The sequence below is a fragment of the Rattus norvegicus genome, chromosome 6 (genome assembly GCF_036323735.1).
Source record: "Rattus norvegicus strain BN/NHsdMcwi chromosome 6, GRCr8, whole genome shotgun sequence".
NCBI classification, from domain to species: Eukaryota; Metazoa; Chordata; class Mammalia; order Rodentia; family Muridae; genus Rattus; species Rattus norvegicus.
Window position 1 is genome coordinate 131,110,431 of NC_086024.1, and position 72,089 is coordinate 131,182,519.

General features: G+C 47.6%; 1 long non-coding RNA gene across 1 annotated transcript; it reads left to right on the top strand.

Moving 5' to 3' along the window:
* The first annotated feature begins 42,231 nt into the window (after positions 1–42,231).
* LOC102554026 (uncharacterized) lies at positions 42,232–48,061 on the top strand. Its single transcript, XR_355100.5, has 3 exons — positions 42,232–42,531; positions 43,434–43,686; positions 47,523–48,061. It is a non-coding gene; the product is annotated as an uncharacterized LOC102554026 (long non-coding RNA).
* Positions 48,062–72,089: the final 24,028 nt, after the last annotated feature.

Here is a 72,089-nt window from a genome sequence, read left to right on the forward strand (position 1 = left end):
ACCATCAGCCGAGCACAAAAAGCAATCGCTCGTAAGTCTAGTATGAAACCCAGTGAGTTTCTTTAGAGTTACAAACAGGAGCATGGGTGACTGGAAGATAACAGCCATCACCAAGAAGTCCATCCCAGCATGGGGGAAGGCTCAGGAAAGCTGCATCCCTGGAGCTCTGTGTATGATTCATTAACAGCTGGGCTGGGCAGGGAGTCTCTTGCAGCTAGGCAGGAGGGGGAGTATTTACTCCTGTTCACTGCTTCTGTAAGATTGAGAGGGGACTTGTACCCCCTTTAAGTTTGAACTTTGTGAGACTTGGGGTGTTTTGTTTAGGTCGTGAGACTTCTAAGCTTCAGTTATTTCCTGAGTCATAGGAAGCTCCCTTGAGGATGAGAGCATTTCCATTAAGAGAAAATAACTACACAACACCCAGCCTGAGCTAGTTCATGGAGGAATCATATGGAGAACAGCACTGTTCTGGGCATCTTGGACAGGGGTCATCTAGGGATACTCCCAAGTTCATGGGAGGGTGGATAAAGAATTGTGCGGGAGAGAAGACCACACCATGGAGGTAAAGGCATCAGGGAAGAGAAGGGACAATCAAAGAGAGGAGGGTGACTGACCGAGTGACAGCCGGAGATCCTGAGGCACCTACACGGAGAACAGGATAGGTTGTCTACCAGAGTATGAAGCAGAAGAGATCTGAGGCTGGGGATGAGAAAGCGGATTTGAAAGTACTGGCTGCCTGCCCAAGAATGAAAGTGACAGAGACTGTGAGGGACCCTGGAAGAGAGCAATGTCACGGACTCTGAGGACCATTGAAAAAAAGAGACGTTATTCATTCATTCATTCATTCATTCATCCATTCATTCATTCATTCATTCCAGATTGATTCAGAAACAGAAGGAGGAGGAGGAAGAGGAGGAAAAGAAGGAGGAGGAGGAGGAGGAGAGGAGGAAGAGGAGGAGGAGGAGGAGGAGGAGGAGGAGGAAAGAGAGAGAGAGAGCGCGCAGAGAACTTTGCTAGGACAGTTCCCATGAACTGGGAGAAGGAACCGCAGAAGTAAGAGTTTGTGTGTGTGTGTGTGTGTGTGTGTGTGTGTGTGTGTGTGTGTGTGTGTGTGTGTTGGGGATACTCTGGTCTGACTTTACAGGCTTCAGGGGGCCTTTCCCCTTCTGGACTCCTTGTCCTTGGTAAGTCTTGCCTGGGCCATCCACTCTTGGGTAGAATTTTCTCCTTTAGTCATCACCCTCAGGAGGAATAGTAGGGGGTAACAACCCTAGGAACAGGGGCCTCCCTTCTTGATTGGCCCAGTTTCTTGTGACCTGTCTTCAGTGTTGCCATGGAGGTCCCCACTGAGGGTCTGACGACCGGTGAGGTCCCTTTCTGGCATCCCATGATGCTTTCCCAACTCATCCATAGCCCCTGCACAAGGGCATTGGGAATTTCAGATCTCTTCTGAAGCTTGGCTGATTGGACCCTGCCAAGCAGCCTCCCTGTCTGCGTTTGTACATTCTTACTAAAGTCCTCACCTCCTCAATTTTGTGGCTATCTCAGTTCAAATTCCAAAAGGACAGGAGAACTCTGTGGATGAAGGCTAGAGCTGGGAAGATAGATGTGGCTCAGCAGCTCTGAACTCCATGTTTCTTGCTCAGGGCATCCAAGAATATCCACTGGGGTCATTGGTGGTTACCCCGAGAGGGGTTGACATCCTTTAGCTGCCAAGGAGCAGTTTTTATTACTGAACCTTAACCTACAACCGGTTTAGGCTAGTTCCCCAAATTCCACCTGGAGCTGAGACATCTGAACCATGGGAAGTCAAGAATCATTATCCCAAAGTGATCCAGACGGGGCGCTCCGCCTGTTCTACTGTGCTTTTTGCTGCCATCATAAAACACGGTGCCCTTGTGGAAGAAAGGGCTTATTTGGCTGACCAGAGTCTATCACTAAAGGAAGGGAGGGCAGGCACTCAAGGCAGAAGCTTGGGGGCAGGAACTGAAGCAGAGGCCAGGGAGGAACAGTGCTTACTGGCTTGTTGCCTAGGGTTTATTCAACCTGCTTTTTAATGCAATCCAGAACCACCTGCCCAGGGGTGGCACTGCCCACAGGGGGCTGGGGTTTTTTATCCACGGAAATCATTAATCAAGAAAATGTCCCATGGACTTGCCTCCAGGCCAACCTGGTGGCAATGCCCACCGTGGCGTAGTTCCCTCAGCCTACGCTCTGTCTTCCCAGGTAACTTTAGGTTTATGTCAGGTTAACAGAAACGTGTAGCTTGCCACCATCTTCCTGGCTTTTCCTACTCTTTCTCATCCCAGTGGTTATTTTCATTCTGTTCTGTGTTCACATGTCCTATGCTCGTAGCCACTTATTTTGGACAGAATGAGTGAAGTCGGAGAACAAAACGGGAACGGACCCTTTCTTTGCAGTCCTCTAGAATTAATGGGGATGGAAAAAAAAGAATGAAGGGCTGGATTTGATTCTAGATGGGAAATCGTTTTCATTGCCGTGCTTATTTTAGCAAAGCACTTGTCCCATCCCTATTTATACAACAGGATTTGGAACAAGCCCTTCCTGCTCGAGTCCTTCTGCCTGTCGGGGGGTGGGGGTTGGGCTGAAGAAAGCCACTGAGCTCTGTGGTCCTTCCCTGGAACACACAAAGATCCTGAGTGCTTCAGCCTCCGCCCTGGGTGAGGCTGCTGGATGGAGGTGGGGAGAATTCAACAGGGCACCATGGAGGGACAACGTCGCCTGGGGTGGGTCAAAAGCTGAGTCTCGGTCTGCCCAATGCAGTGAAGTTACTGATGCACACATTTTCTCCCACTCTGTGGTGTTCTGCAGGCACGGCAGGATTGTATCAGCACAGTGATGATAATAACAGGAATAATGTTGGTATCAGCGCCCTCCATGTTCCAGGGTGGGTGTTAAAGGGTCAGAAACTGTCTTAGTCAGGGTTTTTATTCCTGCACAAACATCGTGACCAAGAAGCAAGTTGGGGAGGAAAGGGTTTATTCAGCTTACACTTCCACATTGCTGTTCATCACCAAAGGAAGTCAGGACTGGAACTCAAGCAGGGCAGGAAGCAGGAGCTGATGCAGAGGCCATGGAGGAATGTTACTTACTGGCTTGCTTCCCCTGGCTTGCTCAGGTTGCTCTCTTATAGAACCCAGGACCACCAGCCCAGGGATGGCACCACCCACAAATGGGCTGGGTCCTCCCCGATTGATCACTAATTGAGAAAATGCCTTACAGCTGGTCCTCATGGAGGCATTTCCTCAACTGAGGCTCCTGTGATAACTTCAGCTTGTGTCAAGTTGACGAACAAAACCAGCCAGTTCAGAAACTCATTTAGCCCTCAGCCTGTGAGAAAGCACACTAGCATCCCAGCATATCGATAAAAGGTGCCCAACTTGGTTTTCTGCCAGGTCTCAGCAACATCGTGAAGGTCACAGGGTAAGGCTCAGAGATTTCAGTATCATCCACTGTTCTGTTGCCTCTCAGGTCCCTACGGTTGAATCAAGGGCTAAGGATGCCTCTCTCTCTCTCTCTCTCTCTCTCTCTCTCTCTCTCTCTCTCTCTCTCTCTCTCTCTCTTTCTGTGTGTGTGTGTGTGTGTGTGTGTGTATCTATCTGTATTTGTATGTATGTGTGTGCATGTGGGTATGGACATGTGCATGCACACGTGTGTTTGCATGCATGTGTATATGTTTATTCGTGTGTGTGTATGTGAGTATTCGTGTGCACATGTGAATGCACACACGTGAGTGCATATGCAAAGGTGGGTGAGAGGTGTGCCTTCTTTGATGGATCACCCTCTGTCTTCTTTTCTGAGCCAGTGTCTCTCACAGATCTTATTGCTAATTGACTCCACGAGGCTGGCTGGCCCATGAGCTCTAGAGATCCACTTTTCTCTGCTTCACCAGTGCTAAGATTACAGATGTGGACCTCCAAACCTTTTGAGAGCTGGGAATTCAACCCAGGCCCTTCTGCTTGTGTGGCAAGACCTTTGCTGACTAGACTGTCCCCTCAGCATTACTCTCTTGTGGTTTAGGAACAGGGTCTCATATGGTAACCCAGACTGACCAAGAATTTATAACTCCCAGCTTCTAGAATTCAGTTATTGCAAGCCTGTGCCATCGGCTTCAATAACAACCTTCACCAGCCCACACAGTGGGAGTTTATTTCCAGCTCACCTGTCAGACTGATTAAGTGTGATTGGCAGGTGGCCTCTCTGCTTGGTGAAGAGGGCTCCAGGATCCTCCCATCCGGTGCTTTGTTCTGTCACCCAGTGGGGTGGGGGAGAGGAAACGCTGAGGAAGACCCTGTCTAGGGAGCACCTCATCAGGTGCAAAGGAATCTGGGAAGTGCAATTCTGGGCCGGACAGCATCAGCTCAGTTCTCAGTTTAGGAGAAAAAGCATTCTTGTCCCAGTCGACATATCCCTCACTTCCCTTTTTATTACCCTCTGCCACAGATAACAGATGCATAAAACTTTGACCCAAGTTTCTGTCTTGACAAGAGTAAAAGTAGCTCACACTGTGAGTGGTTCTAAGCCTTGGAACCAGCTCACTTCCTTCAGGAACTCCAGAGCAACCCCCATCCATGCCAGCTGATGTCAGCCATCCACTGATCTGCAGCCTGTGTCCTGGAAACTCCACTGCATCACACATTTCATCTTGGGTTATGTAACCGTGTGTTCATTTTTTACAATCCGCACAAGGATAAAAATCTGCGCTGCCTCTGTACTTCTTAGAGTCCAAATATTTGAAGACAGGGATCAATACTTTGGTGGGATGGCTGTCATTTGAGACAAAGCACAAACTCATCTTATTTTTGCAGAGAGAGAGGGAAAGGCTAGGAGGGAAGCACCAATCTTTCAGAAGTGGACGCCCGAGTGTGTCTGCTTGAGGCAGGTGAGGGGAAAGAGTCACCCTGTTCAAAAGAGGACGCTCTCTTCTCTCTTAACCTCTGGGATCATAGCTGCTTTTAACACCTCAGAGGATAGAAGCAGAGTCTAGTTTAGAAAATTCCCAAATGTGTAAGTCCCAGAGAGAAGAAGGCAAGAACGTGTGTTGACGTTACTGTCTCTTAGCCTTGTCCAATCCTGGGGCTGGATGAAAATTCAGAGATCATCCTAACCGTGGTTCTTATGGGACAAGAGGGGCAGTGGAGCCAAGAGAGTCTCATCTCTCAGTCCTGCTATTTCCATGCCAGATGGGTTCTTCTAGAGCAAGTAGGGACTGTACAGCTCTTGCCTGAAACCTTCAGCTTGTCATTGCCTACCAGATGACAGGCAGTGTCACACCACCAGTGCCACCCGGTCCTGTCCTTCCTGGTGCTCTTCCTGACACTCTTACCTCCCAAGTGTCTTCTGTGTCCTTATCCAACCACCATGCTGGCAGCTCAGCCAGATGAGGAAAGCTCCTGAGTCTTGCTCTATTTACCTTCTACTCGTCATCTTGAGACAGGTCAGAGGTCAACTGGTGCAGATAGGTACTCTCTTTTCCACAGTCAGTCAAGGCTCCATGACTAACCAGCACCAGCCCTCACCTCATGGGTCCAGACGTGTCTGTGATGGTACCCACAACATCCTCCTCAGTCTCTGAGGCCGCCTTGTGTTGCTCAACTTTCACTCAACTGTAAGTACCAGGGAGGTATCGGAGGCAGCTTACCCATTTAACAACTGAGTGCCAATCTTGCTTGTAAAGCAATGGAATCTGCCCTACAGGATGCCTCTGTCCTGGTGGTGAGACAACTGAGAAGTAGGTAAGAACGATAAAAGGCTCCGTGGATGAAAGGACAGTCTGTGCTGTCAGGAAAATGGAGAGAGCGACAGGTGCTGTTTTTAGTCAGGTCAGCACAGGTCACCATGATAGGTGACATTCTCCACCCTGAGACAGAAATGGAGCAGCCATGTAGACACCTAAGCAAGGGGATCTTGAGAGGTTCTTAAAGTAACAAGTGTGCCCCAAACCCAGACACCCATCGTACAAGTAGCTTTAAATGTCTACTGATAGGGGCAGGGTTTTCTGTTTGCTACCTATTAAACTACCGTGCCCAAGATGACACCTGCTATATAATAGGTGCCAAGAGATATTTATGAAACCAATGAATGGCATTGAAGCAAGGGGACTTCTGACCCAGCACCCTCTCCCAGATCAGATCTCCTGGGATTTCAGCGGGGGGTGGGGGTGGGGGGACACAGAGAGGGAGAGAGGGAGAGGGAGAAGGAGAGGGAGGAGAGGGAGAAGGAGAGGGAGAAGGAGAGGGAGAAGGAGAGGGAGAGGGAGAGGGGTCAGAAAGGGTAAATACTATTCTTCTGTAACACAGGTAACAAACAGAATTAAACAATTGAACCAAAACCTTCAATGATTCCTCAAAGTCTAGTCAACGCTGGTCCTTTGGAATCTTGCTCCAGGGGATGGGTGCTGTGGAAAGAGAAAGAAATGGCTGATCTCTCTGTTTAGTGAGAGCAATCAAGGGAAGTTAGCAGAACGCTTTTACTTCAGAGGTGTAGGAAACAGAGGAATAAAGAATAATTGCATTTCAACCTTTTATCAGTCTGGGGAGCTCATTTAATATGCAGAGAAAATACATTAGAATAATTTGCATAACTATGTAGTCCGGACCTCTGTAAGTTTTCTAAAAATTAAACAGCTTTGAAAGAACCCAACCCTAAAGTGTGGTACGGATGCTGGCCGTAGTGAGGGACTGAGGGCAGCCCATTATAATCACACAGAGAAATGGATATTTATATTAAAGATATCACTGAGCTCTAAACTGGTACAAGATGCCCCCTCCGTGTGTGTGTGTGTGTGTGTGTGTGTGTGTGTGTGTGTGTGTGTGTGTGTGTTTAACCAGTCTTCCTTTAATGAAGTGAACTGATAATTCCCATTTGAATTCATTCTGGCTGTAGACAAATACACTAAAGCTTTAAGTATATAATTTTTAACCTCTTAGAAAGGTTGAATGATGTGTTATGAAACTATTACTGTGCATGGCTCAAATTCAATGCACCACGAAGGAGCTCCATTAATCCTAATTTAACATGCATCTGCTCACAATTTGGAAGAGGAAATTGGCTAAGAACTGAAGAAACGGTCTGTATTCATGCACACACACAAAAGGCTCCTGCCTCATACAAGAGGCCAGAGTGACTGCTGGGTTCACAGAGCTCTCCAAGCTCAAAGACCAGGGCAGGGACAACCTTTCCCCTCTTCCCCACTGACTTTCCTTGGCCAGTTCTCTACTGGACTGAGACAGTAACCATTCTAGTCTGCTAATCACGCCTGCTTAAAGCCACCAGGACTAAGATCAAGCAGGGTAAAATAGACAGCTGAGGTGAGGGAGCCACTTTCCCTGGGGGGAGAAAGGAAGAAAGAAAAAAAGAAAGAAAGAAAGAAAGAAAGAAAGAAAGAAAGAAAGAAAGAAAGAAAGAGAGGAAGAAAAGCAACTGGGAAAACTTATGACCATTTTACCCAATGCAAGAAAAAAAATTTTTTTGGACAAAATTTGTCTTCCTTTGAGATAAAAACTCTTAGCTAATGAGGTATGGAATAAGAGGTTTTGAAGATTGTTGCAGGATACAGTGCCTCCGGGCCTTCCTTTCTCCTGTTTCTCGGCACCACATCTAGTCTCTCCTTTCTGCTTTGCCTTCTCTTACCCTGTGCCAGCATTTGGATTACAAGCTTTCTGGATCTTTCTAAATGCTTGAAGCTCTGTCCCCACTGGCTCGGGTCTCTGTCCTGCCTCACTCCCACCCTTCCTAGTCTCTCCTGCTTGTGTTTGAGTGACAGGCTGAGAGCTGATGACAGGGAACTTAGGACAAATTCCTAGTTGACTGGGCACAAATAGTGCCCATCGGAGGCTTGCATCAAAAGTACGCCGAGAGCTGTTAGTGCAAGCTAAGTTAAAGAAAGCAACGGGCTGTAGTGCAGTGTTAGAAGCAAGGCTGTTTTCGGGCTGTACTCTGACGAGTGAGGGGGCGTGGCCAGTTAGAGTGCCACATGGGAAGACAGAAGCTACAGTCAGGAGTTTGGGCTCTTGTTATCTTCTTCTAGCTGGACCAGAGGCAAGAGGTCTAACTGCAGTAGATAATCTAAGCTGCCAACTTAACTATACTTAAAAGCACCTAGAAAACTGATGAAGTAGACCTTGGTGTGTCTCAGTGTGTTTTCAATGAGGAGGAACTGAGGAGGAACACCCCTCCCATCCCCCCCGCCCAGAACTTGGGTGTCACTATCATGTATGCTAGGGGTGTGGAAGGAATAATGGTGTGGGGGATGAAACACATTGGATTCTGACATTCCCTCTTCTTGGCTTCCTGAAGTCCTTGTCCACCACAGGCTGCCATCCCATGATGCTCTGCGTGCTTGCATCATAGCCGGCCCAGCAACGCAGAGTCAAGGGGCCCCTCTGAAACTGAGCTCAAATGGTCAATTTCTATGATAAGCTGCTTCTGCCATTTATGAGGTCACAGCATCAAGAAAACAAGAGGCAGGCTGCGGAGGTTAGACCATGCTGCTCAGAGGAAGAGAGCCCTCCTTCTTGCCGGATAGCGACCCAGCAGTGCCCTAATGAGGACGCCGCTTATAGCCACGACTTTCCAGGGTAAGGACCCGAAAATCACCCAACTTCCTACTGGGCTGGCTGCAATTTCCACACCATGGCAGGCATTGCATTGTTTATTTTTCCTGTTGTTGTGACCAGCTATCTGGCAAGAAGCAACAGAAGGGAGGAAGGGCTTGTTTTGGCTCCCAGTCTGAGGGGATACAGGGCAGAATGGAAAGGAGGTGGGGGAGATGGCCGAGGTAGCAGGAGAGAGAGACGGCTAGTCAAAGGGAGCCGATGCAGAGAGGAGACAGTTTTCTGGTCGAGGGATGCTTTATCCTGCCTCTGATTCTGCAGCCCCACCCCTCGGGTTGCACTTCCTGTAGCTAGGCCCCATATCACAAAGGTCCCACAACCTCTCAAGCCGGTACCACAGGCTGGGAACTAAGTATTCAACCACATTTGATGGTGGAGGACACTTATTTGATTCAGAGCAGCCATGTGGGTGCACGGAACCCCAGTGGGTGCACGGGTGGGTGTGTGGAGGGGGTGATGGTCTGGGGAAGGAGTCTCTGGTGTCCCGCTAGCTCTGTCCGTTCCCACAGCCTCCCCCCAGCTCTATGTTTTTCTTGAGAGGAAACCTGTGTTCCGAGGCAGCCTGCCCCCATACTCCCCATGGCCTTTGCCATTCTGATGATAATAGGTTTGTATCTGCAGCTGAATCAGCCTGTGCCTGTCCAGCCATCTTTAGTTCAAATTAATCACAGCTTTTTAGCTCAAAACAGTGCCACTATGATCCCAGCCAATTAAGTCTGCGCTGTTTAGACAAAGAGACTAATATAACTCTGAAAAGCCTAACCTTTGGCCGCAGGGATGTCTGGAGATAATGAGCTCCGTTTCAGTGGGCTGGCTTTGTGGAGAGGTATGTTGTGGAAGGAGACTTCTATTTGCAGATTCTGCATCTGCATCGGCAGGAGAAATAAACCAGGGCCCAGAGGCTCTGGTCCTGTACTCGCTAGTGCAAACGAAGGAGGGCGGGGGTCCTGGGAGCCTAACTCAGACCAGAGGGTTTGAAGATGCAGATCCTTTCCCCTCTTGGAAAATCCATCTGACTCCGATGAAAGAATAAAGGGAAAGTGGAAAGCACTGCTCCACCCAAGATCCTTTACATCGTGATGGGTGTTTGTATTGATTACTTTCTGTCGCTGTGGTAAAACACCCTGACTGAAGAGCAGCTTCTAGAAGGAAGAAGGGTTTATTTGGGCTTATGGTACCGGAGTGGGAAGAGTCCATTGTGATGGGGACAGAATGACAACAGGTGCCAGACACGGTGGCAGGCACGGTAGTGTAAGATTCAAACTTAATGAAGTCTTATGGAAAAACACCAGGTGTCTGGGACTTTCTTTTATCAGGACCAGGGAGTTTCTAAAGAATTTAGAGTAACACCCTGTTCCAGCTAACCAGCTAACCTCGAAGAAGGTAGGGCCCCTGTCAGTCCCCCATCCGAATGCCAAAGATACCTCTCCATTAAGGAATGTAAGGGTCAATGTGCGTCATCAAGGACCAACTCAAGCTGTTGCCAAAGGCTATCCTCCACAAGTGTATAAAAGGTGTGTGCTTTTGGTACTCAGGGCCACCTCTGTCCCTGTTACAGCGCCACCCCAGTGCGCTGGATCATTAAAGCTCTTGCTTGATTGCATCGCTCTCCGTCTCTGTGTTTTTGTGAGTGGGACCTCTCGGATATAGGGCTGATCGGGTCCTACAGTAGCAGGAGCAGGAAGCCGAGGGCTCACATCCTAGTCACGAGCACGAAGCAGAGAGCGTGGACTGGAGGTGTGTAAGGCTTTTGATCGCCAAGCCTACCCACTTGCTCCCTGTGATAGACCTCACAGCAAAGATGCATCTCCCAAACTCACTAAACCAGGCCACCAACTAGCAACCAAGTGTTTAGATGCCCAAGACTGTGGCTGGCAGACAAGTCTCACTCAAACCACCACAGAGCTCAAAGATGACTGCCCAGATTTTAAGATGAGCATCATTGGCAAAGTGGCCAGGACCGTGAAGCAGGAGTGTTCTGCAGTTTTGATTGAGTTTGAGTTTGACTGTGTCCCCCACTGTTTGGGGTTTCAGAAACCTGGTTCTCCATACAGGAGTAATCAGATCTTCACAGAAAGGGCTGGTGGTAAGCCCTCACTGGGACCCGGTTTTCTGTCTTGTTACTTGACTTCTCCCACGATGCCATTGGCCATGCTGTAATGTAGCGTAAGAGGGGCCTAGATGAGCTGGCACGGGTTGTTCATGGCTTTAGATTCTAAACCTTTAAGCAAGGTAATTCTCTTTCCAAATTACCTAACCTTGGGTGTTTGGCGATAGTAGCCGGAAACAAGTGCTGTGTTGTAGGCTGAGCTTTGGTTTGCTAACTTCGTTCTGTTGTGTGTTCTATCCTGTAATTACTGGATGTTGGGTGGGCAGAACTCAGTTCCGGCTACCAAGCAGCTCAGGCAGAGAATGGGGACACATAAGCAGAAATGGCTTTGCCATGGTGACGTGGTGGGAGGGGGAGTCACATGGGTACACCTGTTTCCAGTGATGTCTGAGAGCCCATGTCCAGGAAAACAGTCAACTGGGGCTTCAGCCAAAACTACTGAGGTCAGACAAGAAATCTGAGCTGATTCTCGAAAGGTGCAGGCATTTTTCTCCCGAAGAAAGATGTCAGGAAGGAATTCCAGGCAGGAAATAACTTTGCAGGCAAAGGTATGAGTCAGTTGGTCAGGCAGAAAATCACCAGGCTCGCCTCAGAGCTGGAACATAGAGTGTGAGCCCTTCTGTAGGCAGGGATGACCCATGCAGAGCCACGACATGGAGAGCTGTCCTCTCTAAAGTGTCTGGAGAGCAATTCCCAAACCGGTGGGGAAATGTTAAAGGTATGTGGGCGGAGCACCAGATCGGTCTTGCTTCTGGAACATCCTGCTGGTATCTCACAAGGCAGCTTATTTAAAGTATTTGTGTGACCTAAGATTTCTTACCTGTGGGATGGAATGCTTGATTACATGATCTCCTATTCTCTCACTGACCTGGACCGATGCCTGCCTTAGTCTCCTCTGCACTAGTCTTTTAAGTGCATGCCGACATGCCTGGCTTTTATTTTCTAATGCGGGCTCTTGAGATTGACTTAGAATCCATGTTTGCACAGTGAGCACGTTAGCAACTGTGCCGTCACCTTGCTTCCCAGCCCTGCCTTTTTATTTACCCATCTCTCTGAAGCTGCTACCTGAAGGTCTTGCTGAGCTTCAGAGGCTGCCCACTCAGAGCTGACTAATTCCTAGTGAAGGCACAGAGCTCCCCAGTTCCTATGAAACCCCACCCATCTAAGCCACTTCCTTGTGTGCATCTCTTGTACCCAAGACACTATGTTCTGCCCTAATCACAGGGCAGGTACTGGGTAACGTGAGTGCCCAGGTCTCCAGTTCACTTCAGACAAACCAGTCCTAAGCTTGCAGGTCCCATTTGTCTTGTAGAAAGCAGGATAAAGGGGCGTGTTTGGGTTGCTTCTCTCAGTGCCCCTCAGTGCCCTCCTGGGGTGGCCCCTGTGATGTCCATGACTCTCTTCTTGGAATCTCAGAACATTAAAACAGCCATTTGCATGGCCAGAGACATAGTCCCAGTGGTAGCATACTTGCTTACCATGCCTGGAGCCCACACAAACCTGGCATGGTTGTATACACACCTGCCATCCTAGCACTTGAGATCAGGAGTTCAAGGTCATCTTTGGTTACCTGGAAAACACGAGGCCAGCCTGGGCTACAGGAGACCATATCAAACAACAACAACCACTACTACCCCCTGGCGTGGATAGGTGTGTGTGTGTGGGGGGGTGGGAATGTCAACATCAATCCTTTCCTGATCAATTGCTCCCAAATATGGCTAAGATAAATATGGAAAGCCTATTTCTAAGGCACAGTAATATTCTGAATGGAACATACAAGCAGGCTCTCTGTCAGGCTAATGGGGCTAAAACCCAACTCTTCGTGAAAACCTTGGGCATATGGTAGGGAATATATTTTCTAGTTTGCACAGATACACCCTGCAGGCCAACAGAGCAGCTGGTCAGATCACCTTATCTCTTTGATATAAGACATCTTCTCTTAGAAAAAGTAGGCATTTGTCCTGACCTGAAATACTCCAGTCATCCTTAGTCTGGGTCTGTGCCCCCTCTATTCTTGGGCTTCCCTGTCCATCCATGCATCCATGCATCCATGCATCCATGCATTCATCCATCCATCCATCCACCCACCTATCCACCCATCCACCCATCTGTCCACCCATCCATCCATCTGTCCATCCACCCACCCACCCATCCATTCATCAGGAGTACTTTTCCTCTTCTCTACATCTCCTCCTACTGACAGAGTGGGAGACACCATCTGAAGCTGCATTGTAAACTGTAAAGTGCTGTGCAGCTGAGGCCTGCTATTAACCTCATTGTTGGGTATGAACTTGGCCCTGGCTGTAGGTGAGTAAGACTTTTAGGGCAGCAGTATATGATTTGGCAAATTATCTCTTCAGTGTGCTAAAGGGTCCGCCAGGAGTTTGCTCACTGCAGGATGAGGGAACAATACGGCCTCGCTGGATCCAATAACAGTGCCTTAATTATCATGATTACCTCACATTCGTACAAAGTCTTTAGCTTCAAGATCTCAAAGTACTTTATAAACATTAAACCTCTTGGTCCCCCAGGGGAGATACTAAATGGATGCGTGAGCTGGTAGGTTTCTCCTTTCCTTGGCTCAAAAGAGCTTTCCTTCTATCCAGGTGAGGATAAACGGAACGTCAGCCTCTACAGAACAGCGTTAGGCAGCGGAGGAGGAAAGCAAGCGTAGTCTGGGCCAAGGGGGAGACTGTGGAACATGGAAATACCTAGCAATTATCAGCACCAACGGAGTGCCAAGACAGAATCTGGGTCCCCTTCAGATGCTATGACAGCAGCAATTTCCTCCCACTGTATATAAGGAGAGCAGACTGTGGCTCTGAGAGGGTGAACTGCAGGTTCAAGGTCACACAGCCAAAGAGACAAAAGAGAGGTGGCATTTGCACACAGGAATCTTTGAGATCACAACTGTCACTCCTTGCCCTGTGTTCTAGTTGCATTCTGTTGCAGTGACAGATATGACTGAAAACAAGGAGGAAGGGGCTTACTTGGCTTCTGTGTGCAGGTTAGGGTCTGTTACTGAGGCGAGGCGTGGCAGGAACTCCAGCAGGAACCTGAAACAGAAAACACAGCAGGATGCTACTTACAGGCTCATACTTAGTTGGCATTGGTGTATGATTCAGGACACCTTCCTAGGGAATGAATTTGCCCACTGTGGGCTTACCCTCTCTCCTGTATCAGTTAACAAAACAAGTACCAACTAGCAATCATAGCAGTCTGTTTCCGTAAAAATAAGAAAGCAGCAGAACCGGTTCTGCACATACCCTGGCAGTCGCTCTTTCTCCCTAGTTCTGGCTCTGGCCAGCCATTGGAACTAGTGTTAATTTATCTCAGTAGCTCCACACTGCCCCCAAGTACTTTCTGACCTAAGCAGTCCTCGAGCCATTCCAACACGGCACCCTGTCAGGCCACCCTGCCCTTACTCACAGCTCTCTTGGCTGATTTCCACCACACCAGGTATACACATCCCACTCCATGGCACGCCTGGTGCATCTGGCCACCACACATTCTCTTGAACTCAATTAACTCGCCACATGAAAGAACACACACATCACATGATATCCTCTGATCCAATTGATAAGATATAATTTGCCCATCTAGACAACACAAAATCCTGTACACATCCATCCCTTAAGAATAGTCATAACAACCTGTAATAAATGCAGAGAAGAATCTTAACATCTGCCGCCATGTTCTCTCAGCTCTCTCTCCCTCGCTCTAGCCTCCTCAGCCTCTCTAAATCTTTTCTCCCACCCATCCTTTCTTCTCATCCAATGATAGGCCTTGTTCTATCCTGTATCTGCCTTCACCTGCATAATGACATCAGCCTACAACAGTCCCCTATGGGCACACCAACATGCCCATCTGCTCTGGGCAGTCCTTCAGTTGCAGCTTGCTTCTCAATGGTTCCAGGCCTGTCAAGCTGATAATTGAAGCCAACTAGGACACCCGGTGTTGTCCTCCAGGATACGGCTTGATCTGCCCAGGAATCCCGTGTGGAATTCCTGCATGGAATCTTACTGCTTTTCTAGCACCCTTGGCCTTGAGATGCAGTGGTACTAAGTCTGAGGCAGTGGCCTTCCAAGGAGAAGAAGCCCTCAGGAGAACAAGTTGCTCTTGTCCTAGGTACCTCTAAGCCCTATGACAAAGTAGCATGCACCAACAGGTTTCCCGATGGCTGAAAATTATCTCCATGGTTCTGAAACACAATTCTGTGATGAGAAAGCCAGGTGGGATTCTGGTGAAGGCCCACTTTCAAATGGCTGGCCGCCATCTTTGCGTGGTACCTTCATACTCTGACACGGGAGCTCTCCAGGGTTAAGAACTTTATTATTATGACGTAGTTACTGCCAAACTGCTCGCCTCCTAACACCATCCCCGTGGACGTTAGAACTTCAGCATAACTTTGTATTTTTTCAGGCATAGATTCAGTGTACTGCACCTTAGACTTGGAATGGCTATTTTATTCTGTACACAACTTCTGTCATTTTGTCCCTTGGACAAGGCACGGTGCTGAGCAGCTGCCTTAGAGCTTACGCCAAGAAGACTCAGTCGGAAGGATGACCCAAAGGATGAGGGCTGGCATCAGCTAGATAAACCTTTGTTCTTACAGCCGATGCCCAAGGCTGTTGTTGTAGGCACACAGTCTCTTCCCATGGCCCGGGCTTCCTCACAGCATGGTTGGCAAAGGAATCCAAGCTTCTTCTGTGACTCCTCTGGGATCTGCATGTGTGTGTTCTGCACAAGCCAAGCAGAAGCCATTTGTTTGCTTGTTGTTTTGACTAAATTCTGATGCCACACATAGCTACACGCTTTTCATCCCTTTGTTCTAATGACCACTAAGCCTATCCCAGTGTAGGATGCCTGGGTGTTGGCAGGGCCGGACTCCCTCTGAAGATTCTGAGGGCAAAATCCTGCTTTTCCTCTCCCAGCCTCCGGAGGTATTCTCTCTCAACACTGGGAATTCTGGAGGGCAGAGAATATGTGCACAACATACTTGAATTCACAGGAGGAACCAACTTTTATCCTTTATCAATGATGATTGTGAGGGAAGATTGATTAATAAATGATGCTTACAGGGATGAATGAATGGATGGGTGGATGAATGGATGGAAGGGTAGGTGAATGAATGAATGAGTGAATGAATGAATGGGAGTGTAGGTAGATGAATGGATGGATGGATGCATGCATACATGCATGGATGACAGATGGGTGGATGGATGGATGAATGGGTGGGTGGATGGATGGATGAGTGGATGGATGGATAGATGGACGGGTAGATGGGTCGATGGACCAACTGATGGATGAATGGATGGGTACATGGACTAATATAATTTGTGGTTTGTATTTTGGAAATGTCGTGGGGATTTTCCAGCTTCCTGGAGAAGAGTGTGAGCCCAAAGGTATCTGTTAATTCAACCCTATGCAGTCGATTTTCTCTCTGATCCTCAGATCTGCTTGCTGAGCAAGTGGCTCTCCTTCCAGAATAGTTACCTGAGGACGTGACTGTGGCTGCTTCCCACTGTCAAAGCCTATGGATCGACACACATTGCCAGTCTTGGAAAGGACATCCTTGGGGCAGCACGGTAGGGCACACTAAGTGTGTGCATGCTCCCTCATGTGCATGTGTGTGTGAGCGTGTGCACGTGTGTTCACATAATTCGAATCTTCACAACACCTTTGTCAGCCTCTCTTCTGCCACTGCGGCTTAAGTTAAAGAATTCCTTCGGCAAAGTGATTAACCACGGGGGTAAGAATCATTGCGGTGAATAATGTTGTTCCCCCAGACACATCCTCAAATTGATGTTTTCATCTCATTGTTTTCGTATTTGTTTTTTAACTTTATCTAAAGATTTTTTTTTAAATGAGAGTGATTTAACAAAAGGCAAACTCTAAGGCACTTCCTCACGGCGCGCTGATGTGTCACGGAAAGTGTCAACAAGAGGGCAAGATCTGTCTCGGGGAAGTCTTGAAACCTCTAAGTGGAATTTGCATAAAATAGTTCTGGTATTATCATCCCCCATTCTTTCCCTGACAGATATGTCAAGGCCTCGAAACCTAAAAGAACAATTATGCTATTGTACCTCTCAGAGGATTCAAGGGGTGTGTCTTTGGTGGGAAAAGTGCTATTAGGGCCTTGAAAGCCGCTCAAAGGCAACCCAAGGGACTCTTTAGCTCGTCATTTTAGAAAGAATGCCTTGGCTTTAAGTGTCTTAAAGTACGTTTATTCATGGCGCACTTTGAGCTTTGAAAAAACAACCCCGCTAATAATTAATGGCTGTACATCTTTTTAACGTCTGCATTAGCTATAAATAAAGACTGTAGATGAAGTCACCATTGATTAAGCTTAACGGTGACATGTGATGGCTTCCCATCTTCATCAGATGTAACAAATCATTCCCATGCTTTTTTTTTTTTAGCCATTTAAATAAAAAAAAAACTTAACGGATATTGCAAAACCCAGGGCCAACGACGGACCCAATCAGGTATCAATCAGTTCATCCTCAGCGTTCATAGGCCACCTCAGCTTACTGTGTCTGGGCATCAAAGTGGGTGCTAAGAAGCCCCTTTCAGATGTGTGACAAGTTGGGCAGTAACCAGGCTTTAATTTCTTCTGAGACCTGCCTGCTAGGTGAGTCGGGGGTTCCCTGGAAGGGCTTTGCTGGAGAAAAAAAGAGCAGTATCAACTTTACATTGCAACAAAGTTGCAGCTAAAGACAGAGACTGGGAGGCACAAAATGCCCACGTTTACCAACCTACCAGGATGGGACGGTGTTGAAGGTGAGTGAGCCAGGAGACTTGAAATCAAAATTTGCACAGCTTAGGAGTCAGAGGAACATGAATCCTGAATGACTCAGAAGTGAAATTCCCAGGTGTGGACAAGCAGGCGGTGTTTCTAAAAAGCAACAGGGCAGTCCTGATCTTGTATACCATCCAGAGCCAAACACAGCATCACTCCTTTCTCTGTTTTCTTCATGATTTCCGCCCTCCCTCCCTTTTCCCTTCCTTCTTCCCCCTCTCCCTCCTACCTCCCTCCTCCTACCCTCTTCTTTTCTCCCTCTCTCTTCCCTCCTTCCCTCTTCCCTTCCTCCGTCTTCCTCCCCTCCCTCCCTTTTCCCTCCTTCCCCACTCTTCCTTCCCTCCCTCTCTCTTCCCTCTCTCTTCCTCCCAACCTCCCTCTGTTCCTCCCTCTTCCCTCCCTCCCTTTCTCCCTCCTCCTCTCCCTCCATTCCGTCCTTCGCCCTTTTTATCATTTCTGCCCACCTGCCTTTCTCTTTATTAGACTATATTTATCATACATAATGATTGCCCCCATGATGACCTTTCTGCACTTGTAGCTCGGTCATATTCAACCCCCGCCCCCCATATCCCCATCTCCCTCTTGTTCCCAGTTATCTACTTCTTCCCCCTAATGTCTCTCTTTTCCCATTGACCCCATGGGTTTAGTTAGAGTCACTTGTAGAAGTCTCCTTAGCTGGCCTTAAAATTACCACATTCCAGCCCAGGCTGGCTTTGAACTCCTAATCCTCTTGCCTCCATCCCTTGAGAACTGGGATTGCAGGCATCTGTGGCCACAGCCAGATGGCATTTGCTTTTATTCCCATGTTTCTGCTCTTTAGGAGGACTGGAAGGGTGATTGGAGCCACCTGTGCCATTGTCTTGTTTCGTAGATGAGGAGAGGAAGGTTGGAAACGGGGACCACAGAGATGGGGGCCTAGAAGACTGGCGGAACACCGTTAGTGCTGTTGTGCCCCCATGTGATAGGAACAGAGTGTATATTTCAGTCTTTCCCAGTTCCTATGTGGTTGAAAGCCTCTCTGTTTTCTTGACCCTTGTTGGAGCCTTTAAAAGAGAAAAGAACTGATTTTTAAAATGCCTTTTGCATTAGTTAAATTTACAATAGGGTGATTTGGGGGACTGCGAATGACTCAATGACCCCATTGAGTCAAGTACAAATACTCCAGTGAGCATAGCGGTGGGATGGGGTTTTCCCTCCACAACCTAGCCTGTCTTTGCATCCACCATGAGTACCCACTGAATAAAGTAGGGGAAGCCACTTGGGACATCCAGTCTCACATCTAACACACGGGGGCTCAGACTCTAGCTGGTTTCAGGATTTTCCTTCAACTGTCTCTCTATTGTCTCAAGTTCTCATAAGCCTTTGTGGTATTTGCTGTTTGTTTGTTTGTTTATTTTATGTATGTAGGTGCACTGTAGCTGTCTTCAGACATACCAGAAGAGGGCATCGGATCCCATTACAAATAGTTGTGAGCCACCATGTGGTTGCTGGGAATTGAACTCAGGACCTCTGGAAGAGAGGTCAGTGCTCTTAACCACTGAGCCATCTCACCTGTGTCGTGGTAGCCATTTTTATGTGTGCTTAAATCTGTGCTTCCTTCAAGGGTGTCGGCCTTAAAACAAAACCATATCCTGGGTCCAGAACCTGAGCCACCCCAGACGATGAAGGTGGCTCAAAGATAAGAGGACTCTCCACACCAGCTCGATGATCTGAGTTTGATCCCTGGAACCCTGTAGAAAACAAGCATGGATTCTACAAGTTGCCCTGACCACACCCCCCATGTCCTCCCACACATGCAGAACTGAAGCATACATGGAACCTCCCTCACCCACACTAACACTCTAGGAATAGCCCATGCCTTTAGCCCCAGCACTAGGGAGGTAGAGGCAGGAGGACCTCTGAGTTCTAGGACAGCCAAGGTTACTCAGAGAAACTCTGTACATCTTAAAGGGTGCAAATAGCACCACCAACCAGAGACCGAGTGTTCAAATATGTGAACCTCTGGAGGACATGCCTTAGTTGAACCCCACCATTCTAAAGCAAACTCATTTCTTTTTAAAAGTTGAAAACTAGATTCTTCTCTCACACAGCATATCCTGACCACAGTTTCCCCTCTCTCCAGTCCTCTCAGCTCCCCTCCATGCCCCCTCTTATTTTAATGAGATGGTTATAAATCAAGTTACACGGTGCTGGGGGCTTAAATTCCTCCATCAGCCCACCCACCTCACAAGTACAGGGGAACCAGGATACTCATACCAGACAGAGTCACAACGGCACAATCAGTAGTGCCCTCCCACTTGCCAGGGCTTGGCATACTCAGCACTCTGGCTCTGATATCCAGCTAGAAGATAGAGCCACGGTGCTGCCATCCCATTAGACAGAAGGGGAAATGGAGATAGAGGCTTTAATGTCGCTGACACAGCGAGTCAGATAACCAGAATTTGGAACCTGAGCTTCTGAGTGTGAAGTCTCGGCTCCCATCACCCAGGATACTGAAGAGGTCAGACATTCTAGGCTTGCACTGTGTTTGTGTGGGGATGCACATGAGTACGTGTGGGTGTGGGTGTCGGTGCACCTGTGTGTGTGAAGGACGGAGGTCTACCCTAAGTACTGTTCTCGCCTTGTTTATTGAGACAGAGTCTCAAAACTCCTTGGCCTGGAGTTGAGCTAGGAGGTGAGGCTGGCTGGTCTGTGAACACCAGAGATTCCTTGTGTCTCTGCTTCCTGGGCTCTGGGATCATACCACACCACTGTTTCCGGAGGCAAGCACTTCATCAATGGTGCCATCCCTCCAGCTCCCTCTAACTTGCTTTTTACAGACCGAGCTGTGCTGCCAGCAAGGCAAGGAAACAGCCTGAACTCCTGTGCTCTGGCGGAGCAGTGGCAAGGGGCAGGAGTTCTTCCTTCCCTCTCCAGACCCTGGGCTCCTAGGCATTCAGGAAGCAAGCCTGCCCTTCCATGCCTACTCACCTGGGCAGGTTTAATCTCAGGCAGTGGGTGTGTGGGGCCCCAAATTGGATTGCCATTTTCCACCTGAGAAGTCTGGGGATTTGTCACTGTGTGGGTGTCTTTTGCCCTCTGCCATGTCTTTCCATCCTGTGACTCATCTCTAAGTGTCTTTTTCTATTCTCGGCCTCTTTATTCCGCCTGGTTCCTCTCAACCACACGCTGCAAGTGTTTTTGCGCTCAGACTCCCTCACTGCCCTTCCTGTGAGCGAGGCTGTCTTGACCCTGGGAAGTGTTCAGCTTAGCCTCTGCTCAACTTCTGAAAGTGCCACCTGCATCCTGGGTCACCGGGTTCCCCCTACAAGGCTGCCTAGGATCAATGTGAAGTCATGCCAGTCCTGTTCCTAAGTGTTCTGGCTTGATGGGAAGCTTTAGTGATTAAGTGAAAAGAGAAATTCGAGTTGGCGGCGGCACGGCACTGACGGCCGGATGGCAACTGTGGATGATTGAGAAACATCAAGGTAGACGGGAAGTGATCAGTCCGCAGAAGGACTCCAAGTACAAAGAATTTTAAAGAGGGCTTCGGGACAATATGGGATAGAAATTCTCAACTGCGATATTTCTGGTACAGAGGGCTCAGACACTCCTAGGACAGTGTTTGGCTATCTGGGTCTCTGTGATAGTTGTTGAGATTAAACCAAACAACTTTTTTTTCCCTGAAAGGGCTTCTATTTCTTTATACGTGAAAAATGACAGTTTAGATAGATCGACCTTTATAGACATCCTAATCTTTACTGCTTTCAGTTCCGCTGAGCTTTGGAAAGAGCTTCTGATGAAAACATTTTAATGGGAAGATTTATCATCCCTTGTTTTATTTTAAAAATCTATAAAGCTGAGAGTTTAACATAAATTGGAAGGTATAGAAGAGACAAATAGGGAGGAAGTGAAAGAGGAAGAGGAAGACGAGGAAAATGAGAAGAAAGAGATGGGGGAGGAAGGGGAGGGAGAAAATGAGGAGGGGAGGAGAGGAGGAAGAGGAAGACGAGAATATGAGAAGGAAGAGACAGCAGAGGAGAGGGAGGGAGAGGAAGAGGAGGAGGGGGAGAGAGGAGGATCACAAGCTAGGTGTCCTGTTCCGTCTTCCCCTGAGTCTGAGGCAGAAGGACAGAAAGTTTAAGGTCTGTCTGGCCAACTTAACGAGACCCTGGCTGAAAACAAGAAAGTGTAGGGAGTATTACCAGTGGCAGAGCACTTGTCTAGAAAAGCCCTGGGTTCCATCCCAGAGTCAAAACAAGAATGAAATAAAGAAGGGAAGGAAGAAAAAGAAAAGAAGGAGAGAAGAAGATGAGGAGGACGGGGAGGAGGGGGAGGAGTAGGAGGAAAGGAACAAGAGGAGGAAGGGGAGAGGAAGGGAAGGAGGTAGAGGGGAAAAGGGGAAGGAAAAGGAGGGAGAGGAAGGAGGAAGACGGGGAGGCAGAAGATGAAGACCCTTTGCAAAGACACACTATGTGTTGGTACAGTTTATTCCACTATCCCACCTATGGTGATTTTGTGTCTGCCATCTATTTAGCACACATGAAAGGCCTCTTGTGTCCATATCCTACCACGTACTTCTGGTTTAAATCATTCCATACTCTTCCAGGACAGTCTTTGAGCCTACAGAGTCCATCTCGAAGGTGTAACAACTAAATATTGACACATGTACTCTCTGCCTTCTTGTCCTGTAACCCCTTTCCCCTGAGTCCTTCTAATTGGCAGAAGCCCTTCTGGAAAGGGTGGGACATCCGGGCGGTAACTGGATGAGTTCTGTCGTGGGCGGTGGAAGATGGTGAGACAGCCAGGATTAGCAGCTGTGGGGGTGGCTGTTCTGTGTGGCCTGAAGGGGCAGATGAGGGAGCAGAATTTAAAGAGAACTAAACTTAGTCTCAGTGGGAGGGAAGCCAGGGTTATAGTGTTGTTCACCAAGCCCTCTGCGTGTGAAGCTCTTTCCTGCCCATTCTGACCTCTCTCCATAGTGGGTTCAATCTATCCCAAGGGTTGGTTTCCTATTCTAAATAAAACAAAGTGCCCGTGACGCTAAGACCAGGCACAGTTAACTGCACGAGTACAGGAACATGAATATAACCTGGTCTTCACACTGAAGAAACCCTGGGCCTGAGAAGCTTTGTGGCCGGCTCGTCCGGCTTTGCCTGCTGAAGCAGGTGGTGGCTTTTCTGGTACCCCCAGATCCACGGTGTTGCTATGCCTCTTTGGAGCTCCACAGAGAAGGCAGTGGGACATCCTGAGCTCTCAGGCCCTGTGTTTCAAAGTTTCCTTTTGCTTGAAATTCTTCTACCAGTCTGCATTTTTTTCTGGCTGTCTGATTTGGAATCCTCTGTTTCTCAGACATGCCTCTTTCCCCTGAAATGTTTCTATCTGTCCTTCAATACCTTTCCACCTCTCTTGGAATCTGGGGTCTTCTCTCACTTCCGTGTTCTGAGTGGGCAGACTTCTGCTTCTAGTCATCCCCCTACGCTCTTCCCTCTTCCCTTACCATGTGCTTGCTCTCCGGACAGGGTTGGTCTGCATGGACCACCACTACAATGAAGAGCTCATCCATAAGAGGTTCTCTGAGCACCACTGAGACCTGCTTGGAGCTGGCTTCTGTTCTAGGTCATCAGGTTTGTCTCTGATCAACTGAACCTCCTCTAGATGCCCAGATAACAGTATTTATTAAACCAAATTCAATTGTACTTATTTTTGTTGTTACTGAGCATTTGCCCTTTTTTTCCCCTAGAGAATGCTGTATCTATCCACTTTTCTCTCTCATGCTAACGGTGGAATTATGTTAATTGTCAACTTGACACAATCTAGAATGCTCTGGGAGATGGGACTCTGAGAATGTCTGTGGGGGATTGTCTTGACAGCATTAACCGAGAAGGGAAGTCATGCCCACTGTGGATGATATCATTGCCATTCTCTGGGATTCAGATCTGTACACGTGGAGAGGGTGAACCAAGCATGGACATTACGCTTCCTTCTCCCTAACTGTGTATGGCACGTGACCAGCTCCTGTGGCCCTCTCTTCTCTACCGGGATAGACTGACCTTACTTTGGAACTGTGAGTCTTCTCCCTTCTCCCTTAAGTTGCTTCTGCCAGAATAGTTTTTCACGGCAGAAGAAGAAGGGGCTAACGTTTTAGCCTTAGGAAGCAACTATCAGTTTATTTCCTGGCTACATCAAGAATGACCTATTTTGTATGGCCTGTGATCCAAAGGCCGTCTCCCACCTGCTGAGGGAAATCCGACTTGCTATTGTTCAGCACGCTGCCCAAAGCTTGTTGCACAGTTTGGTGGTCGAGTCTCAAGTCGGACAGAAGCCATGTGACCACAAAATCCAAAAGTTACCCTCTGAATCCTCAGTGGTGATAATTCCTATGTAGATGCAAATTCAGGTTGTGAGATGTTACAGAGCCTCCTGGGACCGGCTCCATGGTGTATCCTTACCCTGTACGGTGGCTATTGTAGCTACATTGGGCTCATAGTGGTTCTCTCTGTCCTTGGGCCTCTGTTTGCATCCTGGGAAAAGGACTCTGTGACTTCTTACCTCCATCAGACCTGGAGAGAGTCTGTCACCACAGGTCCCCTGAAGGTCTTTGGTCAGGGGATGTTTAACTGAGGAATCCTCCAGAAGGTAGCACTGGTATTTCTGTCTTTGTACCTGACCAAGGGGAAGCCTTGAATCTCACCTGCACTGTTTGCCCCCAGCAGCATTCAAGGGTAGGATTTCTTTCATCTCTGCATGGTTGGGAGGCTAGACTACCCCACCCAAGCACCTGCATGGGGTGACAGCCACCGGCAGGCTGTACCTTGAAGCCTCTCCTATCAATGTACTCCTGAGTGTGGGCCTGCTCGAGCCTGCCTTCAGCTTACTGGGTTAGAGCTGGATTAAAATTTGCTGTGTTCAGAACAAAATGGGAGCTCTTTGACTTTTTGTTCCTCAGAAGAGGAGATTGTTTTACACTTGTGCTTGCTTGTTTGCGAAGCATTTCATTAAAAAAAAAAAAGGTTGATCACACGCATGTACAGAGGTGAGTAAAACTGAGGGGATTGGAAGAACGATAGGTTAGTTACTCAGTGTTATCACTGGAGAGCCTCTCTGTTGCTTGTTACAGCTGTGCGTGAGCCTGAGATAATAGCCATCTCAAAGAAAAGGTTTAATTTTAAAATTAGCTGTCACAGACACTCTGTTCTTAATGCCCGTGTCATTTCTTAAAAGGTCATGAAAGAAATATGTGGGTGCTTTTGCCTAAAGACTAAGTCCAGCTTCAGTGTGATGAGTTTATCCTGTGTGTGTTCTCCCTCCCTCCCTCCCTCCCTCCCTCCCTCCCTCCCTCCCTCCCTCCCTCCCTCCCTCCCTCCCTCCCTCTTTGCGTGTGTCTGCACGTGCAGCGACACACTTGTGTGTGGAGATGTATGTTCAGGTGGGAGCCCAAGTTTGAGGTCGGATTGCTCTCCACCTTATCCATCAAGGCCGGGTTTTGCAGTTGAACCCAGAGTTCAGGGGTCTTGATCGAACTGGTCAGCTTGCTCTGGGAACCCACTGCCTCTGCCTTCCAAGCATGGAAAGTAAAGGCAGACCGCCATGTCCTCCCCACATTTACACGGGTTCTCAGGACCCGGACTCAGGTCCCCACACTTGAGTAGCTGTTGCTGTACCCACTGAACCATCTCGGCTCTAGCTTAAGTTTGTTCAAATAGACAACTGGAGAGAGGCAGGAGTTTCTGAGAGCATACACATATTCATGACCGCTTTCCCTGTGCATGTGTGTGTGCGCGCATAAGTGTACATGTGTGCTATGCGTGTTGTGATTTTCCTTACACACACACATCTGTTTGGTCTCTGATGAGGCCTCCATTCCATGCCTCCAACCTCGAGAACCTTTAGAGAAGTGTGAGAGGAGAACTGGGGTAACTTTGGACCCTCAGGCACTTTTGCTGCACCCCCACGGGGAGGAGAAGCCCTGCTGTGATCAGGGCTTCTATTGTGGACAGTGATGTAAGAGCTCATTTGGAAATGTGTTTTAATCGCTTTAAAAAAATTAAAGTGGTGTGAGTGGTGGCTCATGCCTGTTACCCCAGCACTAGAAAGATGAACAAGAGGGTCAGGAGTTGAAGCCTATCTGTCTGTCTATCTATTTGTCTGCCCATCCACCCATCTATATACCCACCCCATCTATCTATCTATCTATCTATCTATCTATCTATCTATCTATCTATCTATCTATCTATCTATCTATCTTCTCTCTATATATTTTTCTCTCTATATATGCACTTATACACACACACACACACACACACACACACACACACACACACACACGTACGTTAGAGAGTGCTGACAATATAAAAAAAGATCTGGTTGGAATGACACAACTTTGTGAATGTGGAGGGCCCTGAGCCGCAGATCCCTATCCCTGTATTGGTTTGGAGGTACAGTTATTGGTCACAGCTGGTACCTCTCAGGTGCTCTGTACCTGTCCTGCCTCAGTGACAAGGTCTGGTTTATTCAGACTCTGGTCTTGCTGTTCTCCAGGGGACAGTGGTCCAGGAGGACAACCATTGCCACCCCTGTGCATCCTGAGGTACCTCTGGAGCTCCCACATCCTCCCCTGCCTGACCCCCTCCCCCAGTGCCAGAGCCAGAGGAATCCACAACCCAGCTCATACCTTCCTCCCTCTCCAGCACCAAGAGAGAAGCCCTGACAGTTTGGGATGGGGGAGAACAATAGGTCTTGAAGAAAACTTGCCCGATCTCCGGGAATGTACTTTAAAATTTGTGCAGGGTAACGTAATTAGTAAACTTGTTCTCTGGAGTGTTGTGAGGATGTAATTTTTTCGCACCTTCCCTGACTTTGACACTGTGGCTTTTGAAACTTCATTTTGCACCGTGCCTCATTGTTCTTTAATCTGCTGCACTCTGCATGGAGGAGCGCAGAAATTTCGCACTTACTATGTCAATAACACCTGGCAAAATTGCCACCTATTAAGAGTAAGTGTTCTTTTTTTCTCTGGTGAGAAGTGTGATGTGGTATTATATTGGCTTCCCTTGAGAGGCTAAGGAGACAATTTTAAAGCAGACAAATGCATTAAAGAAATAACCTGAACTCGAAGAAAAGGTTACAGAAAGTCAGAAACTTTTCCCCTCCCGCCTTCTTGGTTTATTTATTTAGTGATGGGTGGGGGAGGGCAGGAGAAGGAGGCAGAGGCTTCCTGAGACAAGGGTATGTTGATGTGCCCCTGTGTGGGAAGGGGCTTTCTCATCTATGATGGTGTTTCTCCACCCAGCTCCTCTTAGCTGGGAGCACTTCCTTATGAGTACCCTCTGTAGGACCTTGCTCCCCCTGAAAATAGCCAAGAGCAAAGCCTCTGAGGTAAACATTCAGCTTTTAGAACTTTGGTCTTCCGTGGTTCATGAAACTGCCACAAGTAGGCTAAAGATTGGTGGCACCCAGGAGCCATGGACCCTATTTGAGCATTATTTGAGTAGTTTACTAGCATAGTGCTGTCTCTTCTGTGTGAGCAGGCTAGACTCCTGTCTTAGACTCAATCTTTAGGACCGACATACCTGGGATTCATGAATCCCAGTCCCAAGCTTACACCCGATATGCCCCAGTGCGAATGGGGAGGCGGGCTGTTTCTGCCTCCCCACCGGTCTCTAGTTTGAGATCGTCAGCCAAATCAGGATCTTCACATCCAGTCAGCCGTTCGCCTGCACATGAGAAGTAGAGAAAGGGGCACCCCCCTGGCTGAGAAACATTCTTGGAAACTGGAGTGATGTTGTCAGCCTGACCTCTTCTTAGAGCCAGAGAGCTGGTTGATGGATGAGGGCTCCGTTCCTAGCATGCATGTCCCAAGATGGAGAGAAACCAGGGCAGACATGGCTACATTACGTCGTGGCAATGACTGAGTAACACTGAGGGCTCAGTTTCTCTGGAGTCCTATTCTCACCAGAACAAGAGCACCTGGTGCTCACAAAAGCCCCAGAAAGTGAGTACCACTCTGCTCATGGAGAAATGAAGTCACTAGGCGGCCAAGAAGGTTGTTGAGATGTCAGAATGAAGATCACATATCCTGGCCAAGTATCCAAGGGTCATCGCTGGAACGTTTCTAATTTCAGTGATGTTACTCCCCACACCCTAGAGACTATACCAACAGATTCATGAACATCTTGGTTTAGTCAGGTTGCTTTGTTTGCACATGACGTTCATGCTCTAGACTCCCTTTCCCAGATCTAGAAATCTGGTCCATCTTATTATCTATCCAATCATCTATTTGTCCACCTGTCCATCCAGTCACCCATCCATCCAGTCACCCACCCATCCACCCACCTACCCACCCATCCACCCACCTACCCACCCATCATCCACCCACCCATCCACCCACCCATCCACCCACCCATCCACCCACCCATCCACCCATCCATCCATCCATCCATCCATCCATCCATCCATCCATCCATCCATCCACCCATCCACCCACCCACCCATCCATCCATCCATCCATCCACCCATCCACCCACCCATCCATCCATCCATACATCCATCCACCCATCCATCCACCCACCCATCCATCCATCCACCCACCCATCCATCCATCCATCCATCCACCCACCCATCCATCCATCCATCCATCCATCCATCCATCCACCATCCATTTATCCATCTATCATCCATCCATCCATCCATCCATCCATCCATCCATCATCTGTCCATCCGTCCATCATCCACCCTTCCTATTGCTGTAAAAGTGAAACCACGTAGGATTGTGTTGAGGCTCTGAGCCTCCATTGTCTTCTGTGAACCCCTAATATCCTCATCTCTGCGGTTCTTTTCTGGGTTATTCAGTTCAATAATGAATGTGAAACTTAACACGAAGATTCAGTGGTCTCGGTAAGTCAGAAGTCATAGCCTACCATAGCCCATGAGTCATAAATTCTACTCAGCATGTTGCTGAGTCATTAGGACGTGCCCAAGAGGTCCAGTCAGTTGCTCATATGCACAGGTGGGGACATTTTCTAAGACAAATGCATATTCTTAGTGAAAATGTTGATGATTCTGGGACCCAGGGGAAGCTCTGGCTCTCTAAGGCTGCGTGGGGTGGATGTCACAGTGGTCACCCCTCCCGGGCCCTTGTGATTTGTTCTTCTGCCTTTTTACTATGTCAAGATGTTGAGGCGTCTGTCATCTTACAACTGGGCATGTTCCCCTCTCACTCTCAACTTTATTTTCTTGAGGGGAGTCTTCCCCTGAACCTGGAGCTCCTGCCCCTCTGCCCACTCAGCACAGAGTTATAGGAACACGAGGCCGTGCTTCCCTTTTTACACAGGTGCTAGGAATACAGACTCAGCTCCCCGTGCTGGAGCGGCAAGTGTCCCCACCTTCTGAGCCCCTTTTCTAGCCTCTGAGCATCCACTTGCAAAATCTGTCTCCAAGTTACCTCCTCCAAGCAGCATCCAGATATGCCTGCTAGACTGGTGCCGCAGGACAGGCTGGTCTCAGAATCCTGGGCTTTCATGACCAATCCCGTTACAAGTGAGAGCAGTCTATATATTCTTGCCTATTTCGCTTGGTATACTACACAGCCTTCAGTCATAGCAACCCTGTCTTATTTGTTTTGAAGACTTCCCCAGGTCTTAAATAGAGCCTGGTCAAGAAACGGTCTATGGTCTTATCTCACACATGGACAGGTGAGCGGATGACCAAAGGTGTGCTCGCCTTACGCTCGGTTCCCCATCTCTGGACAAGGAATGTGAGCAGGTTATGTTTCAAGCTGGTCCCTGCTCTAAAATTTTAATTCTGCATCGGAAAACATCAATATTTAGATGACTGTATTTTTGTTCCAAATGCCTGCAATATTTTATGTCCCGATAATATTTACGAGTTGTCCTCAGACATAACTAATTGGATTTGCCATCTAGCTCCCAGGGAAAACGTATGGTGGATCACCCCTCATTACTCAAACTGGGGCAGAGGTGGAGGGGGGGTGATAGTTCCCCACCCTAGCTCGCATGGCGGTGATTCAGGGAATGTGGAAATGGCGAGGGAAGGAATAATGTCCCTGCTGTCACCCTGGTCTTTCTCTCGCATTAACCACTTGGACAGAGTCATTTGCATCTGAATTGAACCTGCATTAAAATTTTGAGTTTATGTACTGCTGGCGAGAAACAAAGAGGCCCGGAACAGTAGCTGAGCTGTGAAGGCTGGTGTGACCTCTGCTCAGAGCTGGCCCATCCGTTGTGCTCCTGTGGCCAGAGAGTGGCTAGTAAGGGCTGCGTTCTGTGATGTGCAAGGAGAAGATGGGGGAGCTGATCTGCTCCTCTCTGTTCCTCACCCACCTCATCCTGAATCCCCATCCAACTCACTCACCGAGCTCTTTGGTTTTATTGTTGGCTTTTGTTGTTGTCTTCTTCCAGACAGGAGTTCTCTGTGCAACAGCCTTGACTGACCTGGAGCTGTCCAGGGTGGCCTCAGGTTTAAAAAGGTCCACCCCTGCCTCCCCAGTGCTGGGATTAAAGGTGCAGGCTTTGTTATCCGTGTTCTGCTTCATCAAACCTCCTAGGTTGATCGAGCGGTGAGTTCTGGGCTCCTATGATCACCATTGCTAGGACTGCTGTCAGTTTATAGACAGGGCAAGGAAAGCCACTTTCCCAGGGACAATAATTGGCAGAGTTGGTATCCAAACCAAGGTACTCCGCTTCATCACAAGATGCAATCCGGGCTCATCGTGGAAATGTTAGGGGGACAGGGGAGCAACTTAATGAGAGAGGGCTTGCCTGGCATGTGTGAGGGAACCCTGGACTTGCCTGGCATGCGCATCACCTCTCAGTGGGTGAGCTACCAGCCGCAGCCTTTGCAGCTCAGCCGCTGTTCCCAGCCTCTGTGTCTTACCAGCCACACATGAACTCAAAAACTTAATGCAGGTTCAATTCCAATGTAAATCATATCCATCCATCCATACACACACATGCACATGCACACACACACACACACACACACAATGCAAACACACATACATACACATGCACACACGCACATGCACACACACAATGCACACACACACATGTGCATGCACACACATACACACTGCACACACACACTCCACAGCAGGTCTGTAGTGCAGTTGGTCATAACTTGACCACTTTTAAACCAGAGTCTGGACCTTTTCTCTGCCTCCCAGCCAGCTGTACCATGCAATCACACCTATATGTCCATCTTCAGTGGACACACTACTGAGGCTAGTACGTGCCAGATGGTCAGATCTGGGTCACTCTAATGAAGGATCTTGGGTGACATGGTTCAGGGATTCGTAGAGACTCATTTCTTCTTTCCCTCTTCCTCACTAGCTTGGCTTTCCCCTAACACTCGATCTTTCCCCCTGGGACTGTTAAAGAGATCCAGGATTTGTGTTCTAGGGCATGGAGCCACCCCACAACCTTATACTCCAACGTATGAACTGTCGGACTTCCATTGATGGAGATGGAGGAGGGGAAGTAATGGGAGCATTCGCCCATATTTGGCAAAAGAAGCACCCACAGACCACTGACAGAAGCTATAAAGCTACCGTGGTCTGGGCAAACGCAGGGTCCACCCTCAGACCACTAACATAAAACTAAACTAAAGGAGGTGAAGAACTAAATGCAAAGGCACCTCCCAACACTCCTGTCACCTAGTATACATCTTGATGAAGTCCCCTTCTCTGGGAAGTGAAATAAGCCTTACTTTCTGCTTATGCTACATGGCGACCGTGGAGACTTGAGGGTGTCTGTGAGGCACAGGTGATTAAATCCTGGGGCCCTCACTTGACTTGTGAGCCTTCCAAGGGGGATCTCCCTTTCTAAGAGCCTGGAGATGCCGGCTTTCCATTTTCTAATAGTCTGTGAATGAGAGTACTCGACAATGACCGGAAAGAAAGGTTCCAGCCTCCAGGCATTCTGCTGTTGGCCTATGCGCTGGAGGCTTTCCACGGAGATCTGGTCCAGCTAAGCTCACAGTCTCAGGCAGAGGGGTGAGAACTTGGGCAGGGAGGGGGGACTGCGTTCACCGCCTCCACTGCTGGTTCTGCTCTGCCTCCATTTCTGCTGCTGTCACTTCAGTTCAAGCCCCAGCTGAAGCAGCAGGAGGTTGACTAGCCAGAGAGGGGTGTAGGGGAGCTTCTGGTGGTGATTTCAGGGGAACGGATCTCTTCCCCAAGTGGCGGTGTCACAGCTCTTATGACAGAAGCTCTCAGATGATGGAGTAATTCCTGCACACTTTCAGTCCTTCTGAATAGGATTCTTAAATACAGTTTTGGGATGGGTCAAGTCTGACAGCAGGTACTTCCTATTGGTTTGGCTTGAGAGCTTGGGAAGACCTCATCTACATATTTGGGGGCGTGGTCCTGCTTCTATGTGATTGATCTGTCTTAGCCTATGTGACCTGTGGTCAATTCCTCACCTGTGGAGGAGGGGCTTGGGGCGTTGACCTACCTGACTGACCTGTCTCAAACCTCTCTACAGGGATCTGGGGCGGGGAGGGGGTTTGGGGGGGGGGAAGGGACGGGGACTGCAGCTTCGTGAGAGGGGCCTGACCTCCTGGGAGACAGGGGAGTTCCTGCCATCCCTTAGGGTCTCCCAGGGATTCGACCTATCTCGACCAGGAATCAGGGAACCTTTCACAGCCTGCCGCCCCACATTCTGCCCACAGCCACTGGTCCTTAAGCAGACCTGAATTCCAGCTAAGATCTGAGCTTAGCTGCCTCTCACCATCTTGGTTTCAGTGTGGAGAGACAGCAACGGCCTCAGCTTACTGGTGCCCTGACTCTCGGTCCTCGGAGAGTGAGGGCCACTGGTTGGTTTGTACAGTTCTAAGCTGCTAACCCTAGGGTTGTGCGTGCAGAAGCACACCATATGAATGGAAAGGTACTGAGGTGCTTGGGTCGGGATGTCAGGATCACTGTCAGATTCACATTTGAAATCCAAATCCTCAGTGAGAGTCTTTGGAGTTGGAGTCTTTGGGAGACATGTGACTAGACGTGAGGACCGGTGCCCGTATGTAAGAGGCCATAAGGAGGTCCTTGTCCACGTGTGCCAGACAGGGCACATGGATTGCTTTCCTCTCTCCCAGCATGGGAAGGTGCACGGAAAGGCTCCTCAGAAGTGCAAATCAAGCCCTTGCCAGACACTGAGCATACTGGCACCTTGGCTTGTACCCTGTCCCTAGAACCACGGACAGGAATTTACAAATTACTTGTCTATAAATCGTCATTTGGGCCACATAAAGGCACTTGTTATCAGGCTTGATGACTGGATTTGAGTCTGGGATCCACATGATAAAAGGAGGTCACAGACTCCTTTCATGTTGTCCCCTGGCTTCCACACACACACATGTTCCCAAATACAGTCACAAGAATTTTTTTCCTTTTTTTATTGGACTTTTTAAAAATTTACATTTTAAATGTTATCCCCTTTCCCAGTTTCCCCTCCAGAAACCTGCTATCCCATCCCTGCACCCCAACCTCCTGCTTCTATGAGGGTGCTCTCTCACCCATCCACTTCCCCTCACCTTCCCACCCCAAACGTTCCTCTACACTGGTGCATTGAGCCTTGACAGGACCAAGGGCTTCTTCTCCCATCGATGCCGGACAAGGCCATCCTCTGCTATATATGCAGCTGGAGCCATAGGTCCACCCCTGTGTTCTCTTGGGATAAGATTATCATCTAAAGTACTTTTGTTATAATAACATGACTAGACAAAAATACCAATGCGTGTCCATTAACTGTTACCATAACAACAGTACGTTACAAGCAAGCAGTAGGTCCTTCCTGTGGTTTGTGACAAGTCTTTACTGCTGTCAGATTCACTCACCTACTCTGGCTTCTTCTGAACTGGGATCCACTGGTGACAATCTCCTCTTACCACAGCTCTGAGCTGGCTGGAACAGCCCTGATCCTCTTCTTGGGCCACCTTTGTTTGCTAATAGCTGAAGGAGTAAGAGTGCCTTTTCTTGCACTACACTGGCTCCCCTGCCCCAAAGTCCAATGCTCAAGCCCAAGCCCATTCCACCCTTGAAAAGGCCACAGGGACAGCTGGGGACAAGAATGACAACCAGCAGAACCATCGGTCACAGCAAACATGTGACAGTGGGGAAGGGGCCATGGCAGTCTTTGCTGTGAAGAGACCTGTGGTGGTCCAAAGAGACACCACAACAACACATCTCTACCAGAGCTAGGGGGCTGTGGCTGCTCTCCTAGGTCTGGGAAGAGAAGAGTAAAGCCCTTCAGCCCCTATCCTGGTGTCTTAGGTGGGGGATGCGCAGGTCCAGAGTAGCATACCCTATAGGTACAGAACCTCATTCTTGGATCCACGGTCTGCTCTCACACATGCCTTCCTAACATCTCAGAGCCTCACAAGGAGCCAGCAAGATCAGTCTGCATGTTATGCCCCTGGAGACCACCACTGTACATCTTCCTGTGAGATCCTGGACTGAGCTAGGAGCACCTGCATGGAGCCATCCGACCTCAGTGCCCACCCTTTTCTGATTGGCTAGTTGTCCACACCTGCCGAGCCGGAGTCTCGGAGGATGAGGTATGGAACACCCATCATCTCTCAACCCAGCAAGATGTCGGGGATAGGGGGTCCTGCTTTTCCACAGCACTGTGTCACCTTCAAGGGACCTGTGGTTTACTCTCTGTATGGGCCCAGCACGTGCCGCCTTGTCCGTCCAGGGGCTCCAACCTGTCCCCAACAGTTATCCTCAGCCCTCAGTCTGACTGCTGCTCTCTCCTTTTATATGGTGCAGGAGGGAAGAGCTCAAGACGAAGCCAGAATTTCTGCAGAGCCAGGCAGGAATTTAACAGGCCTCCAAAAGACTCTGACAGCCACCCCGGGGCTGGGCTGAGCTCCACAAACTGCAGAGATCAGAGTTTCTTAGATTACAGTGCTGACCTGGGTTGGCTCCACAATCATCTTTGGCTCACATCTGCCTAATGGCCCGTGGTTGATCACAGATCACGTTTGTTTTCATAGGGCCCAGAAGATTCCATTAGCCACTAGCAAAAGAACGAGGGGTTCATGTGTGTGTGTGTGTGCGCGTATATATGTGTGTATATGTGTGTATATCTGAGTGTATATATGCGTATGTGTGTGTGCGTGTATATATATGTATGTGTGTCTGTATATGTGTGTGTGCGTGTATATATGTGTATGTCTGTGTATGTGTTGTATGTGTGTATATATGTGTGTCTGTATGTGTATGTGTATATATATGTGTGTATATGTGTATATATGTATGTATGTGTTTGTGTGTATATTTATGTGTATTGTGTATATGTGTTGTATGTATGTTTCTGTATATATGTGTATGTATTGTGTATATGTATGTGTGTATGTGTGTATGTGTTATATGTGTATATACATGTGTGTTTATGTGTGTGTGTGTGTGTGTGTGTGTGTTTGTGTAAGCTTGATGTTTCCTCCCACAGCCTCAGGCATCTGCCAACTTTCCTGCATGCAGGTCCTTCTGTTAGCATCTAGTATTTCTTCCTCTGTTCTCCTCCTTGGTTGTCACTGTGATTTCCCTCAGCTCTCTCAGCTTTCATGGCAAGCACTTGATCTGCTGGCCCACTGTTGGCCTACATTCTGCTTTTTATCCATAGAAGACCCCCATATTGGAAGGTGTGTGACTTATTTCAGGCAAGTGTCCTTAATATATAAAGAGCTTCTGCAAGTCATTAATATAGTAATGAGCAACAACCCAAGGGACAAATACAGAAAGAACATTAGCAGTCAATCTCAAGGAAAGGAAACACAAATGACTCCTGGAAATGGTTCCTCCACTTGTTTACAGCAAGGGAACTCAGGCTGGAGGAGAACAGGGGAAAGAACTCACATTCCAGGCATGTGCATGTGACAGGCAACTGTGTTCTCCGAAGGACACACACATACTCTAACCTCACAGTTCTACCCTAGCAACTGAGCTGTCTCATTCCAACACAGCTCCCAAGACTTCTCTCTTTGAGGCTTTCTTATGTGCGGTGCCTGACAGGAAATGATCCACTTAGAAGTACAGATCAGACCAGTGTAAAATATTTTTCAGTGCCACGCCATGCAGATGCTGCAAAGATAGAGGAGGCCACTGGGGTCACGGTGCCCTCTCGAAATCCAGGGGTGCAGGGGACTTAGGCAGGGGTTTGGGAAATTTGAGGCTAGCCTGAAGAATGAAATCAGTTCTCAGTCTCAAGCAAACAATCGAAAGAAAGAAGGGGAGTGAGGAAGATACTTTTTATTCTATGGTTCACTGTTATTTATTAATTCTCTGTTTAAAGTGAAAACAGAAAGGCACGGAATGATGAGCTCTGAATGTTAGCATCTGCCAACAGGAGGAGCTGCTGCCCGGTGGTGTATTGAGACTCCCCGGCCTTAAAACAATACATACCATTTACTTTTAAAGGTAAGAATCCACACTAATTCTATAACAGCGTATTTAACGACCTAAGTGTCCCTGCTACTTGTAAACATATGGGTATTTCCATGACCATAAAATAATCACGCTGAATTGTATGTGACTCCTGTATCCCATTCTGTAGCTACCTAATAGATAATGGTTGGTGTGCAAGGGAGCTAGGGCCGTATTACGTTCTACACACGCCGACAATCATACAAGCACCAGAAGCACTAGGCAGGTATTCATGTTCTATTCCAAACACAGGAAAACCAGAAAACATAATAAAGAGTGTGTTCTGATGGGTGAGATTATAATTAATTTTATTTTGATTTTTCTATAAACATTTTTGCTTGGTTGGCTTGTCTTATTTTATTTTATTTTATTATTTTATTTTATTTTGAGACAGGGTTTCTCTATGTAGCCCTGCCTGTCCTGGAATTCATTCTGTAGACCAGGCTGGCCTCAAACTGGGAGACCCAGTCGCCTGTGTCTCCTGAGTGGGGGGATTAAAGGTGTGAGCCTGTACACATTGTTTTTGAGGTCTTCATTATAACTATGTGTATACATAGTCTCAGCCTGCATTACTCAAACTCTTGGTTTAGACTTCTTTTTAGCTTTCTTGTATCCCTTAAAAAAAAAAAAAACCTCAAGGATATAATGACGCATAATTACATAAATATTGCATATTTATCTGCTCAATGCTTTTAGGTTCATGATGACCTCAGTGTATGCCTGCCTCTCTCCAGGAAGCCAGGCTCCAAGTTAGAGTTCCCATTTTACAGATGAGAAAATGGAGGCCCTGGCCAGTTCAGTGAGATTGAGAAGCAGAGTAGTAGGAACCCGTCAACTACTCTGAATCGTGGGTTAGTTAGGAATCAATTTCTTTGATATATAAAGAGTAGCCAGGGTTCCTGGCTCTGAGGATGCTAAGTCTGGCTTTCAGAGAATGCCACTAGATTTGGGTCTTCTAGGAACTTCCCCCAACACTTAGAAGAGGTGTGTGTGTGTGTGTGTGTGTGTGTGTGTGAGTGATCTCAAATATGACATTCTCACTGTGCAGTAAATCCCTCTCCTCCATTGTGTGTGTGTGTGTGTGTGTGTGTGTGTGTGTGTGTGTGAGTGATCTCAAATATGACATTCTCACTGTGCAGTAAATCCCTCTCCTCCATTGTGTGTGTGTGTGTGTGTGTGTGTGTGTGTGTGTGTGTGTGTGTGTACAGGGTGAGCCGGACAGTGCATGTGCATATGTGTGTGTGTGTGTGTGCGTGTATAAGCCCAGAGATCATGTTGGGTGCCTTCATGAGTTTCTTCCCAGATGGCCCCGAGCTCATCCAGCAGACTAGGTTGTCAGACTATTGATCTTGGGGTTCTGAACATCTCTGCCCCTCCCTCGCTCCCCTTCCCCCGTGATGGCATGACAAAGTGAGCCACCAAACCTGGCGTTTTATGTGGGTTCCAGAGCTCAAGTTCCCATTCTTGCTCAGCAAACATTTCACTCGGGGAGTCAGCTCCCCGCCCAGCCAGCCCAACCCAAGCCAGCTTCTCCATATAAGCCCTGAACGCAGGCCTGGGAGCTCACTCTCTTCCTCATTCACTATGGTCATTTTTTTGTTTTTTGTTTTTGTTTGTTTTGTTTTGTTTTTAAATCATCACCAGTTTGTAAACCGAAACATGAAAACCAAAAACCAAAACGACCGCAACACTTGAACCTCGGAAGCCTGGCATGGTTTCCCCGGGCTGTTTGGGCATCTCTGTTTGTGTGTTCCTGTGACCCCTTTCCCAAATGCGCGGCAATCAGAAGGCTCGAAACTGGCTGCTGACTCCCCTATGGCTCTCAAAGTTAAAGCCCTTGCGATGATCTTTGAAGTCCAGCAAGATCTGTGTCCTCAGCACCTCTTGCCTCTGATCATTCTGCTCCATACAAGGCCTCTAGTTTCCCTTCGGTCCGAGACCTTTTTCAGAGAAGTTCTCTGAGGTGCAGTTTCCATGTCTTCCCCCAGAGGCGCATGCGCACCTCCATTTACTTCCTATTAAACCATCCCCTTTCAGTATTAGCTTCCTCAAATTCCAGCTGCTGCTTAGTACCAAAGTCCCCGGGTTGGGCCTGAGCGGAGTACCCCACAGGGGACAGTATGCACCGGGTTGAGAAGGACGTCACTCCTCGACGCAAAACTGCCTTTATTTGTTCCTTGCCAAGCTGAGCCAAGGGAAACAGCGATTCTCATCAGTCAGCCTTGGTGACCTCTGACCTTTTATCAGAAGGACCCAGGCCAGTCCACTAGCAAGTTAGGACGCACTGTCGTGTGTTCTCGCTACTCATCTTCTTCCGGGACAAACATTATTCTATGCCACGCAGTACACACTGCACCTCTGGCGTTAGGCTGCTGGGGCAAGTCGCTATTATTTTTGTTCTGGTTTTTTAAATGTTTCTTTTTAGTCTTCCACCCGTTTGTCAGGCTTGCTGGGCTCAGCCTCCAGAAAACAGGACAAAGGGCACCTCTCCGCGTCGCGCATATTTAATAAGCTCCCGGGGAACCCAGCGCTGGTGGGTTAAGGAACGGGAATGCGCTCCCAGTTTAGGAAATGCGTTCTTCAGCTTGAGTTTGTTTGCATGAAAACAAGATGGGCCCACATTTCTGTGTAAATCTGAAACCAGACAAGTTTCACACAGTTGCACATTTCAAAAAAAAAAAAGCGTTCTGCTCCCGTTTGCTGAGTATTCTGTGTATCTGGAGGAGGGGGTCCCCGTATACTTTCCAATGACAGAACGACTCCTCCTCTCCTCTCCAAAACTCTTTCTGAGCCGTGTTTTCGGGTGTAGACTGGTTTTCTGGTGTAGATGGGAGTGTCTGGGATGCTGGAAGACTCTTCTATGACATGTCAGCTCTGGGGCCTGCTGCGGAACCTGCCAGAACAATCCTATTACCCATAAATACAAAATCCTCGTTCTCACCCAGAGTGCCTCGTGTACCTTCATCCAGAAAACCTCAGCCTGGCCTATGAGAATATTATGTTCTGAGGTTTTTCTGCAAAAACAAATACAATCTTTCTCTTTCTGTCATTTTCTGTGTTAACCACATTCTTAAAACCTGGAAGCACGCCAATTTTTTTTCCTTGAAAAAGGAAAAAAAATTCAAAAGTTTTTTTTTTTTTTTTTGTAATTGAAATTCATGACAAATTACAGACAGTTTTTTTCTTCTTCTTCTTCCTGTCTCTTTCAGAACAACGTGTCCTTAGAAAAGAGCTTTCTTACTGAAATGGAACATTGTGGAGCCCGAGGAGCGTGGCTGGGTACTAGCTACCTCTCACTGCTGTGAGCCAGGGCCGCCCACGAGACCAGCCTCTCACTCAGTGTGTTGGAGGCCAAGTGGTCAGGAAGCCGGAATGAAAAGTGAAAATCTTTTGTTTCACACCTGAGTGCTGGCCGGGTGAGGGCCAGGTCAGGCTGGTGAGTCAGGTCAGACCCTGATTTCAGTCCATGTGCTTCCCTCTTCTAATATAGGTCCCAGGCAAGTGTCAAACCCACCCTGTTGTCCAGTACAATTCGTAGTCTAAGGGTGAGGTTCATTTTATTTTTAATTTTTTTTTTGTTCAACTGCTTGGATTAAGATTGCCACTGTAATTGCATTTCCTAAAACCCTTTGGTAGTAATCATAAGCCTCACAAATGACTTCTCATTTCTTTCGAGGTCATACCAAGACAATAACCTTGACCTTTTCCTAAGAACCGGGTGTCTTCCAGCTCCTGGTGAATTCATTGCCGCGTGGTACAATTTTAAAAGGTCCCTGCAGCGTGACTCTTTGTCTCGGGTGTTTTCTGTGGATGTTAGCTGAGTTTTTCCTTCCAACCGACAGTCACAAATCTTCCTTAGAATACCTTTTCTCCAGTTGCTTTCAGTCTCCTTTAAATGTATAAGCAAGTAACAATTCATTTGGGGGGAACGTATAGATATTTTTGCAGTCTCCCCCCATTTCTTTCCTCTAGGTTTCTTGAAGAATTTCACAAAGATGCCACCATGCCACTGGCCACAAGTGGAGGGATCAGAGTGGATGCTACACCTTGGTGCCAGACGTGACAGTGTCCATATTCCAGTCACAGAGAGGAAGAGTGTAACGCAATGTTTTAAGTGAAATCAGAAGGGATCGAAGAAGTCCACGATGAAGCAAAGATTTACATTTTAAATAAAGATGGGACCAGGTCTTGTCCACTGGCTTTCAGAAGAATGAACTGGGCACTAGGCTTTCTGCTCGGTGGAGAATGGTTTGGGACAATACCATGTAGGAAATCCATTAGGCCAGGCTTAATATTTTAAGGGCCAGGGTGACAGGCACAGGAGTGGGTTCCTCTGTCCAGTCCCCTCTCCGGGAGTGACTGAATGAATCAGAAGTTCGACCGTTCATCTCTGAGCTCAGTTCCCTGTCCTGAGCAAACACTTTTTCTTTCTGCAAACCTCACAGAGGGAGCTAGGGAGTAGCTCCATAGCTCAAAGGCCTTCCCTACAAAAGGACTTTTTTTTTTTAAATTATAAATTGTTGCTTGATTTGGATAGTAACTTTTGAGTGGGGTCAGTGGACTTTGCAGGAACGGGTGGGCGGCTGCTAAGGTCATTCCCAAGGATTTGGGATCAATTAGTTTGTAGACCGAAGTCAGGGGGCACAAAGGCATTGTTCCAGCGCAGGCACACTAGACTGGGTGGACATGGGCAAACCACGTGACCATGCCTGCACATGTGTGAACTTGAGGTGCAGCACCTCCTCCCCCATGATTTGTGAATGTTAACATGCTCTGTTTTATATCCTTGTAAATTTGAGGAATATTCAGTTGAGGAAAAAGTGTTGGATCTGTGTTGTGGTGACTCTTTTCCCAGGGACCCAGATGCATTAAAACACCAGGGGGTGGGGAGACAGGTATGCATCAACCTCACTAACACCCTGGCTAGGACCCCCTGCCCCCACTCACAGACAGTCCTGTTCAAAGTGTGCAACAGTCTTTTCATTCCCCCAAAGTGAACGGACTTGAATTTTCCCACCTTCTAAAATACAACCTTCTCAGCCTAAATGAACCTTTTCAACTGTGTGGTTAGAACCATCGCAGAGGGAAATTTTGAATTTTTAAAACGTCCCAGGAAGAGGAGTTCTTTTTGAAGCCCCCCTCCCTTTCCAAAGAAAACCCAATTATTTTCCTGATTTGCCAGAGTTTCATGTTGCCATGTGGGCAAACCAATAGATGCTAAGGCAATCCTCGAGTCCTTAAACACACACACACACACACACACACACACACACACACACACACACACACACACATACACACACACACACACACACACACACACACACACACACACACACACACAGCTAGGGAGGCTGAAGAAACCCGGCTGAGGCAGATGAGTTAACAGTCCGTCCATAATGCTTCTGCAGCGCCAGGAGATACTTTTAGGACTAGGGCAGAAATCAGGAATGACCTGGAGATTAGCCTTTGACAACGTGAAGTTTAAGCAGATTTACCTGGTCCCGAACCCCCTTCGCTCTTCCAAACGCTGTTTATCCCCGGCCCGAGTCTAAGTTTTGCGGCATCAATTGGGATCGTTTATTTCCTAAACCCAACAGTGATTTCTACCCCAGCAAGCTGAAAAGCTGCACCGGGGAGCACGCCGCCTCGATATCTTCATTTCCATCTGAAATCAAACATGATCGGTAACTAAGGTTTTCCGAAGCCAGCGTCTGCCCCCCACCTCCGGCCGGGAGAAGACAGTTAATCACAGTCTTGGAAGATGAAAGACGCGCGAGGCGAGCGGAACTCTCCCAGGCAAAGCTGCACCCCGGGGGGTCATGAAAGCTGGGGGAGGGACCATGATTTCTTGATGCCATAACATATTGAGACACTTTCTGCTTTTCACTCCCTCTGGAGTAAATATAGGGCATCTCACCCATGAAGGGTGATTATAGCTCCTAAGAGGAGGAAGCGACTTATTAAGGTCGTGTTCCCGGGCAAAGGGAAGATAAGAAATCAGTATTGATAGCGGGGAGCAATCCGCGGTTTCCCCTATAAAAATATATTTTCTCTGAAAACTGTTTTGGCAGTTGGGTGATTATCATGATGATTATTAATTCGGGTCTGAAATTGACTGATCTTTGCAGGCGGTTCTGGTGCCTCGAGCTTTCAAAAGACAACTTTTCCCACTGTAATCGCTCCTGGAATATTTCACGTAGCACATTCCTCCGTAAAGCAATTAAAGACGTTTTAAAAAATGTGAATTGGTTACTAGCTCCATAAAAAAAAATCCCCATTTACTCTTTAGTGTCGTATTTGAAAATATTAAAGCTCCAAACTAAACCAAACAAACAAACAAAAAGGCAGAGGAGACCTTTAGAGCCAAACATTTACCCAATCGTTCGGAGGAACCATTTCTCCTTTGATCTACTGTCACGAGCCTTTCGCTGGAATTTGCTCCAAAAGAGACATTTTTATTGGCTTTTGTTTCCCTTTAAATAGGTTATAGCATTTTTTTTGTCCCCTAAATGAAGACCAGAAGCCCCCACGCAAGATGAAGAGTCCTTACAATGTTGGGAAAGTGAGTACTGCTTCCTTATAATAAAAGGTGTTTAAAGGGTTCGCTACAGCTTTAAACAGAATTACAATTTACTTCTTTCAAGTGTCCAGGCCATAAATTCTTCTCAATTCCCTCTCTCTCTCCTTGTCGGAATTAATGAGATCAGATCTGATCAGGGCGCTGATGTGTTCAGCGCCAAATCACACAACAGCGCGCGCACCGTAATGGAATTTGCATCTAATGCATACATAAATCAAACATCTTTCTGGACATTTTCATATGCATAATGTCATTTCTTCCAGCGCTGTCTGTGCAGAGGGGGAGATTTTTCTCTCTGAGAGAATGACTTTCTTTAATGCTTTCATTCTATTTTCGCTGACTGCGGTCCGGGAGAATGCAGTCGGTCGGAGAATCTTTCGGGGCGCGGTTGACAGTTCCTTTTCCAAGAGGGGCGCTTTACATTTATCATGCCTCTTCCTCGGGGGCTTTGTTATGCAAATGTGGCTGAAATTGATAATTCCAAAGTGCTTCATTTCTGCTCCTCGGCGGTTGGAGATGGTAGATAAAAAGAAACTGACAAGACGCACTGATTGCCCTCGGTGCTTGTAACTCTCTTGCTAACAAGGGCTGGATATTGTTAAAAATTCCTATTGTTATGAGGGTGGCGCTCCCATTATGCAGGCCTTGCAAATTTCTGATTTGAATATTAACCCTTTAATCACTTGGCCCTTTTGGCCCCTCCAAAAAAAAATTATTTTTTTTTCAAAAGAGTCAATTGCCGTCGTTGGCTTCGGGACCCCAAACATCGAACTATTCTTCTATTGTGGTGAACAGCTGGGGTGTTCTGAACACACTTCATTAATCATTTGTTCCCAGGGTAAACTTTACATTAATTTTTTTTATTTTTTTTATTTTTTGCACAGGCAAAGAAAAGGGGTTATCTCTTGCAGACCCTTCCCCCATGCTTGGGAGAGACATTGGGACCAAATCACCATTTGCACAAAAGACTAGAAATTTGTAATTGTGGATAACAATTTGCAAACAGAACTGGGCCTTCTCACCCCTACCCCCTGCTCTGAGAAGGGCAGTATGAGTATTTTAACTGGCCGTACAGTGTCTTCCTGTGCAGACCAAAGAAGGCCTCAGGGAGGTGATGTGTGTCTGCTGCCAACACAGGTAAGTTTATTTTGCCTGCCTGTCCAGGAAGAGGAGGGGAAAAAAATTCCCAGCATCCTCCACCTAGAGTAGAACAGAGTAGCAGACTTCTGAATACCATTTCCAGGGGGGAATTGCAAATTGAGGCCGCTCTGGGCATTAGCATACCAATGAGGCTCTGGCAGTAAACTGCCTTTGCCAGCCAAGGCTGTGAGCCTGGGCTGGGGCCCTCATGGGGTGCAACACTGGACACTGGAGGAGTGCAGCTGTGAATATTTCTCAAGGCCTGAGCCACCCAGATATCAAGCCCTGAACGAACACACACACACACACACACACACACACACACACACACACACACACACACACACGTCTCAGAAATAGATCAAACTCTCTCCTAGCTTCCCCTGATGAAACAATAGGACCAGAACAAGAATTCACCTGTCAGCTAATTCAGATTGGCAAGCCCGAATCTCCCCGCTGCTTTCCCAAGGTGGTGATTGTCCATCAGGTAATCAGACTCATGGTGAAACCGGAAACCTCGTCCCTTTTGGAAATGTTGCCGGTTTAAGAAGAGATAGCTGCAGATGAGTAAATTACACTCATTTCTTCCCAATGTAACCGAGAATTTGGAAGACAGCTCAAGGCTTAGGCTGATAAGGACGGGCCACGGCTCTGTCTAGACCCAAGAGGTTGCAATCAAATCCCTCTTCCGGTGCCTGGGTCTGTAAGAGATCATGGCAAACAGGAGTGGGCCATGTACATCAGGGTGGTCCCTGAGGGTGTCTGCAGCAGGGCCTTCCCCAGGCAGGGCCTGTCAGGGTCCTAGGGACAGGGATGGTCCCTGCATAGACTGCAGGACCTGTGCACGGGGCAGACAGGTGCTCCTCTTAGTGGACCACATCTGCTTGCTAGCCCAGGCACAGAGAGCCTTACTGTACCCTTCTACAGGGCTCTCTGCAAATGGGCAGCCTCTTTCTCAGCACTATCTCTCTGTCTGTCTTCCAGAAACGCTGAACTAAGTTATAATGCTCTGATTGTCTGCATCCGAAAAAGAAAGAAAACCCTAAAAAATAAAAACATCGTCTCCTAGAAGTAAAATTGTGATAATTCGGTGGCATCGGCAGATGACTTTATGGTGCCGTTTCTGCCTTCAGTGCAGTGCAGCACAGAACAGGTCCTCGGTCAGGTCTTTATAGGTATGCTGGCTGTCATTAGTCATAGGAGCACAGCCACAATCAATCTGGTAATCAAGAGTGAAGTCGGCACTCCCTAAAGTTGGTGCGAGACATTAAACGAGCAGGTTATGGTCAAAAATCACAGCCCAGACATTGTGTACTAATCAATACCCGCTATGGTAATCAGCACGGATAGCTGTGACTGTGCCTGAACCTGCCAGGTCCCGCCCACTCCCCAGAAGGATCAGGTAGATTGAAAAAGGTTACCACCATTTCCTCGGAAAGGACCTTATCTTGGGTTTCGAAGGGAGCTTTTTAGGGTGTGAGATTTAAAGATGTGCCCTGCACGTTTAATGTCTGTTTTACTTTCAATGATGCGTGCAGCGAATCTGTGTGGGGGTTGACAGATATCACCAAACACTTAAAAGCGAGGGTCTTTTCCATTTTCCTTTTGAGTCTAGTTGAATTGAGAGGGTCCTTCATCTGTTGACTAGACGGTGTCCCCTCTCCTCTTTGGTTCCTTTCAATACTTGCCCTGAGAATATGCTAGGGGCCACGGTTGAGGAAAGGGATGTGGGCAGGGCTCCGAACACTTGGGCCCTCACGACCTCTGCAGGGTGGGGGAACCGAAGGTTTAGGATTCCCCTAGCTTGCTGGTATTTGATTTACCGGTTGCCTGTGTGTTGGGGCTTTGGCAGATCCTGCTGGAGTCTGAAAGACAGCCTGTCATAGCCGGAGCCTGCAGCCTGCAGCCTGCTGAAGTGGAGAAATGTGGCAGCTAGGCAAACAGTAGCTGGGGTTTGAGTTGTTTTGATTTGAGTTAAGCAGAGAGTCCTCCGAGGGGCCAAGGTATATCTGCTAGGCTCTCCCTCTTTTCAGGGTCTCCCTTGGCAATACAAGAGGAAAGGGGCTGGGCGCTTGTGAAGAGTCAGATCTCCCAGGGTTCTGTGCTAGGAGAAAGGGCCAGGCACTTACCCTTTGGACTTAGCCTTGTTGTGGTTGGGACAGGGCAGTCAGGGATTCAGCCCAGACTGCACAGCCCTAGACACATTCAGATTTCCCCTCCAGGTGGTCTTCCCGGACAGCCCAGCATTTCTTTCTAAACCTCCCACCATTGAAGACAGGCAGAGAGGTTTTGAAGAGTTGGGAAACATCACAGGCAGGGAACTTTCCCCAGGGAGCACAGCTCTTATGGTTCCCAGAGAGAAACGGAAAGATGCGGGGGAGGGGGACTGTTGTTGGGCTCAATCTGCTTTCTTTGAATGATAGTTTTGACCTTGACCACTCATCTGCCCAGCTGTACCCAGGGTATCTGGGTCACTGAGTCAGGATGCCTTACTTGGTAAATGGGAAAAATTAAAGAATAGTAAGAAGTTTGGAATTGCATAGGTGAGCCAATCATGTAGAAACCCTCTTAGGCTGACATCAGTCAGGGGTCTGGTCAGTGAAGTCTTCTCTTTCTCCCCACCCTCTCCTTTCTTCCTCTCCTTCATTTCCTCCTCTTTCTTCTTCCCCCTTCTTCTCCTTCCTCCTTTTCCTTCCCCTCCCCACTCCTCCTCCCCTGCCCTTGTCCTGCGATAAGCAATTTTATCAATTTTTAGGCCCATCTTTTAGTTTGGAGGGAGGGCAGGGCCCAGAACTCCTGACTGCTGTCATTGCCTTTTCTGGCTGGAGACAGACATTCCTAACACTGTTTCCTGTGGCTGCAAACCCTCTCGGTTTGCAGAAATGAGACTTTTGTTTCCTTCCCCGCAAACGGAAGGGTAAAATTCTTAATGCCTTGGCAGAGTTCTTGGAAAGAATCCAAATGTATCAAATCAGATTTTTTTTAATTTGGTGATTTGACCATAAAAACTTTATTGGGAAAAAAAACCCACAAAGCCAAACAAAACATAACAAAGCAAAGGAAAAAAAAATCCACCAGGCTCAATATTGTCTCTGAAGAAAGCGGGTTCTGAACGGCCCTCATTTGGACAAAGTTAATTACTTCACAATGGATGCATTTTAAATCTAGTTTCTAGATGCAGTGATTTTTAAAGCTCACAACTGGGGGGAAAAATAAGGTTCTCCATGTTGGGCTCGGTAATTGCCTTTGTCAGCAACAGACATCTTGTGTCCCACAATCCCCCTTGCCCGGAGCTGCAGGCCTGTAGGCAGGGGCAGCTCTACACCTCTCCTTACAACTGTTCAGCACGCACCCTAGAAGGCCAGCAAGCCAGCTGCAGAGCCCATGTCACCCAGATCGGGAAGGCCAGCCAGAACAGAGCCAGCATCCTTTGCTACTCTTGTGACGACTTACTGCTTCTTTTTTCCATAAATCTTTGTGGGCGTGCCTTGATGTGTGCCTACATGTGTGAGTGTGGTTGCATATATGTCAAACAGCACATAGGTGTGGGGGCAACCTTGAGCACTGGTCCTCAGTGCTCACGAACTTCCTCAGAGCTGCCCTGAGATTCCTATTCTCCCTTCTCCCATCTTCTGTCAGATCCAGGACCACAGATGTGCATCTCAGAGGTTAGGGGGTTTGAACCCAAGTCTTCACGCTTGAGTTCCAAGGACTTTACCCACTGAGCCATCTCCCCAGCCTGCGTAGTCTGTGAGTAGCATCGCATAGTGACTGACCCCTTTGGATCCGAGTCGGCTCAAATAAATGTCAGCATTTGTTCACCTTTGTTACAGCTTTATCCGTTTTCATGGCCGAGTCTTACTCTACCGTGTAGAGCATGTCTGTTCATCTTCTGTGGTTGACTTGTTGCCCCTGTCTGTGGCTGCTATGAAATGTACTGCTGTGAACCTTGTGGACCTCGATGGAGAAGTTATCTACCTGAAACCCATTGTGACTGGATTTGGGGGACACATGGTCATTATACAGTTAACTTTTTGAGGATTCCAAGGATCCACTTATGATGGAGAAAAATCAGAGAAAAATGTAATGTCTGGTCTTCTGCAGTAGCTGCTTATGAAGATGAATTTGTGTGTCCTGCCAGCTCCGAACCTTCCTCCCCCCAGACGTACCCTTCAAAGCACGGGATCCTGCTTGGCTCTCTACAGAACTGAGGCTGTCACAGGGAACTCACCTCTGAGGCAGCAGTGACAGTCACATGAAGGGGTTCCAGAGAGGCTAAGGGACATCCTCAGAAGGCTGGGGACTTCTCTGAGCCTCATTGTCTGCAGAACTTGCTAAAAAACCAAAATGAAACAAAGAAAAACAAAACCAAGTTGGGTAGATGGTGCTGTTCCTTCCCCGCTAGAGCAGTGTGTCCTATAGACGTGGTTTGAGGGGACCACTCTGGGAGGATCACACTGGGAGGACTACCACACTGGGAGGATCACTCTGGGAGGACTACACTGGGAGGATCACTCTGGGAGGATCACACTGGGAGGATCACCACACTGGGAGGATCACTCTGGGAGGACTACACTGGGAGGATCACCCTGGGAGGATCACCCTGGGAGGACCACCACACTGGGAGGACCACTCTGGGAGGATCACACTGGGAGGATCACCACACTGGGAGGACCACTCTGGGAGGATCACACTGAGAGGACCAGCACACTGGGAGGACCACTCTGGGAGGATCACACTGAGAGGACCAGCACACTGGGAGGATCACTCTGGGAGGATCACACTGAGAGGACCAGCACACTGGGAGGATCACTCTGGGAGGATCACACTGAGAGGACCAGCACACTGGGAGGATCACTCTGGGAGGATCACCCTGGGAGGATCACCCTGGGAGGACTACCACACTGGGAGGACCACTCTGGGAGGATCACACTGGGAGGATCACCACACTGGGAGGACCACTCTGGGAGGATCACACTGAGAGGACCAGCACACTGGGAGGATCACTCTGGGAGGACCACACTGCTGCCATGTATTTGGATAAGGGAAGTGGGATCCTGTTGAGCTGGGATGAGATGCAGGATTTCCAGGTCCTGTCCTTGCTTCTGTCCAGACACAATCTCAAGTGTTGTGGGAAGCATCCTTGGTGAGTGGAACTCCTGTGGGGCTGTGCACAAACAACTCGAGGTCTCACACACACGTCAACACTGTAGTCGCCGCAGAACTTCAGTGTTGGTTTAACTTGGGGAACACCCAGGCCGCTGACTCACGGGCCCTTTCACTAGGGCCTCACTTGAGAATCTCCCTCCTGAGGGCCGCTTGTGAAGACAACTTTGTCTTCATCTGTGCTGGATGAAGACAGGAATTTAGTCTGATATTTAAAATAATATATTCTGCAATCTCTTCTATTAATCTGTTTTATTAAAATCAACGTTTTATAAACTGTCACATTCATTACTTTTTAGCTATATCAATCAAGGTAAAAAATTAATTTTTAAAAAGACATTTATTTTATTTTTTGTGTATGAGTGTTTTGGTGTATATCTGTTCACCAAGTGAATTTGGTGGCCACAGAGCACTGAGGAAGGCCTCAGATCCCCTGGAAGTGGAGTTACAGTCATTTGTAAACTGCCATGTGGGTGCTGGGGATCGAACCCAGGTCCTTAGCAAAAGCAGCCAGTGCTCTTAACCCCTAAGCCCCTAAGTATATTTTTTATTTTTAATCTCTTCGCTCCAAATTGGTATTGGAATATGCATTGGACCAAACAAATCCATTCTTAGAAGAAAATAACGTTTTAAACACAGCTGGAGCTGGCAAGACGGTTCATCAGGTAAGGGCGTTGGTCACCAGGTCTTGATGCCCGAATCCAGTCCTAGGGGCCTGTATGGTGGAAGAGGAGGACTGACTCCTTCAGGCTGTCCTCCGACTGTCACGTGCTCCCATGGGTGTCCCGCCCCCACACAGTAAATAAAAATAAAAACAAACAAACAAAACCAAAAACCCCACACAGCCAACGTCACAAATCAAGTGATCTGAATCAGAACCACACAGAAATGTCATTCCACCCAAGAGCGATGTCTTGTCAGGGCTTTTGAGATTAAATGTCCCTGTTAAAGGTGAATTCCTTTCCTTTGAGGTGGCTGTCTTTATTATGTAACGAATTCAAACGATTCTTGTCTGGGTTTGTACCTTATTTCCCTCCTGTCCCTGAAGCAATATTATTTCCTCTTTCAGACTCTTTCCTCTACTCCTGTGGCACTTGCCGGGTCAAATCAAATCCACATTTTTCTTGCATTTTTGTCCTGTGTTACTTGGGGTACCCTCCATTCGACTCCCACCCCTTCTCCCATTCCTAGACCCAGGCAATCAGGGATAGCTGATGTTTCTCCTCTTCTCTGCTTCCCTTCCCAAGACCTAAACACACAAAAGTGAGGATGCTCCAGGGTTCACCAGGGAGGAGTCATTCCTACTAAGAAGTCAGTGACTGGCTGCCTCCCCTGTGAGGGTACCAGGTAGCCACAGGTCACTTAGCAGCGGTGACTCCTGGCAATGCAGAAGACACCTTGACCTCCGAGACAATGTGAGATGGTTTATTCTGGAGTCAAATATGAGGGACCACAGCCGGCGAACGTAGATCCAGGGTACTCCCCAAACCCACATTTCACTCTGGTAACAATCCATGAGGTTTTATAGTAACAGAAGGAAGCAGTCACAAGTCAGAACGCTTCGAATACATTGGTGGGACAACGGTATCAGATGAGCCTCGCTGGCTGCCTGGTGGCATTCTTAGACTTGGGGTTAGTAGAGGAGAGGGTTTGTTGTGTTCATCCCTAAAGGGTTTACCTGATAGTCAAAATAATGGCAGGTCACACACGGAGGTGGGTTAGGATGGGACGCTAGAGCCCAAAATTATTTGGCATGGCAACATTGGATCGGCAACATTCCAACCTCTCTGTGGTTACTGATGTTTTAATGAACTAATCAGCAGGCATCTGAGAATGTATCAGGTAAGGGTGGTTACTGCCGCTGCTGCTTTTCCCCACCCCTTTTCTTCTTCCTCTTCTTTCTCTCCGCCTCCTGCTCCCCCTCCTCTTCTCTCCTCCTCCGTATCCTCTTTCTCTCCCTCCCTCTGCCCCTCCTCCTGGAAACCTCACACTCCGACTTACTAGTTACAATACAGTCTATTTATTGTTGGGTGGAAGCAGGAACCATCCTTGGACATGTCTATAACGTGTATCACTGGGAAGGCGCATTGTGACCACAGAGCCCATCCACACGGTCTGTGATTCCTAAATCCCAGACATCCGTGAGTCCATTTTACCCAACCTATGCATTCTAATCCCCCGGGGGTAAAGGATCTTTTCCCAGGGGTCAGCTAAGATGATTGGGAAACACATATTTACATTATGATTCATAAGCAAAATTACAGTTATGGAGTAGCAAAGGAAATAGCGTTATGGTTGGGGGTCACAACAGCACGAGGTATTAACGGGTCACATGCAGCGTTAGGAAGGGTGAGGACCACCGCTGTGACTGGAAAGTCCTTCTCGCAGACTTCACATCTCAACAGCTTGCCCATTTAACACATATCCCTCCTGCCCAAAGACTAGTCTACGCTGTGGTCAAACCCCTTGGAAAACTGCTTCTGACAAAACGCAGACTCCAAATTAAAGTGTTATCAATTCGAATAAATAGGCACGTGAGGGTTCATGTCTTGAATCTCGGTCGACAGGTCTCCTAAAGAGTATTCGGCAAAGGTGATCAATATTTCCTCTTTTAAAATGGCCAACTCGTCCAGTGTTGACTTGGGAAAGTGACTTCTTGACCACGAAATTAAATAAGAAAACCCCTTAGCCAGCCTGGCTCCTGCATTAGACAGAGACCCCAGAGGAGAAGACAGAAGGACACAGAACTCCTGCGAGCCGGACCTCCTTGGAGGCAGGACAGCTGTGTGCGGTAGCAGGGCACACACCCAGTGAGTGATAGCACTGGAAATTTATTTAAAATAAATGTAAGAAAATAACAAAAGCAGCCTATTTATAGAACGGATCTAAGAGCACAGATCTAAATGTGGATTGCGGCAGCTGTCTCTGTGAAGGACCTTGCTATGTCATTTATTTAAATGATTTCCTTAAATTTTTCCTTTCAGACGGTGCACTTAATTCCGCAAAGTGGCATTATATATTTGTTTATATTTTAGCTTCATCACCCTCCCAGGGGCTCTGTTGGTATAAGTCCTGGTCTCAACTTATCAATAAAGTATTTAATAACGGCACTTATTTCTCCACTTGCCTTATGCTATTAACTCTTTGTAATAAATACAAAGACCATCCATTTAAGAGGGATTTATTATTCCGAGGCTAAAAATACTTGGTTAAATTGCATAAACTTAGCAATTATATATTTTTCCTCAGGTGAGGGAGAGAGGGGTGGGGGGAATCTATTGGAAAAGCCAGCCTAAATTGATGTCACCTTTGCTTTTAAAAGCATTAAAATTGGCTCTAATTCCTCTTCGGCTCATTGCACATTCCCGTACGCCCGTGGAAGAACAGTAAGAAACAACGGGCACCTCGTTATGAAATGGGCTTTCATTGTCATTAGAAAGAAAAGCTGTACTGTACTGGGACTCTCAGCTGACTGAGAGCAGGAGGGATGTCTTTTTCACCAATTAAAAGTCAAATCAAATCAAGTAAATTTGATGGAATTCAAGCCACAGTATCTGTAGGGAAGACACCTATGGAGGGTCTTATGGGAGCCAAAAAGCCAGTGACCCCCTGAGTGATCTCTTTTCACACTGGGCCAGGGGTTAGTAAATTGTCTTGACAGGAGCTGGAAAAAACAAGAGAGTTGGTAAAGAGAGGACCTGAGCTGGGAACCAACATAAAAGCCAAGTATGGTGGTGTATGCCTGTAACCACAGTAGAGAGCTGTACAGGGAGTTGGGGTGGGGGACTGACAGGTTCCTGAAACTCGTGGACCAGTCAATGTAGCCCAATTGGCAAGCTTTGGGTTTTATGAGAGAGCCTGTCTCAGAAACTAGAAGTGTCAGGTGATGAAGCAAAGTCACCATATATTGACCTCTGACCCCCACACGCAGACACACAGGCCTGTACCACAAAGCACATTGGAGCACACACCAATGAACACCTGAGATTTCCTCTGTCTGTTCAGGAGGCAGCCAGCTACGGCGGATGGCCCTGGGTTTTGGAACCACAGAACGGGATGCCTTTCTTGTTCTGTAAAATGGGCCTGAATCCAGGGAATTGTGTGACTTTAGATAGGACCATGCAAAGTAAAAATGACTTCCCTATGTCTTCATTTGGAATGTGTGTATATATGTATGTATATATGTATGTATGTATATGTGTATGTGCATGTATGCATGCATGTATGTATATGTGTGTATGTATGTACGCATGTATGTGTGTGTTTATGTGTGTGTATGTATGTGTGTGTGTGTGTGTGTGTGTGTGTGTCTTCATATGGTGAAGACAGTATATGAATGCCATAGCTTCTTTGCACCTCCTTCTGAGTTTGGAGCGGACATTCCTGTCTTTTAGTTAGGACACATGGAAGATATGGTATCACAATTAAATTCCAAGTCTCAGAGACTTTCAGGATTCCTACAGGGGAGGCAGAGGCCTCCATATTGGCCTGGAGGACTGTGGTAGCATCTGTTGGCTGCTTGGTGCGCTGCAGTACCTACGGCTTACTGGGAGACCAGTGTCATCCCTAGGGATTAAGCAGGGGTTTTCTTCTTTGTAATGTTTTAAACATTTGTGTAGTTATTTGGTGTGTATGTATGTGTGTGTGTGTGTGTGTATGTGTATGAGACACACACACACAGAGAGAGAGAGAGAGAGAGAGAGAGAGAGAGAGAGAGAGAGAGAGAGAAGAGAGTGAATATGCTTGTATGTTTGTATGTGTGTGTCATGCCTATCTATAAGTAGGTGATGTGTGAGCAAGCATGTGTGTGGGTGTGAGTGTGTGTGTTTGAGTTAGTGTGAGTGTGTGTGGGTATGTGTGAGTGTGTTTGAGTTAGTGTGTGTGTGTGTGTGTGTGTGTGTGTGCCTATGTGTTCTGTCTGATATGGGTGCAATTGAACATGTGGAGGTTAGAGGATCATAATGAGGGCCTCTTCTTTCCTTTCTACTCTGTGAATCTTGGGGATTGAATTCAGGTCATTAACCTTAGGGCCAGGTTCCTTTACCCACTGAGCCATTTACAGAGTTCCCCAAAGAGCACAGGGCCTTCTCCTCTCAGTGGGCAAGGAGGGTCATTCCAGTATCCTCCGTGCTTTGTTCTTCTGGGTATAAGGAAACTCTGATGCTTTATGTAACCAGCCCTTAAAGAAAGAGGGCTGTAAACAGAGTAGGAGGTCCTATGGGCCACACATTAACTTAGTCTTACTCTCCTGCTCAGAAAGAGAGTCACTGATCTCTGTCACACAGTCTAAGCCCCACTCCCCCACTTCTGTCATGTAGACTTGTCACATATCAACTAAGCCTGCTTCCTCCCAATGCAAGACATCTCCTTCCCTCCGACATCTTGCTGGTGAGGATGGGGCCCTCCCTCCTCACTGATAAATCTCTTGCCTGAGGCTGGCTTCACTCAGTCCCCATCCTCCCTTGAACATCTTCCCTTCTTTCTTCAAACATAACACTGGGGACTCAACTCGGGACCTTTCCCAACCTAGGTAAGTGCTCTACCACTGAGCTATAATCCCAGCCCTCTTTTTCATTTTTTGTTTGTTTGTTTGTTTTGAGCCAGGGTCTTGTTAACTTGCCTAGGCTGACTTTGAACCCACCGTAGCCCAAGTTGGCCTTGAATTTCGCCCACTCCCATGTTAACCACCCTAGTGGCTGGGACTACAGCTTTGTACCAGGAGGCCCAACTCCACTGCAGTTTCCTGCACAGGACAGAAATACCGCTGCAGTCTCAAGAACCTTCCGTCTCTGGGTGAACCTCAGTGAATGATCACACCCCAGGCTATAAACGTCTCTGGCACTTGACTTGAAGGATAACCTGCCAGCTTTTAAAAATTAAAAAAAAAAAAAAGGGAAAAGAAAAAAAAAACCAAACTAACACAAAAATTAAAAATTTTTGCCTTAAAATTTAACTTCGTTATTTTAGATGCTTTGGTGGCTTGTCACGCCTTGTACTGAAATTAACTCAATAAATAAAACCTTTTCTGCTCATCGGAGGTTACAAATCCAGTCATGTTAGAGGTAATAAACTGGATTTCACAGCAGCTCTTGCATATACCAGCTTTTGCAGGCAACCTGGGCATCTCTGGTGTGGAATGGGACGGGCTAGGATGTGTTGATTTTTGTCTAGATTTCTGAGCAGAAATACACTCAGCTGAACATTTCGGGGTTAATTATGACAGAAGCTGAGAAAGCCTGCTGTGGGGAAGGTGAGGGGTTTTCACAACAAAAGCCAGATAAAACCATATTGTTGACACACCTATTTTTGTACATGGGATGTATGTTTTGTGCGAGGGAGACAAGCAGGGTGGGGGAAGAGAGCAGGGAGGGAGGAGAGAGAAACAGTACTTCAGACCCGGAGAATAAAATTGTTTTCAAATCTGTGCACCTCGAAGATTCTTTATTATAAAAAATGGTTCCAGGCTGTGTGTGATGCCGGTGTGTTTCCTCTGGTTATTATAACCCTTGTCTTCACCTATGATAAGTTAGATCACCCTAGGATGATAATGTTTGGTGTAGCTCAGAAAAAAAAAATACTAGGAAAGTACTTATAAAGTAAATAAGCTTTAATTAAATATCATTGTCAAGCATTAATCATTATAGCTCTGCTCCCTATGGAAATAAGGGTAGAGATTCAATTTGTCTTGATTATGTGTGGATTTTACCGGAAGCCTTGTTTGCGTGTTGGGGTGATCAGCCCAGCCCTCGGCTGCAAGAATCTCTCCTCGAGGTGCTGAGGAATTCTTCTTCCATCACAGTGAGAATCAGTGGGCTTTAACGGGCGGACGATCTACCCAGGGCACCTTTGTCAGACAGCCTGAGGGATGCTGTCCCCAAAGCTGCATAGAGACCACGTCATGAAAGTCATCTTAATTTTGTTCTAAGTCCCCTGTACTGAGCATCTTCAAAACAAAGTGCTTGCCACACAGAGGGCCGGTAGTTTCCGGTGGATGTCGGAGCATTGCCCAGCCAGGTCTGATCAGTGTGCCTCCTTTCGAGTGCACGCTTTTGTACAAACTGTCTCTGTGTCTGCCACTGTCCATGTGTCTCTGTCTGATTGCTTTCTTGTTCTGTGACACAAGAAGCTGGAAATCCTAGAAGGTGCCTACCCAGCCGGCTCCAATATCTGCCTAAACCAAGGGACTTGTTCAGGTTCCCGTGTCTGGTAAGTGGGGTTCTTCCAACAGAACCCCACCTGTTTCGCCTTGAAGCTAACCCTCTTTCCACTCATCAGTTGCTTTCCTTTGCAAAGAATTCTTATTTTTAAAACAGTCTCTGCTGAAGCTGGAAAGATGACTTAGTGGTTAAGAGCGCTGGCTGCCCTTAGAGGATCTGGGTTCAAATCCCAGCACCCACCTGACCCTTTATTGCCACTTTTAACTCCAGTTACAGAACATTCAATGCCCTCTTCTGGTCTTCATGGTGTCTGAAAGCACTATGGTGCATGTGGGCGTGCATGCATGTGTGAGTGCTCACACACACCACACATACTACATACACCATACATATCCTATAAAGACCACATACTATACATATGCCACACACATCATAGACACCAAACTTACCACACATCACATACACCACACACATATACCACACACATACACACATACCACACCACATACACATACCATTCAGACACACACACACTACCCACACCACATACACATACCATATACACCAGACACATACACCATACACACCACACACTCTATGCACACCACATATATCACACACATACACCATACACACCCCACACACATCACATGCACCATAAATATGTACCGTATACATACCATACCACACACACACACACACACACACACACACACACACACACACACACACTTACCTAAAGACATATGTAAAACAATTTCTGCTAATTCAGCACTTAGCGAAGGGAACGAAATTATTAGAACCACCAACATCTACGAGACATGAAAGCAGCTCTCCAGGCTGCCCTGGGGGTGCTCCCCAGACAGCATTCCCTCCTCCATCCGGGAAGTGTGGATCAGTGCACGAGTCAGGATGGCTCCTGCTGCAGTCTTGCACTGCGTTCGGTAAAGAGGAGGCAGAGAGACAGAGATGAACAGGGACATCTCTAAGGTGTCCACAGTTTGTCACATGCATCCTCAGATGTCCCAGGTAGTTAAAAGCACTGGATGCTGTCCCAGAGGACTCAAGCTTGATTCTAGGCACCCACATGGAGACTCACAGCCATCTCTATGTCCAGTTCCAGGAGATGATGCTCTCTTCTGGCCTCTGTATGCACTAGACATGCACACGGTACGTAGACATATATGTAAGCAAAACACTAGCAAGTACACCCCAAATATATACTATATACTAATTTATACAGGCTGAAGGATGACGGTAGTAAAATCATAGATGTCTTCATTTTCTGTAACCAAAACATTATCTTTCTAGAAGAAAAAAAAAGTTTGTAGGCTTATTAGAACACTGCAGTTCCTAGCGCACAGCTATGGGGATGGGAGCCGAGGTATTTCGTGCCTTGTGGGGCACAAGGGCACTGCTGGAAACGCCTTGGATTCAATGCCTAAACCTTCCTGACACACTCAGTAACCACACGGAGTCTTGACACATGGTTTGAGGAACTGAGACCTAAGCCATCCAGCCCATGGTGCACTGTCATGATAAGAAAGCAAGCCCAGAAGTGAGCCCAGGGGGCTCTGGGATCTGTGGGCGTCTGCTTCGGACACTGAGTTGAATGGAGGGAGCTGTGGATAGTGAACGGATGTCAGTGCCGAAGGAGACAGGAAAGTGGGAAGATGTGTTCCCAGGGTCATGGACTGGTCCACATATCTGTAGCCCATGACTAAAGGGTGGCCACTCTTTTCTGGTTTCTAGATGCTGATGGAAAGAAACTGATGCGCCCTTTTGTTTCTTTCTTTAGGAATACCAGACAGCCCCCATGGGATTTAGGTCCTGTGATGGTTTGTATATGCTTGGCCCAGGGAGTGGCACTATTAGAAGGTGTGGTCCTGTTGGAGTAGGTGTGGCCTTGTTGGAGTAGGTGTGGCCTTGTTGGAGTAGGTGTGGCCTTGTTTGGAGCAGGTGTGTCACTGTGAGCATGGGCTTTAAGACCCTCATCCTAGTTGCCTGGAAACCAGTATTCTGCTAGCAGCCTTCAGATGAAGATGTAGATCTCTCAGCTCCTCCTGCACCATGCCTGCCTGGATGCTGCCATGTTCCTGCCTTGATGAAAATGAACTGAACCTCTGAACCTGTAAGCCAGCCCCAATGTTGTCCTTTATAAGACTTGCCTTGGTCATGGTATCTGCTCACAGTAGTAAAACCCTAAGACATATCTCATCTCTATGATCTCTCCTTACCCCTGAAATACCTTAGTCATGGCATCTACATACACAAGCATATCAGAGGTAGAACTTTGACTCATGCCTCTCGGGGGATTGTCCTTGGGTCTGTGTGTTGGGAGTGAGACAGGCTAGCAGGTAGGTGCCCCTGACGCCCGTCAGTTTAATAATTAGAAGGCAAGAAATTTCTCAGGGCAAAGTGAATGCTTACTAGTTTACTAGTCTATGCTGAACCATTTGTACCCACAGCCCAGGTGGAGACTCACCTCTTTTTATATTCTCTGTTTTTCATTCTGTACCCAGCCCCGTGGCCTCAGAAGTAAGCCCCAATGGCTGCCTTCTTTGCTGATCGTGATGCAGGCCCCAGAGCTTTCCAAAGTTGGATCCAAGCTTGCATTCTGGGTCTGAGTAACTCTAAGACTCATCTCCCCTCCTCCCCACTGAGTGCTTCAGGGCCCTAGTCAATGGGCCATGGCCAAAAGTTTGTAACATCTTTTTTTCCTATTACTATGTATTTTGTTTAATCAAATGTAATGAGGTTTGTGGAGGCAGTAAACTGAAGTTATTTTCAAGTTGGAACTGTATTTAGCACCGTTAATTGATTCAGTCTAGTTAGTTGAATAGAGCAGCGGCTGTTTCCCGGTACAGGGAAATTGAGCTTCTCATAAAACAGCCGACCACTGTCCTAACAGTGTAGCACACACACAGGCTGAGCATCCAGAGTCCTCTCCTGGTGTCGACTCTGCCTTGCTGCAATGCGACTTAAAGCAGCTCCTTGCTGTCTTCAGGCCTGGCTGTCATGAAGAGATAGCTAGGGAACTCTGACTGGGAAGTGGGCAAGAGAATCCCCCGACCCTGTGTCTTGCTAGCTGGAGGCTGGCCAGTATCTTTACAACCCAGACGGGAGCCCAAAGCTTAGGGAGATGTAGAAACAAATGGCCAAGTCGATGCTGAACCACTTGTACCCACAGCCCAGGAATCTCTGAGAGGATGGTGACAGAATCAACGTGGCTGTGAATGCGCATCAGGTCCTTCCAAGGCGCAGCGAGTCAAACTCCTCTGCCATTGACCTTTGTTTGGGGGGCATGATGAGAGCTTAGTGACTTAGGTCCTTGAGCCCCTTTATGGGGAGAACTTGGTTCTATCCTTGCAAAACCCGACCTCATGCTCCTCTTTCTCGAGTACTGCAGTCCTGGACGCGAGTCGTGATGTAGACTGTGAAGGGATCCTGCTATTCAAAGGGATGCAGTTAGAGACCTGGATGAACTTCCGGAGCCTTAGACCCATGCGAGTTTCCAAGGTCGTTTCTGGAAAGAAACTCTAATTGGTGGGTGAGTTCTGAGGAGCAGTTACCTACCTCAGACAAAGTACAGACAAAGAGGGAGCCATTGTTCTAGCCACTTCCTTCCAACATGCCTCTGTGTAAAAGAATTTGGATATTTGAGGGCCCATGGCATTTCTCATTAGAATACTTGTCTCTAGAGAGTGGGCTCTGTTTCTTTGGTGTACTCCCTAGTCCCAGAAATGTGCCTCATTCCTAGTAGCCGAACCTTGAATTCTGTATCATTTATGTGCAGTGATGACTCAGACCCTGCCCTGCTTCCACTCCTGGCTTCTAACAGATGTGTCCATTTCTCTGTAAGGATGGACGCACACAACTAGATTCTGGGCTAGGACGGAAGGTTCCTAAATATAGTACCTAACACCTGGTGGGTTCTGTACACACAGTAGGTGCATAATGAATACAAGCCCTGCACACACAGTAGGTGCGTAATGAATACAGGCTGGGTGAGAGACTGGTAAGTGGCTATAGATTTCCTTGTTTCCTAAGGTGACTTTAGGTAGGCCTCAAGTTTTGCCTCACATTACACTTAGTGCAGACACACAGAATGCTGTAATTTGCAGAGTGATAGGCCAGTCTGGTGATTAAGGCAAGATCCATGGTGCTGAAGTCCAGTGGTCAAGTGTTGACTTCTCTTTTGGACTGGGATGATACAATCGCACACATAAGATACAAGATTCTAGGATCCCCCATGGGGGAGGGTATATTATATCAGTGTCTACTAGAGGAGGTGTGAGGATTAAGAGAAGTCCACATGCAGGGACAGAGTCACTGTCCCTATGCGGCCCTGGTGGAAACAAATCTCCCCATGTTGATACTACAGAGTGAAACAGACCACAGCTATCATGAGTAAAATCTGCTCTCTCCTTATCTTTGATAAGACTCAAACCAACTTCCATAAAATTTCCTCAAAGCCTGGCCATAGACATTACACTGTTAAATGTCCTCTGGGTCCACGCAGCACTCCTCGATTGAGCTGTGGAGAACAGCAGAGAGGAGCTGGGGCCTGGTGATGTCCTAGAGTATCTACCCATTACAGAACACAGCCCTTACCATGGCACCCTGCGCCAGCAGCCTGCTTGTCTCAGAGCTCTGTTGGGGAGAGATGTGCTCCCTCACTCATGGAACATGTGTGAATCCCAAATGCCTGGGCGGGAAGCGGGTTAGAGCCCAGCCTTTTGGCAACTCAAGGGGCTGAGATTCGTTTAGAAACACTTCCCAGTCCTTTGTGTTATATGGTCTAACATTTAAAGTCTCCGAAGTCACAACTTATCAGTTCAGGGGACTTGGGGAGCCTGGAAGCCTGGTGGCACATAGAGAAGGCTGCCTTCAAGAGTAAGGATCCGAGGAGAGGTTTGCTGTGAAGTAGAAATTCTTCAGACCACCCCAAGCCTCTGGGACTAGTCTGTCTGCAGAGCCACTGCGGGTGACCTGACAGAGTGCAGACCTGCCCTGCGTCATCTGAACAGTTTGGGACAGCATGTTCCTGGTTCACGGGAACATCTAGTTGTGTAGTAGTCTGACTCTTTCCTTCGTTGGTTGACTTGGTCAGCAGTTATATTCTAATTCCATTTTCAGGGGATGGATATGGGCTTTCCTTGTGGCCCTCTCAGCATGAAATCTTAGGGTGATGATTTGAACTCTGAAAGTACTAATTGATATGGAAAGCTGGGTGGGGGTATTTTCTTTAGAATCATTTCTTCTTCTTCTTCTTCTTCTTCTTCTTCTTCTTCTTCTTCTTCTTCTTCTTCTTCTTCTTCTTCTTCTTCTTCTTCTTCTTCTTCTTTTTCTTCTTCTTCATTTTCCTCCTCCCCCTTTCCTTCTCCTCCTCTTTCTTCTTCCCCTCTTCTTCTTCCTCCTCCTCCTATTTGTAAAACTTATTTTAAAGTGAATGTGTGTGTGTGTGTGTGTGTGTGTGTGTGTGTGCGTGTACATAAATATAGATGTTCATGAAACCAGAGGCACCAGACTTTCCAAGCGCTGAAGTGATGGCTGCTGTGAGCCACCTCACCTAGATGCTGTAACTGCACTCTGGTCCTCTTCAAGAGCCATGTGAGTTCTTGACCAGTGAGCCATTTCTTCAGCTCTATGTCTTAACTTCTTCAAATATAAATAAAACTGGGTATCTGGGTATTCCACGAAGTAAGAGGGAGAATTGGAATCTTAAAATAAATCTGAAACTTCTCGTAGTACTGTGACATTATTAAACATTTTATAAAACAGAGAGGAAGAAGAATAGGGGCACCCAAAACACCAGCCAGTGGGGGACCTGGAGCATGCTGCCTTGTTTGCCTGCCTCTGTGCCCTCTGCGGATGGAGTATGGTCCAGTTCCACACGTCTTCTGGCCCTGTGTTTTTCTTTTTTCTTTAAATTAATTTACTTGTTTGTTTTACATCCCAATATCAGCCCCCATCTCCTACCAATATCCCCTCACTCAAATCATCCTGTCAGTCCCCCTCCCCTTTCTCTCTGAGGAAGCCTTCCCTCATCACCCTCCCCCACCCCGCCTTGTTAAATCACTTCAGGACTAGTTGAATCCTCTCCCACTGAGACCAGAGGAAGCAGCTTAGTTAGGGGAACTGGATTTGTAGGCAGGCAACAGATTCAAAGACAGTCCCTGATCCAGTTGTCCTGGGACTGCATGAAGACCAAGCTGCATATCTGCTACATATGTCTGAGGCACCTAAGTCTAGCCCATGCTCGCTTTTTTGGTGATGGTTCAGTCTCTGGGAGCCCCCAAGGGTCCACGTTAGTTGTCTTTGTTGGTCTTTCTGTGGGGTCCCTATCCTCTTCGGGTCCCTCAATCCTTCCCTCAACTCTAAGACTCCTTGAGCTCCATCTAATGTTTGGCTGTGAGTCTCTGCATCTCTTTCCATAGGCTGCTGGGTGGAGCCTCTCACAGGACAGTGACACTAGGCTCCTGTCTGCAAGCATAACAGAGTATCATTAATAGGGTCAGGGATTGGCTCTTGCCCATGGGATGGGTCTCAAGTTGGGGCAGTCATTGGTCGGCCATTCCCTCCCCCGTTTCTGCTCTATCTTTGTTCCTGCACATCTTGCAGACAGAACACGTTTTGGGTCAAAGGTTCTGTGGTGGGTTGCTGTCCTTATCCCTCCATTGAGAGTCCTGCCTGGCTAAAGGAAGTGACCACTTCAGGACCCATATCCCCCACTGCTAGGAGTCTCAGCTAGAGTTGCCCACATAGACACCTTGGAGCTTCCCCCAACCCCTATTCCAGATCTCTGGTGCCACCCCCACCGATTTCCCTCTCTGCCCTGATCTCTCCACACTTAATCCCCTGCCACCCTGCTCCCTCCTCCTTCCTCCTCCCACCCATTCCCTTTCCTCCGTGAATAAGTAGGTGACTTGAAAATTCTACCAGAAAACTCCTACAGCTGATAAACACCTTCAGCAAAGCGACTGGGTATAAAACTAACTCAAATAAATCATCCCGGCAGCTGGAGAGATGGCTCAGAGGTTCCTGAGGTCCTGAGTTCAATTCTCAGCAACCACATGGTGGCTCACAACCATCTGTAATGGGATCTGATTCCCTTTTCTGATGTGTCTGAAGACAGAGACAGTGTATTCATATAAAATAAATAAATGAATCTTTTAAAAAAATCACTGCTTTATACAAATGATAAGACGGCTGAGAAAAAGTTAGGAATACAACACCCTTCACAACAGCTACAAATAATATCAAATACCTTGGTGTGACTAACCAAGCAAGTGAAAGACCTGTAGGACAAGAACTTCCAGTACTTGAAGAAAGAAATTGAGGAAGATATCAGAGGATGGAAAGATCTTCCATGTTCATGGATCGGTGGGATTAACAGTGAAAATGACCATCTTACCAAAAGCAGCCTACAGATTCAGTGTAATTCTAACACAATTATTTGCAGACCTTGAAAGAGCAATTCTCAACTTCACATGGAAAAACGATAGCGAAAACATTCCTCAACAATAAAAGAACTTCTGGAGGTGTCGCCATCCCTGACATCAGGTTGACTACAGAGCAATAGTAATAAAATCTGTACGGTATTGGTATAGAGACAGACAGACAGGTCGATCAATGGAATCGAATTAAGACCCAGAGATAAACCCACACACCTATGGACACTTGATTTTTGACAAAGAAGCCAAAACCCTACAATGGAAAAGGGAGCGTACCTTGATTGTCTTCTAGACCGTGCACTGTGGTTTTGACCTGTGATACATGCCTTTGACCTAGTTGTGATGTGACAGAAGCGTGAGGGGTCTGAGTGTCCACTGTGGTGTGACACCACGTGGATATTTCCTCTTTGAGCTTCAGTAACCTGGAAAAGAAAAGCAGTTGTGTGCACTGCTTCCTGGCACTTCTGCACTGACACGGCTCAGAAGTAAGGTGCACAGGCAGGCGGAGACAGGCTCTGGAGAAGCCTCTTCTGAGAAGAGAAACCTCTTCCTCCCATCAGAAGGGTAAGGGGTGTGTGTGTGTGTGTGTGTGTGTGTGTGTGTGTGTGTGTGTGTGTGTGTGGTGTGTGTGACTTCGAAAGTTTTTTATGAAACTAATTTGTTTCCATAATTAATATATGTTAAGCAAAAAAAAAAAAAAACCCAACCTTTAGAAAGATCTTTCTAGAGAAGACAGAGGTTTGGTGGTGTGCAACCAAAATCCCAGTAATTTGGAAATGGAGGCCGGACGATCAGGCGTTCAAGAGAGCCTTCTCTTCAGCTTCACAGCCAGAGTGAGTTCCTGGACCAGGCTGGAATGCAGGAGGCTCTGTCTCAATAAAAACAAGAGGAAAAGAATAAAAAAGTGGGGAAAAGCCAAACCGAGGAAGTGCAACATCAGCCCACACTCAGAGAGGAAGCAAACATCCGAGGGGCAGACTCAGCAGTGAACGAGAGCCTCACGTTACTGATGTTCTGTGTGCTTCCTCCCCCTCGCCTGTCTCTCCTTCAGACTATAAGGTAACCCCCCTCCCAGTGTTCTAGTTTGAGAGGAACTGCAGCAGTGACCAGCTTGGCCAGAAGAAAGACATGCAAGGCTTTTATTCTCAAAGCTGTGTTCCTTGGCTTTGGAAACTGTTTCTTTTGAGCATCGTCTATTCAGATCATCTGCTGGCTTTAATTGGACTGCTTTGTGTGTGTGTGTGTGTGTGTGTGTGTGTGTGTGTGTGTGTGTGTGTGTGTGTGCTGTCTGTCAGATGAATAGCTGGTGCTTTCTCTCCTTGCTGTGTTTGATTCCTGTGCTGTGCGCAAGCCGTTTACTTTTATCTAAGTGCTTTGGCCTGTTCTCGTTTGTATGTCTTGTGCTTTTGGGGTCACAGCCAAAGACTCATTGCCTATACCGGGGTCTCTCTCTAATAGTGTCATTGTTTGACATGCTACCTTCAGGTCTTCTTGAGTTGACTTCTATGCAGTGTGAGATGATATCCTGACTCCTGTACACACACACACACACACACACACACACACACACACACACACACACACACACACACACACACACACACAGGTTCTAGGTGTGCCGAAGCGTCACAGTAAAGGCCACCAGGACATACTACTAATACATATGATTCATCAGATTTCAATACAAGTCTGGCAACCAGGTGAAAGCCCTCTCTGTCACTAAGCCACAGGACGGCTGTTGGCGCCCCCACAGTTAGACAGCGCTTTTCAGGGGAGAAACCCTGATCGGTAGGCACTGTCATCAGCGCTACATGAGCGCCATCAGTTGCATAATGGATGGGTTGGCAGAGAATATTCTCCAAGTGGATTTCAAAGGCAATGACCAATTCTGAGCTTACATAGTCTTCTCATCAAAACTCTGCCATCTGTCTTTTCACCATCTGTCAATCAATCCTGTCTATCTGTCTAAGTGGCCACTTGTTTGTCTGTACATTTTTATCTATCTCTGGCTATCATCTATCAATCAATCAATCTCTCATCTCTATCTCTGCTTATCTATCATCTATCTATCTATCTATCTATCTATCTATCTATCTATCAGTTGTCTATTATCTATCATCTATCTACCTACCTATCATCTATCTACCTCTGTCTGTCTGCTTGTCTGTCTATCTATCTATCATCTATCTATCTATCTATCTATCTATCTATCTATCTATCTATCTATCTATCTATCTATCAATCATCTATCTATCTATCTATCATCTATCTACCTACCTACCTATCATCTATCTACCTCTGTCTGTCTGCTTGTCTATCTATCATCTATCTATCTATCTATCTATCTATCATCTATCGATCTATCATCTATCTACCTACCTATCATCTATCTACCTCTGTCTGTCTGCTTGTCTGTCTGTCTATCTATCTATCTATCTATCTATCTATCTATCTATCTATCACCCGTCTATCAGTCTATCTACTTGTCATCTGTCCATCCCTCGCGCCAGCCTGCCTATTTGCAATTTTGCAATCAAACCCTCTGTCCACTGAAACTTGTATGGACCAACAGAGCAGAGCCCACGTTAAGTTTCAAAGCAAAGCCACAAGCTGTGAAGCCACGGCAACCTTCGAGCAATCACTTGACTGTCAGCCTTGAGCTCTCCGTGAGCTCACTTGCTGCCTCTTCACGAGGGCCCCGTCACATCTTCCTTTATTTACAGGTAGGTGGCTCAGCTAGCAGGAAGTGGAGCTGAGCTTTGAAGCCTAGCTGTGTTTTCCAGTGTCCACTGCCCTAGTGACTGACCACCCCCGAGGAATTAGCTTCTTAATTACTGTTATGTTCCCATCTTATACACAGAGACTGGCTCATCCCGAGGGTCTTTGGGATTTCCTCCAAGGTCACTCCGCAAGTGAGCATCATAGCAGCTCTCCTAGAGCCAGCTTCCTGCCTTGCTTGGGAGTAAAATCCCCTAGTAATGTCCTCCCTCGGTGAAGATGGTGCTGCCTGCTGACTAAGTCTAGCTCTCTGGATGGAAAACTGCCCAGTATAGGGGGGGGGGGCGATTCTGCTAGTGCTCATCCTCCGGGACAGCATCTCTTCTCAGAACAGGTGATACCAATGGCCTGTCTTCCAGGTTAGCCTGTGGAGCCTACCTTATCCTCAGTACTGACAGAGTCAGAAAAACAGAAAGGCTCCTTTGCAGAATGGCGTGTCCGGGGAACTCACACCAGCTTCCAGATGTGGCAGCTCCTTGGTGTTTACTCTGGAGTCTGGAGCTAAGGGTTATTCTGTTTTCCTCCATCTTAGCTCCCCACACCGAGGCTCCCTGGGCTCGTGCCTCAGACACTTTAGCAGGACGGGCAGTTCTTGGTAGAGTCAAGGGCAGCAAGAAGGCTTTGAGTATTGATGCACAACGGTTGATGATTGTGGCTGACAGTGGCCCGCTCGTTGGTTTGCCTTGAGTAAGCTTCTCAGTCTGTACATGCCCGTGATGTCTATTTCTTGAAAACTGGGATGATGGGACTTGAGTTCAGGTTGCTTTGAACCAGTGGTTGAGAGATGATATACGTGGGATCCAGCCCTTCATAGGACCACAGCACAACTCCTGCAGAGGGGGTGCTGCTTGAGCTGTTTGATCCTTAAATATGTGTGACCAGACATCCCTAAAAACCATGATTACTTGGGCCCATTCCCCTCCTGCACACACAGTAGTTGGCCCAGAACCAGTGTTCACTCATGGCTAGGCATTACTGTTACTGCCATCGTTGTTGTCGCCGCCGCCGCCGCCGCCGTTGTGTTGTGAATTCAGAGAGTATTTCAAGTCTGCTGCAGAGCAAAAGAGCCAAATGGCAGTGCCAGAGGCAGCTACGGGATTCTCTCTCCTTGATGAAGTGTCATTAAGAGATGCCATTGATGACGGTATTGGCAGCGTCCTTACGAAGCCTGTTGGTGGTGGTATTAAGGCTGGCACATTTGGAATGCGGAATGACACTTCTCAAGACAGTGGCAGAGCTTAGGCTGGCGCTCAAGTGCCAGGATGTGGCTCCGGATCTAGGAAGGGCTGTGTGCCCGAGAAAGCAAGGTCTGAAGGGGCCTGGTGCCCACCTTTGCAGGGCCCGCTCAGCATTCCATGCTTCCAGGACTCAGTTTCCCATTCCTGCATGAGAGACTCAGCACAGCGATGCATCAGCCCTCTGGTATCTCCAGCCTGGAGGGCCGGGATTCTGATAGGCAGATGGCAGAAACAGGAAACAGAGTAAAGGGAGGTGTCAGGTCAGAGGTGATCATGGAGATACCCTCGAAGGATGGGCATTCTGGGAAGGCTTTGCTATACTTTGGTGAAGGACGGCAGTCATGAGCCAAGACAGTTAGCGGGGGTGATGGGGGTGGAGGTGGGTGTCACCAGTGCCTGAAGCATTTAGAGCCCACCCTCATTGATGATGCAGACATCTCCCATGGACTTGAAGGGGAAAGCAATGGGTAACAGAAGGAGCCAGGTGAGGGCCTTTAGAATCTCCATGCTTGATAGGACTGGCCAATCCGGACCCCAAGGCATCCATCGAATGGATGGACGCTCAGCTCCATCTGTAGGCAGGAAGCTGCCTTCTAGAATCTCACAGCAGCACCTTTGAGTATCCCAGTGTGTCTGTGGCCTATCTTTCTTTCTTTCTTCTTACTCTTTGCCTGGCATCCTTCCTGCCTTTCAAATAATATTGGTAGCATGACGTCCCTGTATTGGACACTGGCCTTGGAGTGGAATCATCATGGGTGTCTCTTGGTTTGCCACCCCTCAGCTCTCTGCATGGAAGGCACTGGTCTGCATCTGTCTCTGCCACACGTGTTCCCAGACGACGTCTGAAAATGGGAAACAGACAAAGGTCTAACTGTCCAGCAAGCACCATCCCATGATGACAACATTTGATTTTCAAATTGGAACCAATTTCTAAGAGTGGTGTTTAAGCCCGATCCCCGTTCATCCCCCTGCCACCAAGATGCCTGTCACTCAGCTCGCTCCGGTTTCTGAGTCTTTTATCTGATTCAAGTGTGCCTGTGCCTAGGGAGTAGGCTTGCACTCAAAATGTAAATAGGTAGGTTACTCTCCCTCTTAAAGCTATTACTGTGTCGATAGATGTCTGGTTATGGTTGAGGGTCTGTCAGCATTTACATTAGCAGCCTTATTTTCCAAGGCTTAAAATGCCATTAAAATCTGTTCAACTTGGTTGTTCAAATGGCCAAATTATCCAAATTTATTTTAGAAGCCTATTTGGTTCCTCGGTCATTGGGGAGCACACACACACACACACACACACACACACACACACACACACACACATACATGTGTACATGCACGGACACCCACATGCTCATTCACACACAGGCCTGTTTGTGCACATGCAAGCACAACACACATACACACACACACACACACACATGTACAAATGCACTATTACTGTTTCTTGAGCTCAGAACTCTAAGCAGCGTTTTCAGGGCCACACAGCTCTCAGCTCACCTGGCTCTCAGAGTCTCTGGTCAACGTGAATGTTCACTGCCAAAGTCCTATGCTTATGTGGAGAAGCGGCTGCTAGCATAAGGGGAGAGGCTATGTTAGGGTGTTGTTGTGGTCCACAGGTCCAGCTTTGTGAAGAGAGTTGAAGGGAAGGGAAAGGTGGAAGATTTCATGTGGTCAGGAGCTGCATGTGAGGGAGAAGCGAGGAGAAAGGTAGATGAAGGAGAGAAAGAAACACACAACAGGGGAGACAATGGAGAGAGGAGGAGAGACAAGAGAGAATGAGAGGAGAGAGACGAGATAAAGGAGAGGAGAGGGAGAGACAGCAGAGAGAAAGAGAAGAGAAGGAGAGAAAGTAAATAGGCAGAGAGAAGAAAGGGAGAGAAAGAGAAGGAGAGAGGATATGGTAGAAAGGAGAGGGAGGGAAGGGGAGGAAGAAGAGGACAGAATGTAGAAGACACAAAAGAAGAAAGAATAGGAAGAAAAATGTAGAAAGGAGAAGAGAAGAGAGAGGGGGGAAGAGGAGAAGAGGAGAAGAGGAAGAAACAGAGACAGGTACAGAGACAGACAGAGAGACTCACACACAGAGACATACAGGAAAAGGAGAGGGATGGGGCGAGGAGGAGGAGGGAGAGAGGGAGAAGAGGGGGAAGGAGAGAGGGTGGGGAGGAGGGAGAGGGAGGGGGAGGGAGACAGGAAAAGAGAGACATTTTAGGTCCTTTGTGTCAGGAGAGATACCTCACTTCTGGTGTACTCTAGCTGTGAGAACTGAATTTGTGGATTCAGTTCCTCCCCCATGTGTCATAGGACAAGGTACCGCACTGGCTTGAACAAGATGTCTCTTCTCTGTTCTGTTGGCATCTACCACACATGTGCGGCTCCCAGTCCAGTTCTTTTAATCTCCCAGAGCCTCTGAACTCTTCATAGGGTCAGATTACGTGTCCACAAACCAATGTCCCTTTCAGAGCAAGGCAGCTTTGCAAACCACACCCAATAGTACAATGGTTTTCGTAACAGGTAGCACAGTTGCGATTCATCTTATCTGATCCTGGGGTTATTCAGTTCCCAGGCTAGCACTTGAAGAAGCCAACGGTGTGGACTCCATACCTTCTGCTGAGAACACTCTTATGAATTCAAAACTTACCTGACTCCAGATTACACTCTGGTCACGAGTGTGCAGCTTTGCATCCTCTTAGACCATAAGACCATTTAGAAATGCAAAAACATATATCTTCCACATTTATCCGTGGCAACATTGCCCATGTTTCTCCTTGCCACTGACTGTCTTTTCTCCGGGTGCTGTCCTTGTAGCACCTCATGTCTTGTGTGGACTCAGTCTCCCTCTCCTTAGACAAGTGCTAAGAGGTATACCATCCCCCAGTGTCAAGCAGGATAATAAGTGCTTGTGTGGGTGAAGGTGTGACTGGATGGAATAGGCCACCATCTTCCCTGAAATATTTGACTGCAGCCTCTGAGGTCCTCTCCCCTCTCCCCACCCCTGTCTCCCTCTCCATGCTCTGCCTCAGCTGTTTCTGCCCCACACAGATTAGGCTGGGAACAACTCAGTGAATCTGTTTGCTGGGCTACCTCATCCGGTGAGCACTTTCAGGCATGGACTACCAAGCTGCCCGTGATGAGCGAGAACAGATGTGGTCTCTTCCCTCACGGGAAGACAGACTGTAATTGAATAATCACATATGTGCGGCCGCCCATCCACACAAAGCACTGATGGGAAATTGCAGGGTGTTCTGAGAACATTAGTGTAGAGGGACCCACCCTAGTCGGGGGCTCAAGGGAGACATGAGTGACTGTAGGGGTAAGGGCAAAGGGGCACAGGAAGAAAGAACCTTCCAGGCCAGGGGGGACAGGGAACAGAGTTCTCAGAGGTCCTGAGACAAAGTGAGGATAGCATTGTGTGGCTCCCTGGTCAGTCAGTGTTTATTCTTTCTACCTCAGTTTCTGTCCTGTGAACTTGGCTTCGCCAGGTGTCTTGCTTCCTCTGGTGAGGTGAAGTAGGCCTATTTTGAGCAAGGTCTTGGAGTTGATTGAGCCAAGGTGTTTATATGGAGGGCAGCTGTCTGAATCATACTTCATCAGCACAGGCTTGAGTGGAAGCCTTGGTATATGCCCTTACACCCCTGAAGGAGGACCATGCCTTAGTATATGCCACTGGACTCAGATGAGAGGGGTGGCCTGGACCACTAGAAGGGTGTAGGGACGTTGACGTTAAGTTGGTTTGAGAGTGATACAGGATGCCAGCTGAAAGAACAGAGGTCATGCGGGTGTTGAAGGTCACTGGGGGGATTCTTTTAAAAGGTTTTATTTATTCTTTCACATACATACATATATACATACACACATAATCACATGCACATGCATATGTATGGTTACATATGGTTAAGAGCACTTGCCATTTTTGCAGAGGTCCCAGGCTCAGTTCTCGGTGCTCACATGGTGGTTTACCACTGTACTTAACTCTAGTTCCAGGAAATTCAGTTCTCTTTTCTGGCCTCCACAGGAACCAGACAAGGACATAGTGGAAACATACATGCTGGCAGACACTCATACACATAAAAATTTTAAAAAAGTATATATATTATGTATAAATACATGTATATACACCCAGATACACACACTCACACATGAGCACACACTTCCACTGTATACTTGTACATGCACACACACACACTCACATATACTTATATGCATGCACACACCCACGATCATACACTATGCACAAACACACACTCATATGTGTACACACACACTCCACACAGACATCCACATATATATTCAAACCTACACATGTGCACAGACTCACATGTGTGCACACACACACTCGTATACTGTACACAGACACACTCACACATATACTCGCACACTCACACAAACTCATACATGTGCACACACATACTCATATGCTACACACACACACACACACACACACACACACACACCCATACTTGGATTAATTCTCCCATTATTTTCTCTTATCCCCCCTTTCCTCTCATTTCTTCCCAAGACTCTCTCCTTGCAGCTCCTTGTCTTTTTACATTTTATTTACTGCCTCAGGCATTCACTTGGGTCACCTGTGTGAGCATGGTGAGGGC